The sequence below is a fragment of the Eriocheir sinensis genome, chromosome 24, assembly GCF_024679095.1.
Source record: "Eriocheir sinensis breed Jianghai 21 chromosome 24, ASM2467909v1, whole genome shotgun sequence".
NCBI lineage: Eukaryota > Metazoa > Arthropoda > Malacostraca > Decapoda > Varunidae > Eriocheir > Eriocheir sinensis.
In genome coordinates this window covers 2,946,525-3,018,613 of record NC_066532.1, presented here as the reverse complement: position 1 = coordinate 3,018,613, position 72,089 = coordinate 2,946,525, and the positions used below count along the sequence as shown (strand labels likewise).

Sequence of the window (72,089 nt, the reverse complement as noted above, 5' to 3'; positions counted from 1 at the left end):
AGGTGGCCAAGGGCAATCACGTCTGTCTGTCTGTATGTCTGCTTCCGGGATTGCGGCATAAGATTCGGGATTGCGGCCACAAGATTCACAACTCAACCTTCATTTATTAGTGTTATTGGTTTCTCTGTTTCCCTGCATTACATAAGCTCAGGGTAAAAAGAAGGTAAAGAGAAGGAAAATAGTAACCCAAAGCAGACCAATGCATCAAAAGCCTTCATGTCCTCCACAGAACACATGACCAGCCCAGATCCATCCTTCCCTAACTCCATCCACCAGTCTTTTTTCTCATATTCTTTTTTTCTCATTTTCTTTATTCTTTTTATATCTTTTTTTCTCATATTTTTATTTCTTACATGTTCTATTTTTCATATTCTTTTTTCTTCTTATATCTTTTTTTTTGTATTTTTATTTCTTACATAATCTATTTCTCATATTCTATTTTCCCATGTTTCTATTTCTTACATATTCTATTTCTCATATTCTATTTTCCCATGTTTCTATTTCTTACATATTCTATTTCTCATATTCTATTTTCCCATGTTTCTATTTCTTACATAATCTATTTCTCATATTCTATTTTCCTATGTTTCTATTTCTTACATATTCTATTTTCCCATGTTTCTATTTCTTACATAATCTATTTATCATATTCTATTTTCCCATGTTTCTATTTCTTACATAATCTATTTCTCATATTCTATTTTCCCATGTTTCTATTTCTTACATAATCTATTTCTCATATTCTATTTTCCCATGTTTCTATTTCTTACATATTTTATTTCTTCTTCTCATACACTTTTTTTCTTTATTTCTATTTCTTTCATATTCTATTTTTTCTCATGTTTCTATTTCATTCATATTCTATTTCTCATATTCTTTTTTCTTCTCACATATTTTTCTCATATTCCATTTTCTTCTCATATTCTCGTATTTTTTCTCATTCTTTTTTCCCACACCAACCCAACCCTTCCTACGCTCCAGAGAATACATGACCAGCCCAGACCTATTCTCTCCTAACTCCATCCACTATTTTTTATACCAGAAGAGACAGACCAAGGGCTGAAAATATACAGTAATACCTCAGTTTACGAGTGCCTGACTTTACGAGTGTTTTAATTTACGAGCAAACCATAAGTACTAAAAATGCCTTGGTTTGTGAGCGGTGATTCGATGTGCGAGCATCCTGTTTGTACAAGTGGAAGACACGAGCGTGGGTTCCCTTTGTTCGCCGCAAGACATGAGCACTCAGAGCAGAAAACAATGGGAATGGGGTCTCAGTCCGCATCATACACTCACAGAGGTAGCACCCGCACACTCACTCGTGTCCGCTTATGTTTGTGCTCTAGTGTGCGATCTTTGTGTTTTCAGCAATACAGTGTGCGTTCATTTTGGTTCACGAGGTTTTTGGTTTGTGAGCAAAATTCTGGAACGAATTAAACTCATAAGCCGAGGTATGACTGTATAAACAAATGCCCACAACACACAGCAATTCCCTGGAGATGCAGAAAAAAAACGACTTCAAAAGGCATGGGCACAAGATCTAACCTAAGCCTGACGTGTCTAGTGGATGTTACAGCGACAACAGAAGACATCAGGACATTACTAAGGAAAACAAAGGAAATAAAGAGCAAAGGGGTATAAGAGGCACTTCAGGGATGCTGTTGCCAGACTCCTGTCTTAGCCTGACCTGAGAGAGGCTATAAACAAAGGAAAATAAATGAAGGAAGAGCCAGGAGAATATCAGGAATGACCATGAATGCAGGCAGCAGAACGGTTAACAAATACGAGGTAGGCAGGAGTATGTGGAAAGGGATAGAGGTGCCATATGTACGGTTCAGAGATAACAGACTGTAGAAAAGGAGAACTTATACACTTGGAAAATATTAAAAATATTATAGGTAGTTGGGAACTGGGGAGGCCTTAACCCCTTGGATGCGGATTTCCTACAAGAAGACATCACCAAACTACAGGGATGGAACAAAAAGTGGCTGCTACAATTCAATGAAGAAAAATGTAAAGTCCTGCACCTTGGGAGGGGATATCCAGCATACCAATACCACATGGGAAACATTCCACTATCCACCACAGAGGCAGAGAAAGGCCTGGGAGTGTATGTTTCCAGGCTGCCAGTGAAGGCCAAACCCATGCCAATTACAGCGGACGGGTTAAGGGGAGACATGGGATGGAGAATTTTTATGGAGAGAATTATCAAAGGCAAGATGGGCTTCATGACGATAATTGAAGGGTTAAGTGAGGAAAGATGGGTAAAAAAGGTGATAGCTGAGGACAAAACAACATCAACATGGGAAAAAAATAAATAGTAAGATGGAAGAGGAGAAAATCTTGAAAATTGAACGAAGCAGAATGGGAGTGAGAGAAATTAAGAAACACATTGCTGACAATGGCCTCGAGTGATGGCAAACAGGAACAGCAGAAAAAAATTCAACGTTAAAATTATACCTACAGATGGAAGAGGAGAGAACATCTTGAAAATTGAACGGAGCAGAATGGGAGTGAAAGAAATTAAGAAACACATCGCCAACAATGGCCTTGAGAGATGGCAAGGAGGAACAGCAGAAAAAAATCAACGTTAAAATGATACAGATGGAAGAGGAGAGAACATCTTCAAATTGACTGGAGCAGATTAGGAGTGAGAGAAATTAAGAAACGCATCGCCGACAATGGCCTCGAGATATGAGAGAAGTGGGCGAGGAGGCTAGAGGAGGACTACGGGGTGATCTGCACGGCGTTGGGGCTGTATGGGGACAAAAAGGAAACAGAGAGAAGAATGGCAAAGCTGGCAAGCATTCCTTGCGCAATGCTGGGAAAAAAGGGCACAAATGGTTGAATAAGTGAAGATAAGTGACTTTATTTCAGTTAACCCAGTAGCAGCGACGGGCCAAACTTGTGGCTTTACCGTGTAGCAGCGACAGGCCAAATTTGTGCCATGATTTTAACCCCCCAAAATAGATGATACATAAACTGATCACAAATGCTTTGATATATATCATGAAGTGGTTTGTGCGAGGGGTGATTTTTTCTCATTTTTCTCGCTTAGAGGGACCATTAAGAATCATGATCCCCGCTGCTACTGGGTTAAGAAAGTTACGTAACACTGAAAAGGAAGGTGTGTGAGTAAGAAGGGAGGAACGAGAGGAGGACCTAAGAAGCGATACAAAGCGTTACAGGTCAAAAGAAGAAGAAGGCAAGGAGGAACAGCAGAAAAATCAACGTTAAAATGATATAAGAGGAACCATTAGCCTTGAAAGAGTAAATTAGTATTGGGGAGATTGGGGAAGTAAGATGTTATTCAGGACAAGGATTGGAACACTGGGAGTAAAGGGAAGACACAAGACAAGTGAAGAAAAAGAGGAAGAAAAGAAAAAGATCACAAGAAAACAAGACAGAGTAGGAGAAAGGGAGGAAAGGAAGACAGAAGGGAAGAAAAGGTGGAAAAGAAGAAAAGAAAGAGAAAACAAGACAGAAGGAGAAAAGGAGGAATGGAAGAAAAGGAAAAGAACACAAAAAAACAAGACAAAAGAAGAAAAGGAGGAAAAGATAAGGAAAAGAATAAAAAAATAAGACAATAGAAGGATTAGAGGAAGAAAACAAGACAAGTGAAGAAAAGGAGGAAGGAAGACAAAAGACAGACCTTGTGGAGGAAGAAAGGAAGAAAACAAGACAATGTGAAGAAAAGCAGGAAAGGAAGAAAATACAAGAAAAGAAAACAAGACAAGTGAAGAGGAAAGGAAGAAAACAAGACAATGTGAAGAAAAGGAAGTCAAGAAAAGAAGATAATGTGAAGAAAAGGAGGAAAGGAAGACAAGAAAAGTGAAGAGGAAAATAAAAAAAACAAGACAATATGGAGAATAGGAGGAAAGGAAGAAAAGAAAAGACAAGTGAAGCAGAGGAAAATAAGAAAACAAAATGTGAAGAATAGGAGGAAAGAAAAGAAGACAAGTGAAGAGGAGGAAAATAAGAAAACAAGACAATATGAAGAATAGGAGGAAAGGAAGACAAGAAAAGAAGACAAGTGAGGAGGAGGAAAGGAAGAAAACAAGACAACGTGAAGAAAACGAGGAAAGGCAGAAACGGAAAACAACTCCAGAAAACAAGACAGAAGAGGAGAAAAGGAGGAAGAAAACGACAAGACAAGAAAGACAAGAAACATATCACAACAAAACAAGACAGAAGAAAAGAAAACCAGGAAAAGAAAATCAAAACGAGCAACTTCCCAGAGCAAAGGAAACGGCTGAAGGGCAAAAAATAATAAAATTAACCGTAAATATGGCCCTTGTGCTGTGTCCCTGCCTGGCCTCACACCATTCACCCCTCTCACGGCCATACTCACCGCTCATTTCGCCCTTCAGCTCGGCCACAAGGGCATTAAGGTCTCAGGTTTCACGCCTTACTTCACGTTTAAGGTCAACATCGTCTCAAAACTAAAAAAAAATAGAAAAAAAAATCTGCATGAAAATCCGCCTCGTCCACCTTCTTCTTCCTCAGCTGTTCCTCGCGCCTTTCTGGAGACTGCCGATGTCCTCCACGCCTCGACGCCCTTTTTTGTGCTCTCTGCCTTATCTCGGGGCTCGGGATCAACGGTGTTTTTACTTGTAGTGCAGGAATAATAATATGAGCTAGTTAGGGGGTTGGTAGATGCGGGGATATCGATTTTACAATGGTGCATTTTTCCTGTTTCTTGCTGACATAACTTCATTCAGCTTTGTCATGGAGATTTTTACTTTTACAATGGAGTTATCAATGTGAGCTATTTTAAGGGAGTTCAGATATGCGGGGAAATGGGTTTGACGTTTTTCTTCTCTTGCTAACCTGATTAAATTTCATTCATCCATTTTTTCACTCGATCTGCTTTAATTATCATGTAGCTAAGGATCAACGGGATTTTTACTTTTACAATAGAAATATCACTGTGAGCTAGTTAGGGGGTCAGTATATGAAGCGGAGATATGAGTTTTACAAGTACGTTATTCCTATTCTTGCAAGCTAACATTAAACTTCATTCATCCATTTTTAAACTCAAGATCTGACTTATCATATGTAGCTCGGGATCAACGAGGTCTTTTCTTTTAATCGCGATATGTTGTTAAAGATTTGCCCATAGTGTCACTAGGGGAACGGGCCCTTGTCTTAAGACGGCCCGTTAAGAGGATAAAAATGATCCCTCCCTGCTCGGGGGACCACGGGCTGAGCCTATTGGCGGCCCGTAGCAGGGTGCCGACAGACCGACTCTATCGGCGATCGAAATCTAGCCGACGAGGACTGGCGCGTCTCTAAATAATCGCGATAATAATAATGTGAAGTTTAAGGGAGTCCTTGCAGAGTAAATGCGGAGATATGGATCGAGCTATTGGGGAGAGCGGTGATGATTCGGCCACTTTTTAGAAAAATATTTTTAGAAAAAAAAAAGTTTAAAAAGAAGTGTAATTTTGTTGATCTCAAAATGTCCCTCCATCATTTGGCTCTTTAGGCTGCTAATATGACACCCGTAGCTATTTCCAGTTTTCAGATGTAGGCGATGAAAGACAAGTTTTTAAATCGTCCGAACCATCCCTACCCGTGGTGATGGTTCGGCCTGGGAGGGGATGGTAGTACGGACACCCATAATACTCGGCATAATATTAATATAACTTAAGTTTGATTGGCTAATAAACAAGATTATATCTACTACAAAACATCTGTATAAGGACAAAGGTATCCTCTCAATATTTATAAGGGAAAAAATAAAAGGAGAACGTTCCCATTCCTGCCAACAAACCTCATTTATCCTTGTTCTGAGGCTCAAGAACGATAGGATTTTTACTTTACAATACAAATAATAATGTCTGAACTATTATAAGGAAGTTCTGCAAAGTAAATGCTGAAATATGGGTTTTAAAATAGTCGCTTTTCCTATTAATATAACAAACTTCATTCAGCTTTATCATGGGTCTCAAGATCAACAGGATTTTGACTCTTTTTTTAACTTTTAACCGCAAAAATTATAAGGTGAACGATATATATGGAATTAGGAGGTCAGTAAATGCGGAGAAATGAGTTGTACAATAGAGCCCCTTAATTTCCATCTTTCTTTGCTTACTAACAAACTTCATTTATCCCTACCATGGGGCTCAAGATTAACATAATTTTTACTCTTTTACAATACAAATAACAACATGCACGCATATATAAGAGTGTCCTGGCAGAGGAAATGCGGAGATATGAATTTTAAACTATGACTCACTCTTGCTAACTGACTTCATTTATCCTTATCATGGGGCTCAAGACCAACATAATTTTTACTCTTACAATACAAATAACAGTGTCTGAATCATTATAATAAGAGTGTCCTGACAGAGGGAATACGGAGATATGGATTTTAAGCTGCCCCCACTCTTAATTGCTAACTGACTTCATTTATCCTTATCATGTAGCTCAAGGTCAACCAGATATACACTTTTAACCGCAAAGATGTTAGTGTGAAGTATTCTAAGAGAGCCCTGCAGAATAAATAAGATATTTTTTATGCTATATGGTACAACAGTTTTTCGTTCCTACTCTTGCCAACACTTTCATCCTAACATCCTAGAGACAGAAAAATCACAAGTAGGTATTAACGATAAGCATGGTATTTATTGTTTTCAGTTAGATGTACTAATTATGCTATGCTGCTTGATATTGTCAGGTATCCACCGTACGTAATCAGATTGTCGTACTCAGAACCACGCATTTATCAATATTCAGACCTCAAACTGTTGTACCATGCAAATAACGTTATTCAACTAAAGTTATTGTTGAACTCGTTAATTATAGATGTTTTTTGCAATAGTTACGTGTCAGAAACCAAAAAATACAATGTGGTGAGTACGATAATCTTGTACCGCTGAATGGATAGTATTGGAACGCACGGCACGAGTACTGTCAATAGACACGTTAGGGACGGGACATGGAGTGATATTCCACTCTTAGGATGAACCCCCAGCCAGAATAAGAATTAACCCATGCAAACACTCATTACTACGAACAAATATTAAATTCATTCAGCGTTATTTTACCTTTAAACCGAGCGCGGGAGGTTCAAATGGCACCGCGAGAGCTTGGTCCACGGATTCTACATAATAACTAACTCTAGACTGCCTGAGTGCCTGCAAAAGCCTGAATGACGCAACAGTAACATGATATTGCGGCACTTTGACAACCACCAGTGCAGTGTCACGGCTCAGGAAGAAACAATACCATTACAGAACACCTTATGAACAGCCTAAACCCGCAAGCCTCAATCGTAGAAGTTGCTGGGATTTTCATGGAGTGTTTCGTGATCCTCTTGATAGTTTTACACGGCTTCTGCATCTTGAACGGAAAAATTACCCATGAAAACCCGATTAATCTTCCCTGTGGCCTCAGATAATAGTTATAATGGGAGTCCGATAGGTTTGAAAATATAGTCCCATTTTAATATTCTTGGTGTTTGCTCCCTGGTCATGCCCGTCTCCGAGCGGCTGTGTTGCTCATCTATCACTCCTAATTTTGCATCACCCCCGCGACATTTTCTGAAGCGTTTTGGCAGTACTATGAGCTGTGTGCCTCCTGCCGTCTGTTGTTTTATTTATTATCTGTATGCAATGTGCCAGTGCTTGTGTCATAGAACCAGGGACTAGCCTATCACAGGGATCTTCAGACTGTTGCTCGTGCCCTGTTTGGTGTGTTTGCATTGGGTGTTGGACGAATTTAAGGCCGTGTTTGGACGCCAAGGATTAATTATAGATCTAGACTAGAGTATAACGCCTTGATCGACGGCCTGAGGCTAGTTGGGGAGAGCTGTCCACTGGCGTCCTCAGGATTTTTTTTTAGGGGGGTCAGGGGACAGGGCCAATATGTTTTAGGTCCTATACATATATAACATCAAACTTCATATTTTCCTTACATAAAAATGAACCATGTAGTCGTGCGGGTTCTCATGAGTGTCGAGATCTTTTCACATCCTTGGTGCAGACACCCTGTCAAACTATCACTAGGCTCACAAAACTACAAGTGGGAACACGCACACCAATCTCTACCAAAGCCTTAGCAAATGTAGGAGTGTAAGGGTAATATTCTTAACCCGTCCGCAGCGATCGGCACGGATTTGGCCTTCCCTGGTAGCCTGGTAACATTATAGGCATAGGTCTTTCTCTGCTTCTGTGGTGGATAGTGTAGTGTTTCCCATGTGGTATTGGTGTGCTGGATATCCCCTCTCAAGATGCAGGACTTTATATTTTTCTACATTGAATTATAACAGCCACTTTTTGCTCCATTCCAGTAGCTTGGTGAGGTCTGACTGTAGGAAATCCCGTCAAGGGGTTAAACATTTCGGCTCCCAAGCACATACATTTGACAGTTATTGCAGGAGTTTTGGGCAGTTTCAGGGGTAGTTTAGTGACCCTGGTGGTAGTGTAGCCCTTCCTCTGTACAATCTTTAGAACCTGAGTGATCTTTTTGACTGTAGGAAAGGGCTGATGTGAGAGGTGGAAGCGTCTGAAAATACCGACATTAGCCATATAAATTTTTGAGATCGTGGGGCTCAAACATTAGGAAGGAAGCCATCATGTCAATACAGTTTCATCACAGTAACAAAAAAACAAAACAAAAAAACAACAACGGGATTCTCAACGGAGTAACGACCTTTGGAGTTTGTTCAACGAAATCGCTCTTTATCTCTCTCCCTCTTCCGCCGATGATTCATGGTTCACGAAGTTCACAGTGCATTAATTTTGTCACCCGAAATTTTAAGTCATTGCATTAGTATACATTATAAGTTATGTGGCAACGACCAAAACCTACTAACCTCTGTCCTTGGGTTAGAAAGGAGATAGTAGGCTAATACGATATACTACTGGATAAAATCGCTAATACAATAAACTGGATAAAGGATAAAATGGTAGGCTATTCAGTGATTTCATACAACCTTTAAAACGAGAAAAACCTACTACAATAGCCTCTGTCTCTTGATTATGTATAGTGGATAGTAATGTAGGATGATAAAATGGATAGTATTATCAAACATTAATATGAAAATTATGGTTGAATAGATTGCAATATAAATAGTAGGCTACGGTAACCTTATTTAACCCTTAAAACGAACAACATCTACTAGCCTTTGGCCTTTTGATAAGAGTGGATAGTAATATAAAATGAAGATGGAGAGCAAATATAATTGAATACAGGGATCTTAATCATTTTATACACCCTTTGAGACGAGCAAGAACGAAAAGGCTCTGCACCTTGATATATATAATGAACAGTAGTAATATAACATGGTGAATATGGATAGCAATATAAAATGGTAGGCTATACAGTAATTTTATGCAACCTTTGAGACGAACAAGAACAACTAGCCTCTGCCCTTAGATTAGATAGTGGATAGGGATGACCACATTGACCAGCCGCCCCCAAGCCCTTGAATCCACAGACAGACGAAAAAAGTTAGTGAGAAAGTATGAGGTCAGACACACGATAAGATATGAGTAATTGCAGGGAAGAGAGTCATCCAGCCCACAGAAATTGATGTTACACACAGAAATTATCTCACCCACATAAATTATCCTACCCACAGAAATTGATGCTACCCACAGAAATGATCTTACCCACAGAAATTATCCTGCCCACAGAAATCATCCTACCAACAGAAAATTATCCCTCTCACAGATCCTACCCACAGAAAATGTTCCTACCCACAGAAATTATGCTACCCACAGAAATTGATGCTACCCACAGAAATTATCTTACCCACAGAAATTATCCTACCCACAGATAATTATCCGACCCGCAGAAATTATCCTACCCATAGAAATTGATGCTACCCACAGAAAATATCCTACCCACAGAAATTATCCTGCCCACAGAAATTACCCTACCCACAGAAATTATCCTGCCCACAGAAATTATCCTACCCACAGAAATTGATGTTACCCACCTAAATTATCCTACCCACAGAAAATGATCCTACCCACAGAAATTATCCTACCCAAAGAAAATTATCCTACCTACAGAAAGCGATCCTACCCAGATATATTGATCCTATCCAAAGAAAGTGATCCCACCCACAGAAATTGATCCTACCCACAGAGCCTACCCTCTGAATTTTATCCTACCCACAGAGAGTGACCCAACCCACAGAGCTCTGCATCTCCACGGGCATGAGGAAGTAGGGAAGGATCTGCAGGTCAGTCCTCGCGCCGCCGCAGGACTGACTCGCCATCATCAGGGGCGGGAGAGGAAGGGGCGGTGATTCTTCAGTCTCCACCGGACAACTATAATGGTAGCGTTGCCATGCTCCACTGGTGTAAACGTGTGCTGCTGTCAGATAGCTTGGTAGTTTTGGTTTACACAGGTTTACCCAGTTAGTGTAGGTTTGGTTTACACAGTTAGTTTGGTAGGTTTGGTTTACACAGTTAGTTTGGTAGGTTTGGTTTACACAGTTAGTTTGGTAGGTTTGATTTACACAGTTAGTTTGGTAGGTTTGGTTTACATAGTTAGTTTGGTAGGTTTGGTTTACACAGTTAGTTTGGTAGGTTTGGTTTACACAGTTAGTTTGGTATGTTTGATTTACACAGTTAGTTTGGTAGGTTTGGTTTACATAGTTAGTTTGGTAGGTTTGGTTTACATAGTTAGTTTGGTAGGTTTGGTTTACACAGTTTGGTAGGTTTGGTTAAGTCACAGGAAGTTGTTGTTGTTTAGTTGAGGCGTTGATGGTGAAGTTGATAAAGAAAGCCTCGTGACCGGATGAGCTGCGTCTGTACTAGAATAGGTGACGCTGAAGTTAGTGTGTGTTTCGAAGCCAGCACACATAGCTGAGTTCCTTGGATGAATATGTGTGTGTCAATATAGCTTACACACACACACACACACACACACACACACACACACATACGTAGCTCAGTGGTTAAACACACACACACACACACACACACACACACACACACACACACACACATACGTAGCTCAGTGGTTAAACACACACACACACACACACACACACACACACTACGAAAACATATTTATAAACCAGCCTCAGTCTTATCAACGTCATAAATTCTGTCAAAACAACGAGACACTACAAGCACTAGCCTATACCAGTGACTAACTTACGGGCCAAGCGATCGAGTCTCAGCCGCTGACTCAACATGCTTCTCTGACGCTGGCCACACGACAGCGAAATTAAGAAGAGGGAGAACAGGAGAGCTGCTAGATTTACACAAACCCTATAGGTCCTGACTTCATGGCTGCTCTCTTCAAACCAAAGGGAAGGAGAATAAGAAGCTATATATAGATGGTGAATAACGTACATATGCTTCTCTAAAAGGCCTGACGCTAGCCACACGACAGCGAAAATAAGAAGAGGGAGAACAGGAGAGCTGCTAGATTTACACAAACCCTATAGGTCCTGGACGCTAGCCACACGACAGCGAAATAGGAAGAGGGAGAAATAAAAGAGCTGCATAGATTTACACAAACCCTATAGGTCCAGACTGGGTGTTCTATTCTCAAACCAAGGTAAAGGAGGATAAGAAGATGAAGACGGTGAATAAGATGAAGACGACGAACATCTCTCATAGCTGATCATCCTTCCTTAGGGGCTGGTGGATATATGGGTACCCGGGGAAACCTGGGGAAGGTAAACAGTGGCAACTAGGGTGTCACTCTTGCCCTGTGTCCCGGAAAATAGACGGTTCTTATACATACTAGCTTTTTACCTCTCTTTTGGCTACTCACCCTGTACTTTCTTACATATGGGCAGTGATTAGCAGGATATTTTCTCTCATTTATATTTGCCCTCGAGCTGCTTCCTTTTCTATAAAAAAAGAAAGGGGGGTAAAAGGGACTGCATTAGTAAGGGGAAGAAGCGAAGAACACGAGAATGAAGCTGCTAAAAACAAGTTAGAAGTGTGACCAAGTATACACGATGTTTGTCGAGTGCGTGCATGCGCGTCCTCTCTGCATGGCCTCGATCTGCCATTCGCTTGACCCTGGGGTGAGCACTTGTTTGTTACCCGAGTTTACATTAGCCGTCTGCCGGGATAATTCATGCAGATTTATTCAAGTTAGTAACAACACGCACGCCTTCCTCCACTCCATACCGCAGGCTCCTCTTCTGAATATGAAACCTTAATGCCAGTGTCTGCGCGAACAACAGCGGTTTTGGGTATATAGGGTCACACCAAGCACACATATATTTGACTAGCCTTTCGTAGGAGTTTTGGGGGATTTCCAGGGGTATTGATTGATTGATAGTTTATTGTTGCAAGTAAACAACAAAGGAGAAGGGAGGAACATGCCATCCCAACCCCCAGGCAGTACAGAGTGTGATTATACAACTAAGGATACATGTGGAAGTAGTACCAGGAAACTAAAAATATACAATGATAGGGGAGTTTTATGACCCTTAATGTGTGTATCCTTAGTTGTATAATCACACTCTGTACTGCCTGGGGGTTGGGATGGCATGCTCCTCCCTTCTCGTTTACTTGCAACAATAAACTATCAATCAATCAATAATGTGTTAGTTTGACCCTTCTTCTGTACCCATAGACCTAAAGAAACACTCATTAGAACCCGATTTATCTCCTTTGTGGCCTTTGGAAATAATTGATGTGCGGGGCGAAAGCGTACGTCTAGAATGCCGATCTATATATGCAGAGCTCCTTTGTCCCGTATAGGTACATATTCCAATCCCTCATTTTATCTTTTTATTCCCCTAGGTTTCGTTATCATTTCATTTTATCTGATCATTTCTTTCATATTATTTCATTCTTTTAGTTTTCCTATAATTTTATTTCATTCTTATTATTTCCCCTTTTTCTTTCCTTTAATACTGATCATTCAATTCCTTAGGTGTCTTTATTATTTTATTTCATCTCATCATTTCATTTCTTATTACTTCACTCAACTTGCTTATCATCTCATGGCACTATTTTCTTTAACATTTCATTTCATCTTTTTTTTTTTCCTTCTTATAATTTCATTCCATAACTGCAACAATAAACCATCAATCAGTCAATCTTGTGTAGGCTCCGTCAGCGTCTTAGGCTATGGTGGCGTGAAGGTGACTGACAAGATTTAGGACTCGCTCCCATTTATTCAGAAACTGTCAAACAATTAATTAGCCGGGACAGTCAACTCTCCCGATAACTGAGCTGCACTTGTAGGTGGAGACGGGTGACTTTGAGGTGTGGTCCTTGGCACTGTCGTCTTGCTTCTGTCCTCTCACCCATGCAGCCGAGGGAGGACCTGCTGCACCCTTGTCTCTCCCTTACTGATGCATCGACACCTTGGGCCGACATGACTCCAAAACGCTGGCGTGACTTGGGTCGTATTATAAGACATTTTGCCGCCCAAGAACACATTTGACAAGGCTTTCGTAGGAGTTGTGGGCATATCCAGGAGTAGTTTTATGACCCTGGTGGTATTTTGGCCCTTCTTCTGTACCATGAACCTGAATAAACGCTCATTAGAACCCAACTGACCCCCTCTTTGGCCTTTAGAAATAGCTGATGTGAGAAGCGAAAGTGTTTTATATTACCGATCTTAATATTGGGATGGCAGGTTCCTCCCTTCTCCTTTGTTGTATACTTGCAACAGGAAAATATCAATCAATCACTTTTATTCTGCAAACACCGATCACCCGAACCACACTACGACCCCACAGTTCCTGCCCCACAATTCCTGCCCCACAGTTCCTGCCCCACAATTCCTGCCCCACAGTTCCTGCCCCACAATTGCTCTACTGTCCCCACACATTCCTCCCTTTCACCTTTCACTTATCCGTTTTGCGATTTGGCGACAACACACTCGGCCGTGCATAAAGTATCCTGCCGCCGATGTCACAGACGGCGGCCTCAACTTGCTTCTATTTCTTTTCATCTTATTTCATTCGCATAATTCTATTTCATTATCTTTCTTATCATTTCATTCTACTATTTTCTTATTTCATTTCACTAGTTTTTCTTATCGTTTCATCTTATCATTTCCTTCATATATTTTTTTCCTTTAGTTTTCTTATGATTTAATTCCATTTCATTCCATTAGTTTTTTCACCATTTCACTCCACTTCCCGGGTAATTTTATTCCATTAGTTTTCCCATCATTCCATTCCCGTTTCTTATTATTTCGTTCCACTTGTATTCTTATGATTTGATTCTCAGCTGCTGCTCCATCAAGCACAACACTCAGTTTGTGCACGGATGTATTTATCTTATTAGCGGCCGGTACTGAGCAAGAAATAGTAACAAAGCACTACGTAGTTAAAATAAGCGACGATGTAGATGTCTATCCCACTGTCTTGAGGTGTTTGTTTGTTTGGTTGTCAGTTTAGCTGTATGAGTGCATGTTTGTTTGATTACGTGTGTAGAAAGACTACACTGATTGATTGATTGATAGTTTATTGTTGCAGGTAAACAACAAAGAAGGGAGGAACATGCCATCCCAACCCCCAGGCAGCACATAGTGTGATTATCCAACTATTAATACATGTGTAGGCAGCACCATGAAACTAAAAAGACACAATGGTAAAAGACAAGTGCTAAAAAAATAAAGGCCTTGATTTAGTCATGGGAGTAGCCATAAAGGACTGAACATATGAACTACGATCTAGGGGCAAATGCAGGATACTGTTGCAAAAGACATATTACTTGGAATGGCCCAGTAGAGTGTGTGTGTGTGTGTGTGTGTGTGTGTGCAGGCCTTGGCCACACTCTTCCCCTGGCCGCCCGCCTGGGGACGGCCTGGGGGCACAAAAACAAGGCGTCATCATATGAGGCAGCGTTTCTCGATCGAGCCACATGGCAAAACCCTGCACGGCGCCGGGCATATCCACGTCCTGAAAACTTTAAATCGTTTCTATCGTAGGGGGCTTTACTTTTTTATATTAGCATAACACCTTCAAGCATCCATATACGCATTTTAGTGAAGAATTCTGTTGGGGGACAACTCGATCTGCGGCGTGATCACCGCCGGATCCCTCAACAATTAACCCTTTCGTTGCTAAACGCTCCCAGCGAGCACTAGCGTAACTTGCCGGTGGTGCTAAACGCTCGCTGCGAGCTTCAGTCGCACTCAAATTTCCTGCGTATGAGAGTGTTCCAACACTGTTTCTCACACCACAGCATTGCCAATTCAGTGGTTGAGCGAGCTCAGGAAAAACAGCAAGCTGATTTTGCAAAGAGGCAATACAAACAAAAGAATTTCATCGTGGGTGACAAGGTGTTGCGTTACAACCTCCGCAGAGCCGACAGAAAAGGAGGCAAGCAAACCGATCCATGGGATGGTCCCCACGAGGTGGCTCAAGTTTGCGAGAAGGGGCTGTACTGTCTCATTAATTCATCCACGAAAGTCACCTTCAAGACGAAAGTGAACGGATGCAACCTTAAGCCCTTCTTCGAACGCACTCCAGAAGAAGCTTTACCACCGACTCCCTCAGTTACGTCATCTCCGCCATCTCCAAGTGTCCAAATAGTCGGGGTTCAGCAAGAGATTACTTACAAGTTCTCTCCATTGACGGTTGCAACGCAGCGAGCAATCTGCAACAACTCTGGTGGACGTCTGGTATTCAAGAAAATATCAGGTCCATCCAGAAAAAAAAATGACCTTCAAAAACACCAACGAACCTCTTGCCTCTTGCAATTGAAGGTGACGGAAATTGTCTTTTCCGTGCATTGTCATATGCCATCACTGGAGAAGAGGACCAACACGACGTTGTCAGAAGCTTGATATGTGACTTCATTGAGAGAGAGAGAGAGAGAGAGAGAGAGAGAGAGAGAGAGAGAGAGAGAGAGAGAGAGAGAGAGAGAGAGAGAGAGAGAGAGAGAGAGAGAACTACCTATACATGAAAGGTATACAGAAAGTCATTCAACCATTATATTATTTCTGACGGTTTTTGGTGACGGTTAATTACGCTAGGCGATTGTTTTATTAATTCATTTATCCATCTATTAATTTATTTGATGATGGTGTTATTCATTTGTTATCAGTTATATTATTCTATCCTAATTACAGTTCCATTTCTTTCTTGTTTCAGGTCCCGACGAAGGTGTTCAGCGGGCGGGCGGCGGTGGGTCGGGGGTCACATGGGGACTGCTGCAAGTACGCCGTCGAACCCAAGCCTTCAACTCAAGGCAGGGAGCGATGGGCTGAACCCCCACTGAGCCCTTAATGTGATCCCCCACCTACTACCTCCACGCACCACCACCTCAACGGCGCAAAGGTAAGCTACAGTTCTCTTTCTCGGCGTTGCGTTACTTTTTCAGTGCCAATTCATTTTTCAGCAAGAGTCGCGCGTATTCACCATTAATTATATAAGGAGACGAGACGACGCAGTTCGGGCATGCGCGTGTGTTGACCATGGTACGTACAGACAGCTTTAAGGCCCATGCTGCCCCCGCGAAGCCCCTGTCGAATCAAATAGCAAAGGTGATTGGGTAATACGGAGATGACTTTGCAGCGCGCGTTGAGCAGGGGATAACCTCGATAGATCTTGACGCACTTGTGATCAGCTGGTCTTCGCGCCGCGTACAATAGACTAATATGGTCGAGGGATTGTTAAGAAGCGGAAATATTAATAGAAGGTTTGTTTTTAGTCTGTCTCTCGGTTTGTCATTCTTTCGCTGTTTCTCTGTCTTTGTCTGTCTATATGTCTTTCACCGCCACACACACCAACACACCGGATCCCACATATACCTACACCCACACACGCAGGTCGGTTGTCTTCTTTGTATAGCTTAAAACATCATCCCACGCCAGCTTCGCACAACACCGAGACAGTCTTCTCTAAACTTACTCTATTCACACCCACTGCACGACGTCAACGAAATTCGGAATGGCCTCTCAAATTCACATGGCATTACGTCTGGCAGTATATTTTATGAGCCTGGGTTTATAGTCGCCGGCTATATCACCAACCCTTCCACTATCCACCAGTCCATTTTCAGTCCCTTCTGCTATCCACCATTCCCTTCCCTATCCCTTCCCATATCCACCAGTCCCATTACCAATCCTTCCCCTCTCCACCAGTCCCATTACCAACCCGTCCCCTATCCACCAGTCCCATTACCAACCCTTCCCCTATCCACCAGTCCCATTACTAACCCTTTCCCTATCCACCAGTCCCATTACCAATCCTTCCCCTCTCCACCAATCCCATTACCAACCCTTCCCCTACCCACTAGTCCCATTACCAACCCTTCCCCAATCCACCAGTCACATTATCAATCCTTGCCCTATCCATCAGTCCCATTACCAACCCTTCCCCTAACCACCAGTCCCATTACCAGCCGGCGAATACCCTCACCTTGTCTTGATTAATTTTTCGTGTGTTTCGATACACGCAGAGGACGCGTGGGACCGAGAGAGTAATAGAAAGAGAATAGAAAATCTCTCCATTAACCTGGTGGCATAGCGGTGGGCATCCTATCCTCCGATTCTGTTGAGTTTCCCCGAAGGGATATAATAGGTAGAGTGATGGCCCATGCTTTCCGAAGTTGAGAGAAAATGGGAAGTGTTGGAGTTATATGTCTTACGGGGACATTGTGAAATAGTGCACCAAAATGGGTCACTGTCTAAAGGTCTCAACACACAGAAATTAATCTACATAGGGGGGAAAGCCGTGTAGTGCGGCGACTATGCCTGATGAACGAGCCTCCCATAACCCACTTAACCAGTGGGGTACCTCTGGCCGACTCGGTAAGGAGTGGTTCTCCCGTCACGCTGGTCGCCGGTTCAGTCCCAGGCAGCCGGCGAATACCCTCACCTTGTCTTGATTAATTTATCGTGTGTTTCGATACATGCAGAGGACGTCGTGGGACTGAGAGAGTAATAGAAAGAGAATAGAAAATCTCTTCATTAAAATTATACAACTAGTAAACAACACGCCTCCCTAAACAGATTTTAGACTGTGGTACAACAGACTCATTCAGGAAACAAATACACACTCATTTGTCACCACAACACGACAACACTAACAATTACACTTGATTCGATCCCTCCCCTGCACACTCGGTCGGTTCCCCTGTACCCCCAGCAGCCAACCCAAATATGCGTGGTATGCACCTGAAAGGTGCCCTGCGCATTATTATATCCAGATCCAGATAAAACATGTGGTGTGTGTGTGTGTGTATATATATATATATATATATATATATATATATATATATATATATATATATATATATATATATGTATATATGGTATATCTTAGGAATAGCTGCTCCGCGGGTGCGCGTTTAGGGCACGGTGTGGAGGTACGTATTACATTTCTAGCACGTACGCCGGGGTTTTGACAAGCGGACAGGCGTATTTTTCCGCGCGGGCTCTTCCCTTTCTTCACCCCGGAGCTCGCACGCTCATCGCCCATCGACTTGGAAGAAATCGTGAGGCCAGCGTGGAAAAATACACCCCTTGTGACAAACACGCCTGTCCGCTGCTCAAAACCCCGTCGTACGTGCTGGAAATGTTGTAATCACCACCACACGTGCCCTAAACGCGCACCTGTGGAGCCATATTCCTATATATATATATATATATATATATATATATATATATATATATATATATATATATATATATATATATATATATATATATATAGATATACCACATCTCATTTTTCTGTAAAGGTGATCCCCGTCCCTTTGCTTAGACGTGTGGTCCCTGGCGCCACTATCCTGCGGCTCCCTCCCTGGCGAGGTATTTATTTATACTCGCCGCCGCCCCGCAGCAGCAGCAGCACGGCAGGCACCAGGCACCAGGCAGGCACCAGCAGGCAGGCACACAGCAGGGCGGCGCCGCTGAGTCATGACGGCTCGCAGCTAGAGGACGGCCGCGGCTGGTATCGTCTGCCACGTCCCCAGGTGAGCCAGGGCGTTATCAAGGCCGTGACGCAACACCTGAAGGCCACGGCGCCTCACTTCCTGGCCGCCCCGCCCGCAGCGCCCCAGTAGTGTTTCTGCGTGTGTGCTTGTGTGTGTGCGCCATGTGTGAACACGGCAGCCCCGGCCTCGGGGCCCTACTGCTGGACCTGGACAACACCCTCGTGGACACGCGGGGCTCGGACGCGGCGGCCTGCCTCAAGGTACTGGCCGGGGCCGTGCCTCGGGCCGTGCAGGGCTCATCAGGGATTACAGACATTTTTTAAGCGTGCCATCAGTATTCGGCTGTGTGTGTGCTGGTTTGAATTTTTAATTCAGCTAATGATGAAGACAGGGGAGCCACCTCTTTGGAAGCTGATACATACACTATGGACTCTTTTCTGGTCCTTGAATGCAGTGCAGTAACAAATGACTTCAGAAAATAGAGATGTCGAGGGGGGTGAAGCCCCTTCGTTAAGGGGGGCGAAGGCTCCCTGGTAGGAAGGTTACATTAAGTTACGTCAGGTTAGTGTTTATTCAGCACGCTGTGTGGGCCAGTGGAAATGCAGCGCAGGACGGGACAGGATGGGCCGGGGGGTTGTGGTCCACTATGCTGGCCGGTGATAACGGGTGGGAGCGGGGCGGCAGCGGGTGGACCTCAGCCATGGGAAAGTGAATCATTTGGTGGTTTCCAGAAAATATAACTATCTCCATAACAAAAAAACATCATATTTAACCCAGACATAAGTCTCTCAAAATTAGTAGGCTACCCACTCTTCAATAATCCCCTTCAATGCCAATTTTATTTCAGTAAGAAGTGTTGAGTTTCACAGTTGACATTAACCACACCTTGTATACAGGTCAGAAAAGACAAAACAGCCGGATTATTCTAATACAGACTAGTACGACGTTTAACGCGTGAGCTTCGGCTATGGGAAAGCTGAGAAGTGTCCGAGAAATGACAAAATTACACTGCATTTTGAGACCAAGAAAAGAGCATGGAATGTACATGAGAATACTCCTCTCATAACCATTAAGCCATTAAAAATATTTACTTTTACTCAAACTCCATTCTTTTTGGGTGGTGTTTGTTACAATATAAACAGTCTCGTGACGCGTGGCATCTAGCCGAGAGTCGCTTGTTGTCTACAACAGAGAATTTGACAAGTGATTACTGTATGGATAGCTAATTCAGTATGCCATGATCTTACAGCACCACCTATGACAAAAAAGCCCACCAAGATCACTCACCCACCACAGTAACCTAGGGCATTCATGGTGGGTTGCACTATGTCACCACTGCCTACAATTAGCTCGAATTAGGTGTTTTATGGCAAGCCCTTTTTAGGGTCCACCGTACCACAGCCACAGCTCGTGAAAGCCCTGAAAAGGGTCTGCCGACGTTCTTGGGTTAAAAAATCAAGCATATGACAGCCATTTCTGTGGCACGTCTAGATACTCTGCAATGCCCTCATCTCCCCCAGACAGATTTAGGGAGAGAGAAAATGGAAGGCCTCCTGGCTGGGTAGATCAACACAAACAGCAACCTAGCCTTTTCAAGTGAGGGGGCAAATTGATGACAAAGCTACGTATTTATATCCAATTTTTGCATTTTGGCAGCATGCCACAGGCCGGGTTAGGTTATATTTAGTACATCAGGTTAGGTTAGATTTGATTTAGTTTGGATAGGTTAGTTATCCATTTGTTTTTTATTATTGTGTGTGATACGCTTTGCGCTGCGTCATTTGTTCTCGCTGGCAGTCAGCGGTCGAGGCGGCAGAGTTCACCTTCCTCATTGTCTTGTGAGGGCTTAAAGTGCTTACGTTTCCTCGTTTCTGCGTATCATGAGGACGAAACTTTTATTTCAGGTGAGTTTTGATATGTTTGCTAATAATTTGCATTATTTGTTTTGCAGAAATTACTAACCCTTTCACGCACCACGACGCGATTCACGTCAAAATGGAATCGTCTACATAAGCTTTTGACTCGAATCGCGTTAAAAACTTTTAAAAATTTGCCAAAAATAAAGTATCTTTCAGAATCGCGTCAATTTTTTTGTGTCAAAGATCCAAGCTAGACCTATAAAATAAACTAATTGTCAACTCTCGTGCCGTTGGATTTGAAGTGATAATTGCCTGTGGTTTAGTTGCCTCTCAGCAGGCAGCCTGTGAGCGTGACTGTTGTCCCTTTAAATTGTTTTTTTCTCAGAGTCAGTAAACTTTGCTATTTTTATAAATTTCTTGATATTGTTTTCTTTCATAAGGCAGAATAATCTCTTCCAAAACCAACGATATATAATAATGCCAGGAAAAAAGAATAACTTGTGGGTGAAATCGATAACATGATAAAAAAATTTCACTGCACAGTCAGGCCATTCCGCGAGGCCCCCTAGGGAGCCCCAGATGGATGTCGCAGTGGAAAGAAAAACTTATTAAACTTTTGGTACGTGAAAGGGTTAATTATTGGAAGGGTTAAGGGTGGGTGGAAACAAAAAAAATCTAATGATTTGCACCGGAAAGGGTTAACAGATTCATTGATCACGTTAAAACTTATCAGGAAAAAATAGTTTCGTCCTTAAAATCGAAGGATGCTGCTTACTGTGTTTACCTTTGCTAGCGCCTAGCAGAGTGCTTCTCTCCCCTTCAACCCCCTGACTTTTTAGCAGGGTTCTCTGCAGCCCTTCAGTGAACTGTTACCTAACCTAACATCCTTGCTTCATAGGTAGGAATAAAGTTGGCAGCATATGCTCTAACTGTGCATGGCGGCGGTGCTCATCTCCGTCCCATTGGGTCTTTGAGCCTCTGGTGGGAGAGATCCCTTAACCCAACACAGTCAGTGTGACAACTGGGTTACCACACTTTACCTTCCCCAGGTACCCATTTATTGACCATCCTGAAAGGGAGGATGAACAGCTGGGTGGGCTGCACGCCGACTGCCCGGGCTGGAGTCAAACTCAGTCCCACAGATTTATAGTTAGGGATGCTAACCTACCCCTTCAATTTTGTGTAATAGCTGGTTATCTATGGCTTCTGTGTTAGGAAAATGCATTGTCTGATAACTAATAGGCAGTACGCTGCTCCAAGTTTTGGTGGATAATTTATCATCTGAACGATCTCCAGGATCCAAGAATCGTTGACTAACCCTAGGCAGTATTTTGGCTGCTGGTTCCAAGTTGCTAAAAACTACTTGTGTGAATTGGCCATAAGACCATTGAGGTAAACACTCACTATACTTTAGATAACCTTTTTTCATGCTTAATCAGTTTACAGTATGTACCTTTTAAATTACTGGTTTATGATGAAATTTATTGAAGAAAGATTTTCTCAGTTTATTAAGTATTGTATGAATTGCCTTCTAAATCTTCTAGCGCATTATCTTTAAAATGTGTCGTCATGGTGGCCAAGTCTGGGGTGTGCATTACCGTGCTCTGACAACCTGCTGTCTCAGAGCGTGGGATTTCCTGGATATTATATGAAAGCCTGCACATAGGAAACAGTCGTCAGTATGAATAATATGCAGACAATAATTAAATATAGTGTCAATTAGAGTCAGTTTTGAGTTGAAAAATGTTAGGATTGTCACAGATAGCAGTTTTGTTGATTTATAGCCTTGTAATTTTTTGTGTGTGTGAAGGACAGCAGGCCAGGTCTGTTAAATAATTATAATCAGTGATCTTAAGAATGAACAGAACAGCTGTCAGTGACAATCCTGATATTTTTTAATTCAAAATTGACTTTAATTGACTGTATTTATTGTTGCCTGCAAATTATTGATAGTGACAACTGTTTCCTATGTGTAGACTATCATATATTATCCACAAAATTGGACACATTGTGTGACAGCAGGTTGCCAGAGCACGATTATGCACACCTCAAGTTTGGGCACTGACAAAAGCTATGAATCTGCAAGCCCAGGGTAATCCTTGTTCAGGGCAGTCAGCGCATTCTTCACCCAGCTGTTCATCAACCCTTTCAGACTGGGTGATAAATGGGTACATGGGGAAACCTGGGGAAGGTAGTAGTCTGTGGTCACACATGGCTCCATGCTTGGTGTTGTTTATGTCATACAGAATGCTGCTTATGACCAGTGAAGCTTGCTAGTGAGAGTAGCTGTCACTATACTCTGAGGATTCTTAATTACATTTTGAACACTCAAAACTTTTAATATTATAAATTGTCTCTTATGTTCTTATTTCAGGGATTTATAACTGCAGCATCTAAGCAGCTGTAGTAGTGACAGCTGCATGATAAGTCTTTTCTCATACTCATAGTTATTTTTAAGCACTGAAATCCCTTTTTATTAGTCATATTTTTGTATCTAATACACCACATGTAAATGCTATTTAGAAGCATGTAGTAGGTAAAGCTTGCATATACATGTCAGTCATACAGGAAATGCTGTACGGTATAAAAGTCATTAAAAACTGTAATGGTTTCTCTACATTTCACATGAGTGGTTCTTATGAACAGCAAGGATGTATTGCATTCTTCCACAATGAATTTTTTGTGTGAGTACGGTGTTATTTGTGGTATGTGGTATGTGGCTGTGGTTTTATACCTTGTGGCAGGATGCCTCCACCAAACCTGATCAGCCCTGAGGCCCACAATACTCATGGCAGCATAGTTGAGGTGTGCAAAATACAAATGACCAGACAGTACATGTAGAAGATAGATTGTGTAGCAGGAAGGAGTCTTAAAACCTTGAAAGCTTATCAGCTAAGCACTGGTCAGGGAGGGTTGTAATGTGAATCTTGCTTATCAGAGCCTTAGAATATCAGCTAAGCAATGTACAGAGATAACTGTGCAGTGACTCTTACTTGTCACGGCCTCATAACACCAGGCAAGCACTGTACATATGATTGTACAGTGATGCCTGATTGTGTGTGGACAGCCTCACCACCACATCAGCAACACACTGAACATAAACTAAGTATATACTGAGGCTTGCTTGTCTTGCAATGATGCATGCACGGACTGTGTTCACCAATTCTTATGCACCATCCCAATTAATACTTACGCCAAAGAAAATGACTACTCCAGAAAATTGAACAAAGGTATAAAATGACCTGTGATCAGTATGAAGGATAATTGTCAGTCTTTGTTTTGATGCTATGCCTCGGCTCAGTTCTCCCGAGTGGTGTCTTTGGTAGCTGGGTATTGACTGACGTGTTTGTGTATGAATGGGTGAGCATAGCCTACTTAGCATTACATTTACCTGATCTGTGTCCAGGTCAGTAAGTGCCTCTGTTTTATTTTCAGCGGGGTAGAAAGCATTGAGCATGGACAGCGGCGGTGACAGCTGCTCCCAGAGCCCCGAGGCAGAGCAGGCGGAGGCTAACAGCGAGTCTGATCAACTGGACTCCGAGGACAGCAAGGAGCGGGGGGAGCCGCCAGCCCTGGCCTCCCCCGTCGACAGGTGCATAATGATCCTCAGACGTGCCAAGTCGGACACAGAAAAGTTTGCCGCTTTGCTCATGGTGACGAAACTGATCAAGGCGGAGGAGCTGGACGAGGCCAACAAGAAGAGGGTCATGGATGCCGTGGGGCTGTCATTCCTGGCTCGTCTGATGAGAACCAGCGATGTTCCAGAGGGCTGCCCGCCTTACATGTTTAAATCCATTGCATTGACAATACTAACGTCCTTCACGTCGTGCTGTAAGGGCAGTGCTGTGCTCCACGGGCTCATCCCTGTGCTGAGTGAAATTATTTCAAAGCAGGAACTGTACGAGACAGACCTCACCCTGATCAAGGATGCGTATCAGTGTCTCAAGTGCATAGCGTCAGACAAGTGTGGCAGCAAGGCAGTCATTGATTTTGAGGCTGTGGGGACCCTGGTGGAGGCCTACGTCGAGGGCAACTTTGGCTCCGACAGCGCTCTTGAAATCCTTCTCATGGTTCTGTCCGAGGAAGGCGTACGTACGTGGGAAGACGAGCCCGAGGCCTTCGTCAAGCTCATGAGTCACGCCGCGCACGAGTTCGCCCTCGACCACAGTGACCTTAAGTTTAAGTTGTGTGACGTGCTCATTGACCTCCTGCACAGCCAGCCGCCGACATGTGAGCTGGGCACCAAGCAGGAGTGGAAAGTGGACCTGCACAAAGGCTTGTCGGACATTATATTCAGTAAGTTGGGCCGAGAGCAGCGGAACAGTGGACTTAGGCTGGCAGGGGCGGTGCTGGAGAGTCTCGGGGTGTCTTGGGTGCTCCAGGCGGTGGACTCGGATGCAGATGGGAAGGGCCGACAGCTCCTCCTTATGATGGTCCACTTGTCTTGTATTGAGGTTCGTATGGGGCTGGAGGACAAGACCTTCGAGGAGGCTGTGTCGATAGCCCTACCCACCACTGCCTGCTACACCATCCTAGAGTTAGCAATCATCTTCCTCGTGAACGGTGCCGTGGACTTTGAGCAGAAGCAGAAGCAGCAGTTGTACGCAGCGCTGAAAGGGGCTTTTAATGCTGTCCTGAGTTTCCTGCAGGGTGCGTCGCTGGAAGATGCCGTTCTGGAGAGTGAGAAGAACCACCTGTTTGTGTGTGCCACCATACGCGTCCTCTGTGCCTGGCTGGCGGAGGAAACAGCTGCCAATAAGGATGAGGTATACCAGACCCTGCCATTCATCATCAAGACATGCAAACACAACTTTGACCACAACAAAAAGATCATGTCCAAGTCCAAGAAGAAAGGCCATTCTAAGAGTTTCTATGCCAAGGAGAACAAAGAGAAGCTCCCCGATGTACTAAGATTCCTACTTCCTGGGCTGTGTCACCTCACGGCGGAAGACACCCCTCGGCAGATCCTGATTGACCTTGAGCTGGAGAACCTGTTATTTGAGTACTTCAGCTTTCACTGGAATAGTATTAAAGACGCCTTTGGCCCACAGGGGAAGGAGGAGGTGGACATCCCTGCAGATAAGATCCAGTCAGCCAGCGAGGCCATGGGCACCATCTCCAACATATTCATGAACATCGTGGTGCAGGAGCCAGAGCGTGTGCAGAGCGACGTGTTCTACTACTCCTTGCTTAAGTTCATCTTCTGCAAGCTGCCGGACATCCCCCTTGAAGTCTGCCACCTCAAGCTGAGTGGGAACATGTGCATCCTGGGTCTCATGATCCTGCGCCACCAGCACCCCAATGTCAAGAGCACCGACTTTACCATATTTAGGTTCGTTCAGTCCACCGTTCGCTTTCTCTGGGACGCCCACAATGTTGAGGAGAGCCGGGATTATGCCACGCTGGTTGTGTCCTCCAAGTACGAGTCTCACTGGGGCAGCCTGATGGACTTGTGGTTCCTGGGCATGCACACTCTCAGCCTCCTCCTGCCCACAATACCCTGGCTCTGTGACTTCCTGATGGAGAGTGAGTGGCCCCAAACCATCGTGGCCACCCTTTTAACTGTCCGGGAAGGTGGCTTGGATGTCGGACTGAAAAGTGCCTTTGAAGACTTCCTGTCTCTGCTCTGTAAGTCTTGCAAACAAGCCCACACGACCCTCCAGGAGAAAGGTATTGTTCAGGTTTGCAAGAACCATAAATTTGAGGAGCTGGCCCTGGTCTTTGGTGCAAAACTCTGAATGATTAGATATTGAAACCTTCTCACGCTGTTCTGTAAACTAGTGTTGAGGAGAGTAATTCACTTTTAAGAAACTGATTAATGTATTCAGAATTTTAAAAATCAATGACAGTGTCACCAGCAAGATATTTTTAGAGTGACAGATAAATTTATTTTTGAAAGCTTGACCACATGATGGCATTGTAATAAGTGACAGATGTTTTGTACCCTCACCAAGTTTTCCCTTGTATATCTTTTTCTCATTAACATTGCATAGTTAGAAAACAAAAAAAGAGAAAAAAAAACCTACTTGGGTAGCATCATGTGATGGAGTCCTGCTGGAGTCTTTCTCCCTAGATGTACCCGTTTCCTGTGACGCTAAACTTCATGAAGCTTTCAGTAAAATAAGAGAAGCTCAAAACAGGTGGAAGGTGTTGGACGTACTCTTGGTTGTCAGGTTGGCCGTGTCAGGCGCTGTGTGAGCAGCATGACTACAAGTTTGTGTTGGTAATCTTTTGACATGAAAGTGTCCCAGACTGTCCTTCAGTTTGTCAGTGCCGAGGTTTCTGTGTCCACGCAGAAAATGATCCAGTGCTGTGATTTAGATATAAATATTTACTTATGGTTTACGTTTAATTTCTTAATATCAAAGTGTTTAAGTTCATGCACATGTTCTGTTGATAAAGTTGCTTATATTTAAGTTACCTTTTATCTGTGACCCTCCTGAGTTTCTGGGTCCTGCAAGTTTTCCTTAGTTTTATTGTAATATGTCAGAGGTTACCTCACCCCAGAGGTGGACAATGTGTGTAGAGGCATTGTTCCACACTTGTTGAGGCAACTCCCACACCAGGCAGGGCGACGGTGCTGTGTGTTTTAAGTGATTTTACATTAGATTGTTGTAAAGAATGTGTTGAATCCTTTTGGCAAAGGAAAAGGCAAGCAATCCTTTGGTTGTACATAATTTGTACTTACACTTTGTTGCACAAAGTTGTGTGGTGCTGGAAGGGAATTTGGATCAGGAAGTTTTTTCTTGATGGCTGCTGTGCTCACTGATTGGAAGGAAGAGATTGTTAGTGTGATCAGTCTTATTTTTTGTTTAAAGTGAAAACTATATATATATATATATATATATATATAAATATATATATATATATATATATATATATATATATATATATATATATATATATATATATATATATATATATATATATATATATATATATATATATATATATATATATATATATATATATATATATATATATATATATATATATATATATATATATATATATATATATATATATATATATATATATATATATATATATATATATATATATATATATATATATATATATATATATATATATATATATATATATATATATATATATATATATATATATATATATATATATATATATATATATATATATATATATATATATATATATATATATATATATATATAAGGAAGAAGGAAGAACATATGAAGCAGTTGTACAGGAAAAGTATCAAGTCTGCTTGTCCTGTACGGATCCTGTACTGGTCCTGTGTCAAATCAGGCACCAGTGAATCATTGCCATCTCTTACAAGAAAAATATTTAGAATCATTAAAAAAAAACTGTCCTACTTATGATTTTTTTTGAAAAACTCATCTTGGGTAATGTATGGTTTCATTTAACATTGGCCAAGTTTAATACAAGAAAATGGCCTCATAAGACTGAAACAACTAATCAGTGGAAACAAACAAGGACTAATGCAAAAAAAGATAATTTAAATAAAAAAATCATTTTAAATAAATAAAAAAATCCGATTTAAATCAAATAAATTGATTTTTTTTAATCATGATTTTTTCCAACCCTGATAAACATAGAAATTAATGACAGCAGTCCTTGAAAATAGGACAATAAGAAACAAAAGAAAACTTTCCCAAATGGTAAATTTTTGAATAACCAGACTTTGTAAAAGGGCATCCTTGTAATATAAGGAATTCTATGTAAAAATATTTGTGGATAAATTATAATTTTTTTATATAAATAAGTATGTTTTTACCTGCACCAACTGCTGATTTGTGACTGACTGCCCCCCCCTCCCCCCCCCCATGCCTGCCCAGTTGAAATTGCAAATGTATACAAGAAATACAAATACAAATAAACATAAATACACACCAGCAACACTGATGACTTAACACGGCAACAAGGAACGATTAAAGCAGCCAAAACAACAAAAAACAACCCTCCCCTCCGCATACACATCAAAAAAATAAAAATACTCAGGCTTACTTTTAACCCGTCCGCTGCGATTGGCACGGATTTGGCTTTCACTGGTAGCCTGGTAACATATACTCCCAGGTCTTTCTCTGCCCCTGTGGTGGATAGTGGAGTGTTTCCCATGAGATATTGGTATGCTGGATATCCCCTCCCAAGGTGCAGAACTTTACATTCTTCTTCATTGAATTGTAGCAGCCACTTTTTGCTCCACTCCTGTAGCTTGGTGATGTCTTCTTGTTGGAAATCTGCAGTCAAGGGGTTGAATGCAAGACCAGATTTGAAAAGAACCCAAAAGAAGAATAACACTACAAGGCAGCTGGGAAACCGTCAAAACTCCCACTTGTATGTTTGGAGCAGCGTCTAGTGGGCTGTTGGTTTTTGGTTATCGCCCTTGTGCTGCCTCCTTTGATGTAAAAAAAAAAAGAAAATAAAAAGAACTTAGTCAGGGGGATGGAGGAGACACACACACACACATATATATACACACACACACACACACAAAAAAAAAAGAATAATATAAAATGGTTAATAATTTATAACCCCAGAACTCTCTCATTGCAAGTCAAGTGGCCGGTGAAGGACACACAAAGGGTGAAGAAGAGGCAGTGTGAGGAAATGCCACCAACACGTTCCTCGCTCGTCCTGAGTTACCGAGGAACGGGAAACTAACGGTCATGTTCCTTATTTATTTATTCATGTACTCACTTATCTATCCACTTCAAACTTGTACTGCTTATTTATTTTATTTGGTCCTTTCTTCCTTCATTCATTACTGCTTATTTATTTTATATGGTCATTCATTCATTCATTCATTCCTGCTTATTCATTTTATTTGGTCCTTCTTTCCTTCATTCATTCCTTCATTCATTCCTGCTTATTCATTTTATTTGGTCCTTCCTTCATTCATTCATTACTGCTTATTTATTTTATTTGGTCCTTCATTCATTCATTCCTGCTTATTCATTTTATTTGGTCCTTCCTTCATTCATTCATTACTGCTTATTTATTTTATTTGGTCCTTCATTCATTCATTCCTGCTTATTCATTTTATTTGGTCCTTCTTTCCTTCATTCATTACTGCTTATTCATTTTATTTGGTCCTTCCTTCATTCATTCATTCCTGCTTATTCATTTTATTTGGTCCTTCCTTCATTCATTCCTGCTTATTCATTTTATTTGGTCCTTCATTCATTCATTCCTGCTCATTTCTTTTTTTTCTACACACAATCATTCACTTTTTTTATCTCCGTATATGTACAGTACTTGACCCATTCACGTCCTATACATACTATACATTATTCATTTATTCATTTATTCATTCATTCATCTATTCATTTCAAACTCGTATTGCTTATTTTTTTTATCCCATTCGTCCGCTATACACAATCATTCACATTTTTATCTTTGTTTGTGTGTACTTGACCCCTTCACGTCCCATACATACTATACATTATTCATTTATTCATTTATTTATTCACCTATTCATTCATTTCAAACTTCCATTACTTATCTTTTTATCCCATTCATCCATTCTTTTTTTTCTATTATCATTCATGTTTTTATCTTTATGTATCTCTATGTTTTATCTTTATGCTCTGTCTCCCATTCATCCATTCTTTTTTCTATTATCATTCATGTTTTTATCTTTATGTATCTATGTTTTATCTTTATGCTCTATCTCCCATTCATCCATTCTTTTTTTTTCTGTGCACATCCATTCACATTTTTATCTCCGTATGTGTACTTGACCGCTTCACATCCCACACATAGGTAGCAACATGGCTGGAGGAACAGGGATGGTCGGCGGAGAGCAGCTGGCAGGTCACGAGGGGCTTCCTTCACGACTTCCGGGAGGAGCCAGCACCGCCTTACACCACGGATCAGGCGGGACTCGACAAGTGGAGATGGGACATGTGGAAGAGTGTCCTGCCCCCTGAGTATGAACATTTAGGTAAGGGAAGAAGGAAGGCAGGTTAGTATAGGGTTGGCAGGTCAGGGCAGGTTAGTACATGATGAGATGAGAATTTGGACAGATTAGTTTAGGGGTAGGTAGGTTAGTACAGGATGAGACAAGAATTAGGACATTAGTTTGCAGGTAGGCAGGTCAAGGCAGGTCAGGGCAGGTTGGTACAGGGTGAGAACAAGAAGCAGGACAGGTTTAGTATAGGGGTAGGCAGGGTAGGTCAGGCTAGGACAAAGTAAGACAAGAAGCAGGACAGGTTAGTATAGGGGCAGGCAGGTCAGGGCAGGTTAGTACAGGGTGAGAACAAGAATTACGACAGGTTAGTTTTGGGGCAGGCAGGTCAGGGCAGGTTAGTACAGGGTGAGAACAAGAATTATGACAGGTTAGTTTAGGGGCAGGCAGGTCAGGGCAGGCTGGTACAGGGTGAGAACGAGAAGCAGGACAGATTAGCATAGGGGTAGGCAAGGCAAGGCAGGCTAGTACAGGGGTAGGCAGGGTTGGGCAGGGCAGAGATAGAGACAGAGATGCAGGACAGGCAGGCTGGTACAGAGTGAGAAGAAGTAGCAGGACAGGCTAGTACAGGGGTAGGCAGGATAGGGTAGGGCAGAGATAGAGACATATAGAGAAGCAGGACAGGCAGGCTGGTACAGGGTGAGAACAAGTAGCAGGACAGGCTAGTACAGGGGTAGGCAGGGTAGGGCAGGGCAGAGATAGAGACAGAAGCAGGACAGGCAGGCTGGTACAGGGTGAGAACAAGTAGCAGGACAGGCTAGTACAGGGGTAGGCAGGGTAGGGCAGGGCAGAGATAGAGACAGAAGCAGGACAGGCAGGTTGTTACAGGGTGAGAACAAGTAGCAGGACAGGCTAGTACAGGGGTAGGCAGGGCTGGGCAGGGCAGAGATAGAGACAGAAGCAGGACAGGCAGGCTGGTACAGGGAGAGAACAACTTTTTATACACATCCTAAGGCCGGCCCCCCCAGTGATCAAAGGCCCTATGCACTGAGCGTAAAGGAAGGGCCATCACTGTCCACACATGATATTGAAGGGACAGGGATAGGAGTGTGAAGTACAGGAGATGAAACTAAGAGGGAGGGTGCACGCAGAAGTGGTGGAATTAAACACTACAGGTCAATAAAACTGAATTAAACCCTTGACGGTGGATTTCCCACAAGAAGACATCACCAAGCTACAGGAATGGAGCAAAAACTGGCTGCTACAATCCAATGAAGACAAATGTAAAGTCATGCACCTTGGGAGGGGATATCCAGCATACCAATACCACATGGGAGACACTCCGCTATCCACCACAGAGGCAGAAAAAGACCTGGGAGTATATGTTTCCAGGCTACCAGTGAAGGTGAAATCCGTGACAATCGCAGCAGAGGGGTTAAACTATACTTGGCAAGAGATTGATTCTCAGGTGGATTAGTCATGTGGTAGTGAAATCGTCGTGACATATCCATAGAGTTTTGCAGGATGTGTCTCATTAGATGCGCTAGGTCAGTGGTAGATTGATGGGCGAGGTGTCAGGCATGGGATAACTTGTTTGGAGATACTCAAGGACACCCATATGTAGTCCCTTTCAGAGTATTACTGCCACTATTGATTATTACTATCCCAATTATATACTACTATTGATATTGATACTTGTACTATCCCAACCACCACTGCCACCACTTCTACTACAATACTCCTCCTACTACTGCTATATGGGTTTGGCATTTCAGAGCGTGTGTACTCAATATGGAAAAAAGAGCGGCTTAATCGTCTCCAGCTGAAGCCGCCTGTTAAAAAGATGCTCGATGACCTGGGGGAACACTTCAGCCTGGGACTAATAACTAATGGTAAGGGAGTGATAACTAATGGTAAGGGACCAATAACTAATGGTAAGGGTTCACTAATGGTAAGGGAGGGATAACTAATGGTAAGGGACTGATAACTAATGGTAAGGGACTAATAACTAATGGTAAGGGACTAATAACTAATGGTAAGGGACTAATAACTAATGGTAAGGGTTCACTAATGGTAAGGGAGGGATAACTAATGGTAAGGGACTGATAACTAATGGTAAGGGACTAATAACTAATGGTAAGGGAGGGATAACTAATGGTAAGGGAGGGATAACTAATGGTAAGGGACTGATAACTAATGGTAAGGGAGGGATAACTAATGGTAAGGGACTAATAACTAATGGTAAGGGACTAATAACTAATGGTAAGGGACTGATAACTAATGGTAAGGGAGGGATAACTAATGGTAAGGGACTGATAACTAATGGTAAGGGACCGATAACTAATGGTAAGGGACTGATAACTAATGGTAAGGGACTGATAACTAATGGTAAGGGACTGATAACTAATGGTAAGGGACTGATAACTAATGGTAAGGGACTGATAACTAATGGTAAGGGACTGATAACTAATGGTAAGGGAGGGATAACTAATGGTAAGGGACTGATAACTAATGGTAAGGGACTGATAACTAATGGTAAGGGACTAATAACTAATGGTAAGGGACTGATAACTAATGGTAAGGGACCGATAACTAATGGTAAGGGACTGATAACTAATGGTAAGGGACTGATAACTAATGGTAAGGACTGATAACTAATGGTAAGGAGGGATAACTAATGGTAAGGGACCAATAACTAATGGTAAGGAGGATAACTAATGGTAGGACTAATAACTAATGGTAAGGGACTAATAACCAATGGTAAGGGACTAATAACTAATGGTAAGGACTGATAACTAATGGTAAGGGACCGATAACTAATGGTAAGGGACTAATAACTAATGGTAAGGACTGATAACTAATGGTAAGGGACTGATAACTAATGGTAAGGACTGATAACCAATGGTAAGGACTGATAACCAATGGTAAGGGACTGATAACTAATGGTAAGGGACTGATAACTAATGGTAAGGGACCAATAACCAATGGTAAGGGACCGATAACTAATGGTAAGGGACTGATAACTAATGGTAAGGACCGATAACTAATGGTAAGGGACTAATAACCAATGGTAAGGGACCGATAACCAATGGTAAGGGACCGATAACTAATGGTAAGGGACCGATAACCAATGGTAAGGGACTGATAACTAATGGTAAGGGACCGATAACCAATGGTAAGGGACTGATAACCAATGGTAAGGACTGATAACTAATGGTAAGGGACCGATAACTAATGGTAAGGACTGATAACTAATGGTAAGGACTAATAACTAATGGTAAGGACTGATAACTAATGGTAAGGACTGATAACTAATGGTAAGGGACCGATAACTAATGGTAAGGGACCGATAACTAATGGTAAGGACCGATAACTAATGGTAAGGGAGGATAACTAATGGTAAGGACTAATAACTAATGGTAAGGGACTGATAACTAATGGTAAGGTACCGATAACTAATGGTAAGGGACGGATAACTAATGGTAAGGACTGATAACCAATGGTAAGGGACTGATAACCAATCAAGGGACTGATAACTAATGGTAAGGGGATAACTAATGGTAAGGACCGATAACCAATGGTAAGGGACCGATAACCAATGGTAAGGGACTGATAACTAATGGTAAGGGACTGATAACTAATGGTAAGGGACTAATAACTAATGGTAAGGGACTGATAACTAATGGTAAGGGACTGATAACTAATGGTAAGGGACTGATAACTAATGGTAAGGGACTAATAACTAATGGTAAGGGACTGATAACTAATGGTAAGGGACTAATAACTAATGGTAAGGGACTGATAACTAATGGTAAGGGAGGGATAACTAATGGTAAGGGACTAATAACTAATGGTAAGGGACTGATAACTAATGGTAAGGGGACCAATAACCAATGGTAAGGGACTGATAACTAATGGTAAGGACCAATAACTAATGGTAAGGAGGATAACTAATGGTAAGGACTAATAACTAATGGTAAGGACTGATAACCAATGGTAAGGGACTGATAACCAATGGTAAGGGACCGATAACCAATGGTAAGGACTGATAACTAATGGTAAGGGACTGATAACTAATGGTAAGGACTGATAACTAATGGTAAGGACTGATAACTAATGGTAAGGGACTGATAACTAATGGTAAGGGACTGATAACTAATGGTAAGGGACTGATAACTAATGGTAAGGGACTGATAACTAATGGTAAGGGACTAATAACTAATGGTAAGGGAGGGATAACTAATGGTAAGGGACTGATAACTAATGGTAAGGGACTAATAACTAATGGTAAGGGACTGATAACTAATGGTAAGGGACTGATAACTAATGGTAAGGGACTAATAACTAATGGTAAGGGACTAATAACTAATGGTAAGGGACTGATAACTAATGGTAAGGGACTGATAACTAATGGTAAGGGACTGATAACTAATGGTAAGGGACTAATAACTAATGGTAAGGGACTGATAACTAATGGTAAGGGACTGATAACTAATGGTAAGGGACTGATAACTAATGGTAAGGGACTGATAACTAATGGTAAGGGACTAATAACTAATGGTAAGGACTGATAACTAATGGTAAGGACTGATAACTAATGGTAAGGGACCGATAACCAATGGTAAGGGACCAATAACCAATGGTAAGGACCGATAAACTGATAACCAATGGTAAGGGACTGATAACTAATGGTAAGGGACTAATAACTAATGGTAAGGGACTGATAACTAATGGTAAGGGACTGATAACTAATGGTAAGGGACTGATAACTAATGGTAAGGGACTAATAACTAATGGTAAGGGACTGATAACTAATGGTAAGGGAGGGATAACTAATGGTAAGGGAGGGATAACTAATGGTAAGGGAGGGATAACTAATGGTAAGGGACTAATAACTAATGGTAAGGGAGGGATAACTAATGGTAAGGGACTAATAACTAATGGTAAGGGACTAATAACTAATGGTAAGGGAGGGATAACTAATGGTAAGGGACTAATAACTAATGGTAAGGGACTGATAACTAATGGTAAGGGGATAACTAATGGTAAGGACTGATAACCAATGGTAAGGACTAATAACTAATGGTAAGGGACTAATAACTAATGGTAAGGGACTGATAACTAATGGTAAGGGACTGATAACTAATGGTAAGGGACTGATAACTAATGGTAAGGGACTGATAACTAATGGTAAGGGACTGATAACTAATGGTAAGGGACTGATAACTAATGGTAAGGGACTGATAACTAATGGTAAGGGACTGATAACTAATGGTAAGGGACTGATAACTAATGGTAAGGGACTGATAACTAATGGTAAGGGACTGATAACTAATGGTAAGGGACTGATAACTAATGGTAAGGGACTGATAACTAATGGTAAGGGACTGATAACTAATGGTAAGGGACTGATAACTAATGGTAAGGGACTGATAACTAATGGTAAGGGACTGATAACTAATGGTAAGGGACTAATAACTAATGGTAAGGGACTAATAACTAATGGTAAGGGACTGATAACTAATGGTAAGGGAGGGATAACTAATGGTAAGGGACTAATAACTAATGGTAAGGGACTGATAACTAATGGTAAGGGACTGATAACTAATGGTAAGGGACTGATAACTAATGGTAAGGGACTAATAACTAATGGTAAGGGACTAATAACTAATGGTAAGGGACTGATAACTAATGGTAAGGGACTAATAACTAATGGTAAGGGACTAATAACTAATGGTAAGGGACTGATAACTAATGGTAAGGGACTGATAACTAATGGTAAGGGACTAATAACTAATGGTAAGGGACTAATAACTAATGGTAAGGGACTGATAACTAATGGTAAGGGACTGATAACTAATGGTAAGGGACTGATAACTAATGGTAAGGGACTAATAACTAATGGTAAGGGACTGATAACTAATGGTAAGGGACTGATAACTAATGGTATGTGACTAATAACTAATGGTAAGGGACTGATAACTAATGGTAAGGGACTAATAACTAATGGTAAGGGACTGATAACTAATGGTAAGGGACTAATAACTAATGGTAAGGGACTGATAACTAATGGTAAGGGACTGATAACTAATGGTAAGGGACTAATAACTAATGGTAAGGGAGGGATAACTAATGGTAAGGGACTAATAACTAATGGTAAGGGACTGATAACTAATGGTAAGGGACTGATAACTAATGGTAAGGGACTAATAACTAATGGTAAGGGACTGATAACTAATGGTAAGGGAGGGATAACTAATGGTAAGGACTAATAACTAATGGTAAGGGACTAATAACTAATGGTAAGGGACTAATAACTAATGGTAAGGGTTCACTAATGGTAAGGGAGGGATAACTAATGGTAAGGGACTGATAACTAATGGTAAGGGACTAATAACTAATGGTAAGGGACCGATAACTAATGGTAAGGGACTAATAACTAATGGTAAGGGACTAATAACTAATGGTAAGGGAGGATAACCAATGGTAAGGACTAATAACTAATGGTAAGGGACTGATAACTAATGGTAAATAACTAATGGTAAGGGACTAATAACTAATGGTAAGGGACTAATAACTAATGGTAAGGGACTAATAACTAATGGTAAGGGACTAATAACTAATGGTAAGGGACTAATAACTAATGGTAAGGGACTGATAACTAATGGTAAGGGACTGATAACTAATGGTAAGGCTCTAATAACTAATGGTAAGGGAGTGATAACTAATGGTAAGGGACCAATAACTAATGGTAAGGGACTAATAACTAATGGTAAGGGACTGATAACTAATGGTAAGGGACTGATAACTAATGGTAAGGGACTAATAACTAATGGTAAGGGAGGGATAACTAATGGTAAGGGACTAATAACTAATGGTAAGGGACTGATAACTAATGGTAAGGGACTGATAACTAATGGTAAGGGACTGATAACTAATGGTAAGGGACTAATAACTAATGGTAAGGGACTGATAACTAATGGTAAGGGACTAATAACTAATGGTAAGGGACTGATAACTAATGGTAAGGGAGGGATAACTAATGGTAAGGGACTAATAACTAATGGTAAGGGACTAATAACTAATGGTAAGGGACTGATAACTAATGGTAAGGGACTAATAACTAATGGTAAGGGGCTAATAACTAATGGTAAGGGACTAATAACTAATGGTAAGGGACTGATAACTAATGGTAAGGGGCTAATAACTAATGGTAAGGGGCTAATAACTAATGGTAAGGGACTGATAACTAATGGTAAGGGACTAATAACTAATGGTAAGGGACTAATAACTAATGGTACATAACTAATGGTAAGCACTAATAACTAATGGTAAGGGCCATGAGTACCCCATGAGACCCATCAAGCAAGCCTACTGGTGGAATAGGCAACACATAAAATAAAAATAAAATAAAGATTAATAAATTAAATACAGTCGGCAGAAAAAGGATCGAACACCCAATAGTCAACTGAATAGACTTTGAGCGAAATCTATAGACATGGTGTTGTGTTGGTTAGGTGGGTGCCAATGGGTAGACTCGAGCCACTGGTACCAACCGAGCCGACACAAAACCATGTCAATAGGATTCGCTCAATTTCTGTTCAGTCGACGCAAAGGTGTTTGATACTTTTTCTACCGACTGTACAAGAATGAAAATTTCTCTTGTTGCATTATCTAAACCTACTCTTTTCAATTTTTAAGCTTTTCAGTGGCTCATCAGGAAAAGGAAAAGGGCCGCCGGACACAATATAGTCACGGTACCCAAGTCTGAGGTGTATTTTGTCCAATTTTGTGGATAATGTATGATAGCCCACCCATAGGAAATATGTGTCAGGATCAATGATATGCAATGAACAGTTACAAATTCTATCACTTATTTTGAGTTTCAACTATAGAACCATGTAATTTCCACCTCTTGATTTGATCTTGATTTTATTTCCCTGTTTATTTTTCAGGCCCGGCGGTAGCTCAGTGGGAGAAGATCAGGGAGACGGGCTGCCAGGCGTACTTTGGGTCGCTGGTGGTGAGCGAGGACCATGGCGTGGAGAAGCCCGACAAGGCGCTCTTTGACATCGCGTGTGATGAGCTGCAGGTCGGTGGTCATTGTTATCATTTTTATTATTATTATTATAAGAAGTGAAACAGGTAGAGAGTGAGGAGTGTGGACATTATAAGCTGCCCTTTCAGTATCCCCAAAACACCTATAGTATAAATCAAAGTAAAGTTGGGGCATACGCTGCACCCACTCACGGCCTTGGCGCTCATCTCTGTCTCTGTGTGGTGCCTCCCGTTAAAGAAAAAAATGCTGAGAAAGAGAAAATTGTAGTGATGGTGATGAGAGAGAAGGAGAAAGAGGGTGAGGGCATTGTGGAGAAGCAGTAGTCTGACCCTTCTTCTGTGCTATGAATGTGAATAAACACTCATGAAGGAAGGAAGGAAAGAAAGGGAAAGAAAGGAAGAAATAAGGGAAGGAAAAGAAAATAGGAAAAGAAAGAAAAAGGAAGAAACAAAGAAGGAAAAGAAAGGAAAATGGTGAAGAAAATGAAGAAAAAAAAGGATTGACTGCCCATGAGAGAGAGAGAGAGAGAGCACATCCCCAAACACGTCACTTATTTGGCCTTGGAAACAGTTGACGTGAGAGGTGGAAGCGTCTGAGAATGCTAACCTAACCCACCTGAGAGTCAATCTTACCAAGTGTAGTTTTAACCCAGTAGCAGCGGGGATCATGATTCTTAATGGTCCCTCTAAGCGAGAAAAATGAGAAAAAATCACCCCTCACACAAACCATTTCATAATATATATCGAAGCATTTGTGATCAGTTTATGTATCATCTATTGTAGGGGGTTAAAATCATGGCACAAATTTGGCCCGTCGCTGCTACACGGTAAAGCCACAAATTTGGCCCGTCGCTGCTACACGGTAAAGCCACAAATTTGGCTCGTCGCTGCTACTGGGTTAATCAGTTTCACCAGTACCAAGACTGTCCAGTATCAAGACACCTCACCACCCGAAATTGACCTCTCTTTTGGCTACTCTTTACTGTTATCAATTATGGGAGCGGCGAGTAGCGGGCTTTTTTTTTGTACTCATTTTGTTGCCTTTGAGCTGTGTCCTTTGATGTAAAAAAAAAGTACAGCATGTGTGTAAGCTCAACAACCACACACAAAATACCACGAAAATTCCTTCTATAGTGTTTGGCGTTGATGTAAAAAGGAGGAAATAATAGGAAACCACACCAGGAAATCTCTTTAGCATCTGGTAATGAGTAAAATCTTTGCATGGTGTTTGGCATTGATATAAAAAAGGAGGAAATAATAGGAAACCACACCAGGAAATCTCTTCAGTATCTGGTATCACAAAAATTCCTTCTGTAGTGTTTGGCGTTGATGTAAAAAGGAGGAAATAATAGGAAACCACACGGGAAGTCGATTTAGCATTGGTACTGAGTAGAAATCCTTGCATGGTGTTTGGTGTTGATATAAAAAAGGAGAAAATTTTAGGTAACCATATGGGAAATTGCTTCAGTATCTGGTGTTGACTAGAAAAAACGGATCATTGTGGGGAATACAGTTTGGTTTGAGCGCTGACAATGACTCTGTGTTGGACCATCGCACTTGCCCCTAGACACAGAGCGAGGGGCCTTGTTAGCCACCCACCAGAGAGAACATGTAAGGAAGTAATAATGGAAGGAAGACAGGGGGAGAGAAATGAAAATATGAAAGCAAAAATAGAAAAGAAATAAGAAAAGAAAAGAAGTAGATGAGAAAACTAAGGAAGGAAATCAGAAAGCAAGAAAAGATAGACTAATTAAGTAAGGAATGAAAGAAGGAAAAAGGAGAAGAAAAATGAAATGAGAATAGAGTTGGCAAGGAGGACCTGATGCATGGCTGCTGTCTGTGAGTCCAAATCCACACCCCAGAACTAGATGGCGGTTGGCTACACGCTCATCCGCCCTTTGAAGTCCCTCGCTCTAAACGGTCATCAATGTTGCTATTATTTCCACTCTCCTTATCACATACTTTTCTTTTATCCTTTTTTTTTTACAGTAAATTAAGCAACTCAATGGTAACAAAAAGAAAGTGTAGGAGAAAAACGCCTGCTAATCTCTGCTCCCATAATAGAGAAAAGTAAAAAATGGCCAAAAGAGAGGTCAGTTTCGGGTCAGTGTCTCTCAGGTGTACTTCAGCCACACCAGACAACTATTAAACCGTCCGCTGCGATTGGCACGGATTTGGCCTTCACTGGTAGCCTGGTAACGTACACTCCCAGGTCTTTCTCTGCCTCTGTGGTGGATAGCGGAGTGTTTCCCATATGGTATTGGTATGCTGGATATCCCCTCCCAAGGTGCATGACTTTACATTTTTCATCATTGAATTGTAGCAGCCACTTTTTGTTTCATTCCTGTAGCTTGGTGATGTCTTGTTGTAGGAAATCCACAGTCAAGGGGTTAATAAGCATTTAGGAGTTACGTAAAGTGACAACCTCTTCTCTACATAACCAATGACTTAAGAACTAGTGTTAAGATAAGTTTTTAAAGGGAAGCAGTTGTTTGAGGGCTTTCTTTCCCCCTTTTTGTATGCTCTCCACTGCTTCCCTTGACTGATATAAGAGAAAAAAAGACCCTTGTTGTTGTAGGTCAGACCATGCGAATGCCTCATGGTCGGGGACAAGCTGGAGACGGACATACAAGGCGGGATGAACGCGGGCATGGTGACGGTTTGGCTGAACGACCGAGGCAGGACAGCACCCGAGGACCTGCAGCCGGACTACACCATTGACCATATACTCGACCTGATCACTGTGCTGCGAGATATGTCCTTTGACCTCTGATGCTGCGCCAGTTCATAGAAGGTCATGGACGATATTGTGAAGGAACGAAATATAGGAAGAGAGGAAGAAAAGAAGGAGGTAGGTGAGGAAGGAAGGAAGGCCGAATGAAATAGAGAGTATGAGAGTGAAAGAAAAAAAGTAGAGAAAGTAAAAGATAGGAAAAAGTTGTGAAGAAGAAATGTAGGAATGCAGGAAGAGAAATAAATAAAGTAGAATAAGGAAAGAAAAAAAGCAAGGAAATGAGAAAGGAGGAAAAAAAGAAGTGAAAGAAGGAATAAGAGAAAATAGAGAATAAGGAAGTGAAGAAGGAAGGAAGGAAGAAATAAAGAATATTAGAAAAGGAAAATTCAGAAAAGAAGAAAAAGAAGAATTGCAGGAAAGAAAAACAGGAATAAAGTGGAATAAAGGAAGGAAACATGGAAAATAAAAGAAAAAAATGAAGGAAAAGAATGAAGTGGAGAAAGAAAAAAGCAAGTGAAGTGAAGGGAAGGAAATAAAAAAGCAAAAAAAGATAAATTAAGTAAGAAATTCAAGAAGGGAAAAGGAAAATAAAAAGAAATAAAAATATAAAAAAAAGCAATAGATGAAAAAAAAAAAAACAGGAATGCAGAAAGTAAGAAAAAATAAACAAAGTAAGAAAGAAAAGGAAATAAATAAAAAAAGAAAACACTAATAAAGAAATCAAGAATAAATAGATGCAAAAAATAGGAAATAAAAAAAAGAAAAGAAGCAGAAATTAGGAAGCAAGAAAAAAAGATAAATTGAATAAGAAAAATTAACAAGGAAAGAAAGGATAAAAATATATATAAAATGACACTAAAAATAAAAACACTTTATACTTAATTAATATTTTCTTGCTTTTTTTTATTTTCTTCCTTAGTTTTTCTTTCATCTATTTCTTCTTTTTCTTTTTTCTTTTCTATTTTTTCTTTCATATTTTCTTCATTTCTTTCTTCTATTGTTTCTTCCTCACTTCCTTGTTCTCTTTCTTTCCTTCTCTTTTCTTTTTTCTTTCATATTTTCTTCATTTCTTTCTTCTGTTATTTCTTCCTCACTTCCTTGTTCTCTTTATTTCCTTCTCTTCTATTTTTTCTTTCATATTTTCTTCCTCTTTCTTCTCTTCTATTTTTTCTTTCATATTTTCTTCATTTCTTTCTTCTATTGTTTCTTCCTCACATCCTTGTTCTTTTTATTTCCTTCTCTTCTATTTTTTCTTTCATATTTTCTTCATTTCTTTCTTCTATTGTTTCTTCCTCACTTCCTTGTTCTCTTTATTTCCTTCTCTTCTATTTTTTCTTTCATATTTTCTTCATTTCTTTCTTCTATTATTTCTTCCTCACTTCCTTGTTCTCTTTCTTTCCTTCTCTTCTATTTTTTCTTTAATGTTTTCTTCATTTCTTTCTTCTATTATTTCTTCCTCACTTCCTTGTTCTCTTTCTTTCCTTCTCTTCTATTTTTTCTTTAATGTTTTCTTCATTTCTTTCTTCTATTATTTCTTCCTCACTTCCTTGTTCTCTTTCTTTCCTTCTCTATTTTTTCTTTCCTTTTTTCTTCATTTCTTCCTTCCTGTCTTCCTTGTTTTCTATTTTCTTTCTCCTTTCACTTTTTTTTTCTTCCTGTCTCATCCTTCATATCCACTTCACTTGCTTTTTTCTTTCTGTCTGTCGGCCTTCAGAGACGTACCCATCCATGGCAACTTTCACTTAAAAAGGTTGTGATCTTAGAGTATTATTGTGGCTAGTAACTAAACATTATATCATTCGCCGCAAACTGGATCTCAGGACGATATGCTCTGTGACTTGTTTCTTGAGCATATATGTCACACCAGTTCCTCGCACTGCAATAGTAAATAGATATATAGAAAATGTATATATAAATAGCTGAATGGATAGAATAAGTAAGGAAACAGAAGGTGATTAAATAGTTCAGTAAGATATAAAATGTATCGGCCACCTGTTTCTTGAGCTTATAAGTCATACCGTTCCTCGCAATGCAATAGTAAAGAAATATATAAAAAATGTATATATAAATAGCTGAATGGATTGAATAAGTAAGGAAACAGAAGGTGCTTAAACAGTATAGATAGATGCAAAACGTGCCTCATATCTTTCACTATAGTCGGTTCACCCAAGTCTGAAGTGAGCATTATCGTGCGCTGGCAACCTGCGATTTCATGGACACTGTGTGCTAGCCTACGCATAGTAAACAGTCGTCAGTGTCAGTAATATGCAGGCAATAATAACAAATGCCGTCAGTTAAGGCGATTATGATTAAAAAAAATTTAGTAATGTCGCAAACAGCTGTTTTGTAAATATAAAGCCTGCTAATTTTCTCGGTGGTGGACAGCTTCAAGGCTGTTTAATGATTATAATCAGCGATATTGTTAAGTAACAAAACAGGTATTTGCGACATAACTACTATTTTTTAACTCACAATCGACTATAATTGACGGTATTTGTTATTGCTGCCTGCATGTTATTGACACTGTCGACTGTTTACTATGCGCAGGCTAGCACACAGTATCCGTGTAATCGGACATGCCGTGTGACAGCAGGTTGCCAGCGGACGATAATGCTCACTTCAGACTTGGCTGAACCGACTTTCTTCAGAGGAATATTTTTTAATGAATCATCATTTTGTAAATACAGATTGGAGGCACAAGTTCAATAATTTCACGGTGATTTACTTATAGAAACGGAAATATTTATCCCTATTTTTTCACTAATTCATGGTGCTGTTCCTTCCCCTGGTGCTCAGAGGAATATTATTTTTAAAACCACTCAAATATCACGTGTACTATCATTAGACAGATGATTTACTTATGGAAATGTAATGATACTCACTCCTTTTTTTTTTAACTATAACCAGCAGCCACATCACTCCCCTGGCCACCTGATTAAAAGTTTGGGATTAGCAAAAAAGATAATTTGGTATATCTGATCCTGTTCTTGTTTTCTGACGGGTATTGTTGTTTAGCGCTGCACGCCCCGGCCGTCCACCTGTTATGACGAGGGATGGCAATGTTGCTGGGAGAATGTGGGTCTTGTAGCAGACTTTTTTTTTTTCATTATTGTTTCCTTTTATTTTGCCCTTGAACTGTATCCTTTGCAGTAAAAAAAAAAATAAATAAATAAATAAAAAAAAAAAAATCCGGATATTATAGAAAACAAAGAATTTACTAAGAACACGCTAAGAAAACAGTAACTAAGAATGCATTAAGAACACGCTAAGAATACACTGACTAAGAACATGTGTACATACGAGTGGCAGTGAGCAGTGCGACTCGTGTATCAGCGTAATGTTCTTAGTTTTCTAGTAATATCTTGAATACCACAAGGCCCTCTGGTATTTTCTTAGCACCATTGCCATCCTTAGTAGTTATGAGAGTGTTGACAAGTGGAAAAGTTAGTATGTATGTACTATGCTCAGGTCTATTTTTCTAATGTGCCTTGTTGTGAAATGTAATGATTTTGATATTTATAATAATTCTTTATTCATACTAGGTACAGTTTTTGGTGGCATTAGACTATAAAACAAAAATTAAAACACTAGAAATTAAAAAACTAATAGCTAGATAAAAAAAAAAAATCGTGGATAAAAATTAACGTGGATTGGTTCTTGATTTCTGATGCAGGTATTTTCGTTGACTGCCACACGGTTTTGTAAATGTACATGTATAAGGACTACGCAAAAGGGAAAAAATGTACAAGTTTTTGATTCAGTTTTTTTTATTTGAAAGTGGAATAGATATGACTCAAGTATTTGTTATATTCTTCTCGAACAAAAAATAAATATATCTCATCTTCACTAATTTTTCTGTTCAGGCAAAAAACATCACCTGCCCTTCACATCACAGTACCCTCTTCACAGCATATGCTTGGGTGGGTGCTGCCTCAGAACATGGATACAGGTGACACTTCAGGTGAATCAGTCATTAACCCTCATTAACATTGGATGCAGATCTCCTACAAGAATCATCACCAAGCTACATGAGTGGAGCATTAAGTGGCTGCTACAATTCAGTGAAGGAAAATATAAAGTCATGTACCTTGGGAGGGGATATCCAGCATACCAATACCACATGGGAAACACTCCACTATCCACCACAGAGGCAGAGAAAGACCTGAGAGTACATGTTACCAGGCTACCAGTGAAGGACAAATCTGTGCCAGTCGCAGCGGACGGGTTAATGGTCTACCAGTGCATATGATTGAAAAATACAAATTGTTAAGGCCTAAAGACCCACGGTAACTGCACTTGCACAGAAATAAGCGTGATGGTAAGTTTGTGCAGTCTTGGGTGGCCTGTGTGATGAAGGTCTGCCCCCTTGGAGGCTATCCCGCACCTCCTATGCTATGTCTCCACGGGTGAGTGCTGTGATGCAGGACGTTATAGTAGAGGCTCACCCCCAGACTTATACACACCGCCTAAGAACTGCTGGGAAACTAAGGCAAGGGTGTGAGATTATAGCAGCCCGCCTGACGTGTAGGTAAGCAAAGACGGAAGAGATGGTTTGGGAAGTGTGTGAGAGTGGATGTACATTTAAAAAGAGCGACTGAAAAGAAAAAGACTGACCTAAGAACTGCTGGAAAACTAAGGCAAGGGTGTGAGATTATAGCAGCCCGCCTGACGTGTAGGTAAGCAAAGACGGAAGAGATGGTTTGGGAAGTGTGAGAGAGTGGATGTACAATTAAAAAGAGTGACTGAAGAACAAGAAAAAGACTGACTGTTAGAAGGGAGAATAAAAGCCTCCCAAACTCACTCAAAGGCTTGGGTATTTCTTTGGCTGACTGACTGAAGGAGTGGCTTCCTATCTGGCTGGTCGCATGTTTGAAACCCATTGCTGGAAACTCACTCCAGGTCTGGATCAATTTCTTGTGCGTTCTGTGACTCATAGAGGTCGTGTGGAGGTGTGGTTAAGTGAAATTCAGTTCGTTACAAGAAGACATATAGGAGAGCATTACCTTCTGACTTCTGCATGCAAGGACTGCTAAGAAATAATGAGATAAAGAAAGAAAAAAGTAAGTGAAAAAGAAATGAAGGAGGGTAGGATAAAATAAATAAGGAAAGTAAGGAAGTGAAAGAAGGAAGCAAGGAGAGAATGAAGAGAAAAGAAACAAGGGTGTGAGACATATCAGAGGAGGGTATCAGGACACCTCTCCTCACGAAATTGACCTCTCTTTCGGCCACTCCTCTTGACTCTTTTGTGGGAGCAGTGAGTAGCGGGCTTTTTTTCATTATTGTTTCCTTTTTGTTGCCCTTGAACGGCTTCCTCTACTGTAAAAAAAAGAGTTACCTCCTAACTTAGCCTGCTGCCTCAGAAGTGGTATTAACAGAGACAAGAGTGTGAGGAGATGTACAAGAGTGTGTCATCTCCCAACTTATACCTGCTGCCTCTTAAGTGGTAGGTATAACAAGGACAAAGGTGTGAGGAGATGTATCCTAAAAAGAAGTGTGTCGCCTCCCCATAAAACCTGCCATTACTCTCCGCCTTGGCAACAGAAGCTTAATGGTGTGAGATGACCGCCCATCCATTTCCGCTCCATCCAGGAATTAATTTATAGACGAGAAAGACACACTTGAACTTCAGCCCTGCGTAGCCGCCCGCTGCCGCCAGATGACACACGTGCTGTCCTTGCTGCCCGTGACAAGGACGTTGCCCTCATAGCTCACTACCATGGAGAACACCTCGCTCGTGTGGCCGCGCTCCTCCTGCCGGGGTGACGAGTGTGTGTGAGGCCCCTGCGATGCTGTGTTTGTGTGCAGGAAAAAAATGACAGGAGGATAATGTGTTGAGTAAAGACGGAGGAGATGGTTAAGTGTGTCAGAGTGGATGTACATTTAAAAAGAGCGATTGAAGAACAAGACAAAGAAGAAAGAGGATTAATGAAGGGGTGACAAGAGTGTGTGATGCCCCTGTAATGCTGTGTTTGTGTGCAGGAAAAAAAGTGACGGTTAGGAGGGAGGATAATGTGTTGTTGGTTCAGTAAGTGTGTCAGAGTGGATGTACATTTAAAAAGAGCGATTGAAGAACAAGACAAAGAAGAAAGAGGCGGCTTAATGAAGGGGTGACAAGAGTGTGTGAAGCCCCTGTAATGCTGTGTTTGTGTGCAGGAAAAAAAAGTGACGGTTAATTAATAGGAAGGATAATGTGTTGTTGAGCAAAGACGGAAGAGATGGTTCAGTAAGTGTGTCAGAGTGGAATCAGTGGATGTACATTTAAAAAGAGCGATTGAAGAACAAGACAAAGAAGAAAGAAGATCAATGAAGAGACAATTAGAAAGGGCCAATAATGTTTTTTCTCTCATATAGAAAAGACAAAGACTGGATGAAGAAGGAGAAGAAGAAGAGTAATGAAGAGTGACTGAAGAAGAAGAACAAGACGATGAAAAAGAAGATTAATGAAGAAACAATTAGAAAGGGCCAACAATGTTTCTCTCTCATACAGAAAAGACAAAGACTGGATGAAGGAGAAGAAGAAGAGTAATGAAGAGTGACTGAAGAAGAAGAACAAGAAGAAAAAAGAAGATTAATGAAGAAACAATCAGAAAGGGCCAATAATGTTTCTCTCATACAGAAAAGACAAAGACTGGATGAAGAAGGAGAAGAAGAAGAGTAATGAAGAGTGACTGAAGAAGAAGAACAAGAAGAAAAAAGAAGATTAATGAAGAAACAATCAGAAAGGGCCAACAATGTTTCTCTCATACAGAAAAGACAAAGACTGGCTGAAGAAGGAGAAGAAGAGTAATGAAGAGTGACTGAAGAAGAAGAACAAGACGAAGAAAAAAAGAAGATTAATGAAGAAACAATTAGAAAGGGCCAACAATGTTTCTCTCTCATACAGAAAAGACAAAGACTGGATGAAAGAGAAGAAGAAGAGTAATGAAGAGTGACTGAAGAAGAAGAACAAGACGATGAAGAAAGAAGATTAATGAAGAAACAATCAGAAAGGGCCAACAATGTTTCTCTCTCATACAGAAAAGACAAAGACTGGATGAAGGAGAAGAAGAGTAATGAAGAGTGACTGGAGAAGAAGAACAAGACGATGAAGAAAGAAGATTAATGAAGAAACAATAAGAAAGGGCCAACAATGTTTCTCTCTCATACAGAAAAGACAAAGACTGGCTGAAGAAGGAGAAGAAGAGTAATGAAGAGTGACTGGAGAAGAAGAACAAGACGATGAAGAAAGAAGATTAATGAAGAAACAATTAGAAAGGGCCAACAATGTTTCTCTCTCATACAGAAAAGACAAAGACTGGATGAAGAAGGAGAAGAAGAAGAGCAATGAAGAGTGACTGAAGAAGAAGAACAAGACGATGAAAAAGAAGATTAATGAAGAAACAATCAGAAAGGGCCAATAATGTTTCTCTCATACAGAAGAAGACTGACTGTTAGGAGCGAAAATAAAGTGTGTTAATCATCAAGACGGAGAGTTGGTTCAGTAAGTGTGTGAGAGTGGAAGTGAATTAAGAAAGAATGGCTGACACACACACACACACACACACACCTGGACGCAGTAACCGGTGTCAGTGTCCCAGGTCCTGAGGTAACCGTCCTCCCCGGTGGTGAAGACCCTGCTGCCTGACGGACTGAAGCTGACCTGTCCAAGATAAGAAAGTCGGTAATCTACATATGGAAAGTCAAGGCAAAGACAGTTAATGAATCTACATGGAAAATCAAGGAAAGGAAAGTTAATAAATTACATATATAGCCTACACTTGGGGAAAAGAAAGTTGAAGAAATTGAAGAAAAGACAGTTGAGAGTCTATAAGGAAAGTTTAGAGATTTGCCTCGTGATGAACATAAGTGGAGACTGCTGCCTGAAGAACTAACTGAGGGGCACGCACTTGCAGCCTCAGAAACAGCGGCGAGAATAGGAAAGTCAAGGATCTCCATTTTTTTTTTACAACAAAGGAGACAGCTCAAGGCCACAAAAAAAAAAAGGAAACGCTGATAAAAAAAAGTCCGCTACTCGCTGCTCCTACAAAAATTAATCAAAAGAGGTGGCCGAAAGAGAGGTCAGTTTCTAGAAGTTAGTTGAGAAATGCAGAGTTGAGCCTCACCCTGGACACCTCCCCGCCGTGGCCCTCCAGCGGCGCCGTCTCGGTGAGGGAGGGCACGTGCAGCAGGCGGGCCGTCCTGTCCACGCCGCCCGTCACCAGCCGCCGCCCGCAGCTGTCCCACGCGCCGCTCACCACCTCGGGGGAGACACAACGCCAATGGTATTTTTTTTTTTTTTTTTTACGTGCCAGCCTATATAGCGCCGGTAGGCTTTCTTGAGGGGCCTGGATAGTCCGGGTTGATGGGTGGTTTTCAGGACAGCATGTGGGTAGTCTTAATTAAGCCACTCGGCGGTGACTGAAAAATCCCAGGTGGTAGCGACGGATTCGAACCCGCGTCGTTCATCACGCGGTGAATGCGGGGCCCGCACGCTAACCACTCAGCCACCGCCTACCCATATACAAACCTTCTCTTACGGTGTAAAGTTTAGACCTTGGAGGAACCCCCGAAAAGGTTGGCTGAGGCAAGATTCAGGCCATTGCTATTCGGTATGAGTAAATTCGCATCACCATAATTTTGTAATACATTAATTTCGCGATTCCTTGTGGACCCCTTGAAGATGGTGTGTGAAACTCTAGGGATCCGCGTAGCCCTAGTTGGGAATCACTGATCGACATCCTCAACGAAGAGTGTTCTATATATTCCTACAAGACATGGAGGTAAAGACGTCCCCATCTTCTCATTAATGCGGATGGTGGATGACTATAAAAAAATAGTACCCAGTTTCGTTATCTATTTATGAAGAAGTGGCGAATGGCGACCAGAATATCGCGACCAATTCGACGTGCACTCCCAAGAACTGCGAGTCTTAACTGATTAAAAGACAATATTGCAGCTAGTACGTAGATGGACCGCCATTAGGGTGTTGGTTCACGTTACAACTCATCAACAGTCATTATTACGCTGTACAATATGTATGAGGTTCCACTATTCTAACACGGTGACCCCCTCGATGCAGGCAAGTCTTTAGATGGCGTTGTCAAGGCCCTAAAGCCCGTATTCTTAAAGGTCTTAGTGCCTCTGTTCGCCTGTTTGAAAGCCTCTCGTAGAAGTTGCTGGGCTTTTCATGGACTGTTTGGGGATCCTGTAGTGATAGCTTTACACGACTTCTGCATCATGAACAGAAGAATTACCCATGAAAACCCGGTTAATCTTCTCTGTGGCCTTGGGAAACGGTCATAGCTGGAGCCCGATATGTTTAAGAATGTGAACTCAAGAACGCGACTCACCTCCGCATCGTGCCGCAGGGCGTACAGGGGCTCGGCGGTGCGTCGCAGGTCCCACACGAGAGCCGCTGCGTCCGTGGCCCAGGAGGCGAGGTAGTGGCCGCACCAGCTGAGGCCCGCCCCGTTCACCTCGCCGTCGTGGTGCGCCAGGGTCCCAGTACACCTGAGGAGGAAGAATAGCCTAGAAAATACCGTGAGTTTTACCTTTACGCTTCCGCCTCTCACATCAACAATTTCCAAAGGTCAAAAAGGGTATGAAATGGGTTCTCACGAGTGTTTCTTTAGGTTATTAGTACAGTGGGAGGGTCAAACTACCACCAGGTCATGAAACTGCTTCTGGAAATGCCCCAAACTCCTACAAAAACCGTGTCAAATATGTGAGCTTGGGCGAAAAGGTTCTAAATTGGGTTCTCACGAGTGTTTCTTTAGGTTATTAGTACAGAGGGAAGGTCAAACTACCTCCAGGTCATGAAACTTCTTCTGGAAATGACCCAAACTCCTACAAGAACCGTGTCATATTTGTGAGCTAGGCCTAAAAGGTTCTAAATTGGGTTCTCACGAGTGTTTCTTTAGGTTATTAGTACAGAGGGAGGGTCAAACTACCACCAGGGTCATGAAACTACTCCTGGAAATGCCCCAAACTCCTACAAGAACCACGTCATATCTGTGAGCTAGGCCAAAAAGGGTATGAATTGGGTTCTCACGAGTGTTTCTTTAGGTTAGTACAGAGGGAGGGTCAAACTACCACCAGGGTCATTATACTACTCCTGAAAAATTACCCAAACTCCTACAAAAAGCGTGTCAATCATGTGAGCTTGGGCCCCGAAGTGTTTGAGAATCTGGCCCCTGCACATGATGAAGACGAACAAGCAAACAAACAAGCGAGCAAGCGAGTAAATATTTCGACTTTTCCAAAAGATGACAAGAAAACATACACGCAAGAAAAGACGTGGATATACGGAGACTACAAGAAGTTTTCGCCTTAGACACAATAGGCCCTGAGAACTAATAATTTACCACCTTGTAACATGTCCTTCACAATTTGATAGTTACCCACCATCTGAGTGAATGAAGAGACGGAGAACTTATAGGAGTATACAGAGAACACTTAATAGGCCTAGACGATCGATTATAGGACTAACAAGATGGAATGTACTTTAATATGTGTTCGGGAGACCCAGAATGAAGAGAAGGAGAACAGCTGTACCATCCTCCCTTGCAAGAGTATAGAGAGCACTTTTAATAAACGGGAAACCAAAGAAGGGCAAAGAAGATGAAGTGCATGTCCCTGTGTGTTCGGGCGATCCAGAATGAAGAGAAGGAGAACAGCTGTACCATCCTCCCTTGCAAGAGTATAGAGAGCACTTTTAATAAACGAGAGGTCATACAAGGGCTAACAAGATGAAGTGCATGTACCTGTGTGTTCGGGCGACTCAGAATGAAGAGAATGAGAACAGCTGTACCTTCCTCCCTTGCAAGAGTATAGAGAGCACTTTTAATAAACGAGATATCAAAGAAGGGCTAACAAGATGAAGTGCATGTACCTGTGTATTCGGGCGACCCAGAATGAAGAGACGGAGGACATTTGTACCTTCATCCCTGGCAGGAGTATATGGAACACTTTTCATAGACAGCAGAAGCACTAGCAGGACGGAGTGTATACGTACTCGTGTGTTCGGGCGTCCCAGAGCCTGACAGTGCCGTCGAAGGAGGCGGAGTAGAGGAGGCCCCCCGCCCTGTCGCCGCCCACACCCACCACCGCCCCCGCGTGGCCCTGGAGGTCCGCCACGCAGTCCCCTGGAGGAGTGTGAAATAGTGGACCCTTCAGACTAGTGCCGAGAATAGTTGACCATTCACACCAGTATCGGAAATAGTACGAGTATATTCTTTGTTGTTGTTGTTGCTGTTTTATTGTTACTACTACTACTACTACTACTACTACTACCTACTACTACTACTACTACTACTACTACTACTACTACTACTACTACTACTACTACTACTACTACTACTACTACTACTACTATTACTACTACATAACAACTCCTCCTCCTCCTACTACTACTACTACTACTACTACTACTACTACTACTACCACCACCACCACTACCTTCACTCTACCCCTCCCACCACCATCACAACAACAACAACAACAACAACAGCAACAACAACAACAACAGTACCCCCCAACCCCCAACCCCATTATCACCCACCCATAGTGAGATCCCACAGCCTGGCGGAGGTGTCCATGCCCCCCGTGGCCAGGCCGTGTCGGTGGTGGGGCAGCGACGCCACCACGGCCACGGGGCCCTCGTGTCCCGCTAACACCAACTCGCAGGCGCCCGACGATGACTCCCACACGCGCACCGTCCCGTCGAAACTACACGTCGCTATGAGTTCACTGGGAGGAAGAGAAGAGTGTTAGATAAGACTGGGAGGAAGTCCATCAATGAGGAAGAAATGTTAAAGGAGAAGTCTGTTACGGGCATTTCTTTCCCTTGGCCTTAATTTTCTTTTTTACAGCGAAGGAGATAGCTCAAGGGCCCCAAAAGAGTGAAGAAGCCTGTTATGTTGCTGGTCCCCAAAAGCAAAAATATATCGCCTGAAGTTGAGAAGAGTGCTGGTAAAGCTCGTGAAAAAACCACCAATGAAGAAGAAATGTAAGAAGTAGAAGGAGCAGTCTGTTACGAGCATTCTTCCCCTTGGCCTTTTTTTACAGCAAAGGAGACAGCTCAAGGTCCAAAAAAGATTAAAAAGCCCGTTATGTCGCTTCTCCTTAATTAAGGGCGGGAAGTGTATCACCTGGAGGTTGGACGCCTACTCACTCGTACTTCCCGACGAAGGTGACGTCGAAGACCACGTCCTGGTGCCCCGTGAGTGTCGCCTCCGGGCCGCCGTCCTGCGTGCGCCACAGCCGGCACTGGCGGTCATAGCTGGCGGTGGCGCACCTGAGGGGGTCACGTGGTTAATTGGCTACACCTGGACACAAAGGGATCGTTATACGTTTCGCTGTCCAGAGTGGTTAAGCAGCCCGAGGAGTGGGGACTTGTTGAAGGTCATGTCTTTCATACAACTGAATACATTGCCTTGTGGTCCAACGGCAATACTTTATGTACTTGGCATCTCCCGTGAACCCATGTAGCACCGTCCGTCCTTCACCTAAATCCGTGAATTTATCTAACCTTTAATTGAAGATATTTCGTATTAGCATCCACCGAGTCGGTTCCACTCCTAGTAAATCAATCCTTGCCCGTGTCTTCATTAACTAAATCCATTACCACGCTTCCTATGACCTGCTCCTCTACTACCATAACCTTGTGGCCTTGTTATAACGTAAGAAGAGAGATCCCTCACAGTGTCGCCGCCTTGTTGAGCGCCACGTTGGTCAGGGGCAGGATATGCGCCCTGAGGGTCCTGTGGCGGGCGTGGGCGCGCGTGGCGTCGTTGCGCAGTGCGGCCAGCAGGCGGCCCACCAGGCGCTGCAGCCTCACGCGTTGGCCCGCTGCCCGCCGCTCCTGGCGCAGCACGTCCTCCACCACCTCGTCCACGCGGGAACTGAGCGACAGTCATTGCATTACTACTATATTACTGCTGCTACTACTACTACTACTACTACTATTACGTACTACTACTACTATTATTGCTGCGTTATATCCAAAGTAAAAAAGTAAGAAAAGAAGAAAGGATAGAAAATATACTTTAAAATCCTTACTACTGCTTTTGTGATTATCATATCCAAAGAAAAAGTAAGAAAAGAAAAAAAATGAAGGGATAGAATATACACTTTAGAAAGCCTATTACTACTACTGCTATTATGATGTTGTACCCAAACAAAGAGCAAGAAAAGAAGAAAAAAAATGGACAAGAAAAAGAATCTTAGAAAATCGCCCAGACCCATTAAAGTACTTCGGTCAGGTTAAAATCGGAGTCTACGCCTTGACAAAGAATGAATCCTTAACCTGCTCTGACCTTCCTCTGCATGCTTTAAGAACATAAGAGCATAGGGAGTCTGCAAGAGATTTCTGTATTTTTTTCCCTGGATATATTTTGAAGCCTTTAAAGGAGACTTGCAGTGCTATTCTCAAGCCTCAACCTTTGCACTGTGACCTTTGACCTACTCTGGGCCGAGGTCAAGAAGCTGCACCTCCTTCCAGCTGGACGTGTGCCCGTCAGCCATCTCGAAGGTCAGCCCTGGGGGAGCATGGCTGGTGTTAGTGTGCTTATTTGAATATGAATCAGTAAGACCTAACCTAACCTAACCTAACCTTACCTAACCTAGCCTTCCCTAACCTAACTTAACCTAACCCAACCCAACCTTACCTAATCTTCCCTAACCTGGCCTGTTCAAGAGCGGGCGTCACATACCCGTACAGAGAAGAGAAATATGCATCCGGGGTAACGATAAAGGATAGCGCGTGGGAACCTTACCCAACCTTACCTAACCTTACCTAACCTAACCTTCCCTAACCTAACCTGCTCACACTGTTCCGACTCTGGGCCTTGATAACCCGGCGACGTTTAAGCCACCTTCATACACTACCGAATCAGCATCCAGCGATCGTTTCTGGACCTATTTCCGACCGTGTGCGACCCTTTCACATCAATATTTCACACCCAAGACCTCGTATACCCCGAATCGCTGGGTTGTCGTGGCCCAGGGGCGGCACAGTGTGAACGGGGCTTAAGGGCTAGGGCATTGCCGTGGCTCGGGGCGGTATTCTCAGAGGCTTCCACCTATCACATCAACTATTTCCAAAGGCCAAAAAGGAGATCAATCGAGTTTACATGAGTGCTTTTTCACAATCATGGCACAGAAGAAGGGTCAAACTACCACCATGGCCATTAAACAACCCATGGAAATGCCCAAAAACTCCCTCTAAAAGCGTGTCCAAATATAAAAGGTTTTCTTGAGTGCTTTTTCACAATCATGGCACAGAAGAAGGGTCAAACTACCACCATGGCCATTAAACAACCCATGGAAATGCCCAAAACTCCCTCAAAAAGCGTGTCCAAATATAAAAGGTTTTCATGAATGCTTTTTCACAATCATAGCATAGAAGAAAGGTCAAACTACCACCAGGGCCATTAAACAACCCGTGGAAATGCCCAAAACTCCCTCAAAAAGCGTGTCCAAATCTAAAAGGTTTTCATGAGTGCTTTTTCACAATCATGGCACAGAAGAAAGGTCAAACTACCACCAGGGCCATTAAACAACCCATGGAAAAGCGCAAAACTCCCTCAAAAAGCGTGTCCAAATATATACATAAGGTAGGCACAAAACTGAGATGCACAACTAACAACAACAATGAAAATTAACACTATCAAATGCATTACAAACGGTTTCAGTCACAGTAGGTACAAACACAAACCTAGACAAAGTAATTTAAAAAAACACGAAACTGAGATGCACAAATAACAACAACAACGAAAACCAACACTATCAAATACATTACAAAGGTTTCATTCACAATAGACAAACATGCTTGCAGGGATGTGAAGAAGAAAGTTGAAAGGAACGGACAAGACAAATGGCAGAGAGGAATGAATGGCAAGTCGACGGTAAACTGGTACAATAGGAAACAGCAGAAGCCCGAGGGAGTAAACTGGCTTGTAGGTAGGAGACTGGGGGAGCAAGCTGTTGTTTAAAGCAAGAACGGGAACTCTGGAGGTAAATGGCAGGAATAGGGACGGGGGAAACCAGCTGGACACATAGGCCCTTAATGTTAGATGTCTCGTGGGTTCAGTTCACCTATTTGAAAAGCCTCTCGTGGAAGTTCCTGGGCTTTTCATGGAGTTTTGTGACCCCAGTGATAGTTTGACCCGCCTTCTGCACCTTGACCGGGAAAAACCACCCATGAAAACCCGGTTAATCTTCTCTGTAACCTTGAGAAATAGTCGTTAATGGGAGGCAGATACGTTTAATTGTATGGTGTAGAATTTCCTGACCTGGCGGGTAGTAGCGTAAATATATCCGCTTGAGGTGCATGGTTCAAGGGTTGTCCTGTGTGGGGCGGTGGGCGGCGCGGCTGTTACCAATGTGTTACGTGTTCGCGGTTGCCATGACACCCGAGAGAGAGAGAGAGAGAGAGAGAGAGAGAGAGAGTGGATGGAATAGAAGAGGAAAGGATAAGAAAGAAAAGTGAAAAGAAATGTGATGAAAAAAAAGAGCTAAAAGGAGAGAGAGAGAGAGAGAGAGAGAGAGAGAGAGAGAGAGAGAGAGAGAGAGAGAGAGAGAGAGGATGGAATAGAATACGAAATGATAAGAAGTGAAAAAGAAATGTGATGAAAAAAAAGAGAGAGAGAGAGAGAGAGAGAGAGAGAGAGAGAGAGAGAGAGAGAGAGAGAGAGAGAGAGAGTGGATGGGATAGAAGAGGAAAGGATAGGAAAGAAGTGAAAAGAAATGTGATGAAAAAAAGAGATGGAGAGAGAGAGAGAGAGAGAGAGAGAGAGAGAGAGAGAGAGAGAGAGAGAGGGAGGCTGGAATATAAGAGGAAAGGATAAGAAAGAAAAGTGAAAAGAAATGTGGAGAGAGAGAGAGAGAGAGAGAGAGAGAGAGAGAGAGAGAGAGAGAGCGTTTTCTGTGGCACTTAGAGAGCATGGAGCGTTTTATGCAAGCCTCGTGTAGCATTGCATCACCATAATCATCATCATCATCACCAGGCATTGCAATAGAGCTCTCTGTATGACAAAGAAGGCCTCCCCTATTGTCCTCCACCTTTCTCTCTGTCGTGCTTAATCAACGCCTGTAAACTCACTGCATTGCTCTCGGTTTTGCAGCTTTTCCTGTTTAAATCGGGTATTTGTAAGAAGGCTACCGTTCATCCTCCCTTCCGGGCTGATTGGGTGCCTGGGGAAGGTAAACCGTGGTAACCCGGATGTCACACTGGCCCCGGGGTGAAGGGTTCTTGCCCACCACAGGCTCAAGGGCCAGTGTGACGGAAATGAGCACCGAGGCCACGCGCAGCTATAGCGTATGGCTCTAACTTTTCCTCACCTTTACTCTGGATTGCTGGTAAAACATGAGGCTTTAAATATACAGACAGGATGACATCTCTTTAATGACATTTGAAAGGTAGAAATTAAATGACAGCAGCAAAACCAGTAACATCAAATAATAATGAAAATGTGATAATGATAACAATAATAATGATTCGGTTATAATAACATACAGAAAACCCCCAGAAGAAAGCAAAGTAATATATAGTAATAACAATGAAAACACTGCTACTACTACTACTACTACTACTTCTACTACTACTACTACTACTACTACTACTACAAATAATGATAATAATAATAGTAATAACAACACAAGAAACCAAAGATGTAAAAAATAATTAAAAGATGTAATACCGTGTTGGCAATACATAAAAATAATACCCATTCTCTTTTACCTCAGTCACAGTGTCTTGCGCAGTGACAGGAGGAGGGAGGTATGGCGGCCCTCCACCCCCTCTACCCTTCCTGCAAGAGCCCTCGAGTCGTGAAGCAAGGTAAGGATATGGATTTTTTTCGGTAATATGAAGCAGAATTGAATGGCTTTATCGTCATTCATAGTAATTGATTATCACGACGGTTCTAAATGCTAAAGATGAATTTGTATGTACTCAACCCACATTTCCTTCTCTCTCTCTCTCTCTCTCTCTCTCTCTCTCTCTTCATTACCTGTTTATTATACCATTGCCTGTTCTGAATTTGTATTAAGAACAGAACCTAACTTAACCCGAACTTGCTTCTGTGATGATTTAATCTTGGATGGCTTAACAAACTATATAGTCTTCTTTTCCAGGATTTGATTAACACAACGATTCTAAATACTAAAGATGAAATTATATGTAAAACCACATTTCCTTCTCTAACTCATCCGTACCTACTTGTAACTTACCTAACTTTGACCTACTGTGTCCAATCTTTCATCATAATACTCTTTAAATATTATTATAAACTATATAGTCGTCGTTGCCAAGGTTTGATTAACACAACGATTCTAAATACTAAGGATGAAATTATAATTATGTAAACCATCATTTCTTTCTCTAACTCATCCTACCTACTTGTAACTAATCTAACTTTGACGGAGCCTAACCTACTGTGTCCACTCTATCATCATATTACTCTTTAAATATTGTTCTAAACTAATAATCTAAAGCCTCTCATATTTGGAACAAGCTCAAGCCTTACCAACCCTTACTCCTACCTTTGAAGCTAACTTTACCATAACCTAAGCTAACTAATGTATCCTAACCAGGGGTGTGGAGTCGGATTTTCAAAACTCCGACTCCGACTCCGACTCCGACTCCAGTAAATTTAAATGTTGCGACTCCGACTCCGACTCCGACTCCAGGAAATTTGAAGGTTGCGACTCCGACTCCGTTTTTTTTTACAGTATGATATATATATATATATATATATATATATATATATATATATATATATATATATATATATATATATATATATATATATTATCCTCCATGATAGAATTAAATATACACATTAGCTCATGCAAAACACCATAAAATATGGCAAAAGGGATACCTGTACTATCTGTTGTCAGGGTGGTTGTTGAAGGTATATCCTCAAGAAAATACAAAATAAAAAGCATGAAAAAATATTAAAAATACCAATATTCCCGCAGACTGTTTGATTGGACATATCTTCCAAAACGTCAATTTCTCCCAATTTGTAAGAATCTCCATGAAGTGAAATCTTTACTAAAAAAATTAGCACGTAAAGGAGTCAGGTCGCTCATATTTTACCGACTCCGACCTGACCTGACTCGACTCTGACTCCAATTCTGACTCGACCTGACTCCGACTCCGACTCTGACTCCAATTCCGACTCCGACTCCGACTCCGGCCAAAAGTAGCCGACTCCTCGACTCCTCGACTCCGACTCCGACTCCGACTCCGACTCCGGCCAAAAGTAGCCGACTCCTCGACTCCTCGACTCCGACTCCGACTCCGACTCCACACCCCTGATCCTAACCTTTAAATTCCACTAAGTCAGCTAATGTATTCTAACCTTTAAAGTCCACTAAGTTAACTAATGTATCCTAATCTATAAAGTCCACTAAGTCAGCTAATGTATCCTAACCTATAAAATCCACTAAGTCAACTAATGTATCCTAACCTATAAAATCCACTAAGTCAACTAATGTATCCTAACCTATAAAATCCACTAAGTCAACTAATGTATCCTAACCTGTAAAGTCCACTAAGTCAACTAATGTATCCTTACCTATAAGTCCACTAAGTTAACTAATGTATCCTAACCTATAAAATCCACTTAGCTAATGTATCCTAACCTATAAAATCCACTAAGTTAACTAATGTATCCTAACCTACAAAGTCCACTAAGTTAACTAATGTATCCTAACCTATAAAATCCACTAAGTTAACTAATGTATCCTAACCTATAAAATCCACTAAGTCAACTAATGTATCCTAACCTATAAAGTCCACTAAGTCAACTAATGTATCCTAACCTTTAAAGTCCACTAAGTTAACTAATGTATCCTAACCTACAAAGTCCACTAAGTTAACTAATGTATCCTAACCTATAAAATCCACTTAGTCAACTAATGCATCCTAACCTATAAAGTCCACTAAGTCAACTAATGTATCCTAACTATAAAGTCAACTAATGTATCCTAACCTATAAAATTCACTAAGTCAACTAATGTATCCTAACCTATAAAGTCCACAAAGTCAACTAATGTATCCTAACCTATAAAGTCCACAAAGTCAGCTAATGTATCCTAACGTATAAAGTCCACTAAGTCAACTAATGTATCCTAACCTATAAAGTCCACTAAGTCAACTAATGTATCCTAACCTATTAAGTCCACTAAGTCAACTAATGTATCCTAACCTTTAAATTCCACTAAGTCAACTAATGTATCCTAACCTATAAAGTCCACTAAGTCAACTAATGTATCCTAACCTATAAAGTCCACTAAGTCAACTAATGTATCCTAACCTATAAAATCCACTAAGTCAACTAATGTATCCTAACCTATAAAGTCCAATTTTCTTTCTCATTGTCCGTTATAAGTATACTATTCCCAATTATAATAAGACTAGCCTAACCAACCCCACCATAATCTAATCTTTAACGTAGCCTAATAATTACCTTTAGACATTCCATTCACCCTTTTTACCTCATTCATTATTATGCCTTTTCTAGCCATTTTTAAAGACAGAGTAGCCTATTCTAATCTTACCCTATTTAGCCATCTCTGACGTAGCCTAATCTATTGAAACGTCAGCCTTCTACCTATCAACCCATTCTTTTTCTGTTATTCGCATTTTTATTCTTGTATTCAGGACTTATAGTATTCATTGATGCAAAAATGATCAGTTTACGATTATTAATGTGAAAGGAAGGGGCTCAGTGTGTTCGGGGCAAGGCTAAGCTACATTATATTACACTGATGCTATGTTCTGATGTTGCCATGCCATTTACTACGGTGTTTTCTTGGTGTTATATATCATGTTATTGTATTATCTTTTCATATGCTTTAGTGCTGTTCTTTTTTGTTACCATTTATTCATCGAACCAGATAGACATACGCGTTTAGCTTAGTCCATCTTTACCCCGCTAATAATAGGCTATTTTGATTGTTATTTTTTCCCTTTTTTTATAAATATTGTAAGGCACTGCACATACTCGAAATCCAGAGAGTTTGCTCACATTTTCTATTCCCTTGCATTTTATTATACTAAGAATATCCTCAATGAAGAGGCTAAGGAACAAATTATTACGTAACATACATTATTTTTACATAAGTCAAACGGTTTTTTAACAGTTCATTCATACATAGCCTACTCGATAAATAGATTTGGTTTGCGTTGTCCATTCTTTTGTATTAAAACTTACGTATTAGAATAACATTAATGACTAGGCTACATCCTATTTTTACTTAAACCTACTTTATAATGGAACATTATTTATAAGTTCATTTATACATACTCCATACCCATAAAGTTTTTCGTTGTCTTCGTGTTAAAACTAGTAGAGTAACATCGATAAGCAGGCTAAATAGCTAATAATTTCCCCTACATACTTTCTTATAGAGCAGATTATCATTAACAGTTATTACATTTAGAGTTTATTTGAATTGTTTTCTTTATATCAAACTCAGAATAACATTGATAACTAGACGAAACAACTTAATCATTCGTACATACGTTCTTATAGAGCAAATTGATTTCAACAGTTCATATATTTCAGAGATTGTGTTTGCATTATCATCCTCGCAACGAACTTAGGATAACTTTGAGAACTAGACTAAACAACTTATAATTACCTTACATCATTTCTTGTAGGGCGTTTCACATATTTTGTTTGCGCTTTCTTCTTTGTATCAAACTTAGAACAACTTGGATAACCACGGTAAATAACTAGCCTAGCAGAACAACTTGGATAACCACGGTAAATAACTAGCCTAGCAAAACAACTTGGATAACCACGGTAAATAACTAGCCTAGCAAAACAACTTGGATAACCACGGTAAATAACTAGCCTAGCAGAGCAACTTGGATAACCACGGTAAATAACTAGCCTAGCAAAACAACTTGGATAACCACGGTAAATAACTAGCCTAGCAAAACAACTTGGATAACCACGGTAAATAACTAGCCTAGCAAAACAACTTGGATAACCACGGTACCTAAATAACTAGCCTAGCAAAACAACTTGGATAACCACGGTAAATAACTAGCCTAGCAAAACAACTTGGATAACCACGGTAAATAACTAGCCTAGCAAAACAACTTGGATAACCACGGTAAATAACTAGCCTAGCAAAACAACTTGGATAACCACGGTAAATAACTAGCCTAGCAAAACAACTTGGATAACCACGGTAAATAACTAGCCTAGCAAAACAACTTGGATAACCACGGTAAATAACTAGCCTAGCACCTTTTTCATGGACCAGATTAGCTTCTCATTGAACTTAGTAGCATAACATCAATTAATCATCTATCCACCTTATCTACTTATCAATCTATCTATATCTACGTTATCTACTACGATCTACCCTATCTATGTATCTATCTATCCATCATATGTGTATTAGACCTAGGGATGCCACGATATCGCACTAACCGAACTAGATTTTCCCATTTCTAACGCATAATGACTGCAAAAAACCCCTCTATAATTAACACTTTTAGTAGTAAATATAAATAGGTATCGTTAGTTTTGTGGGTGGGACATTTTTTAGCCTGAAATCGAGAAAAATGAGAAGCTGAGAACGACAATCTGGCAACGTTGATTAGGCTATCCTGGTGTTGGTAAGATGAAGCAGAAGGATATAATTATCTAAGAAGGGAGGGAAGGGATGGAAGATGCAGTAGATGGGGGAAGGGTAGAAAGGGGAGGAGGTAAGGGAAGTCTCGTATATCACAATCTATTCCATATTGAAGTTGGTGTTTCTTTTTATCATGCTATATATTCATCGAAGCCATGCCAGACGTGTCCGTACAGCTGATGTAAAATAGTTTCTTCTTTTTCTGTTGATACATTGGAATTACCGGAAAAATTAGATAAGCAAGCGAAGTATTGCCATGTTTACTTAGGTGTTCCACTATAATTATTGTCTCCATCTTTTATCATCATCTTGTTATTGTTGTTCTTTTTCCTGTTCTTGTACTTTTTCTTCTTTTTATTGCATTCGAATAAGGGATGGAGGGAGTAACAAAAGGGGGGAAAGAGGGAATTGAAAGTAAGAGGGTGGATGGATGGAGTTGGTGAAGGAAAGGAGAGAAGTTGGAGAAAGATTGAAGGGATTGAAGGAGGAAAACGAGGGAACATGAGAGAGAGAGAGAGAGAGAGAGAGAGAGAGAGAGAGAGAGAGAGAGAGAGAGAGAGAGAGAGAGAGAGAGAGAAAGGTAGGAGGAGAAAGAATGGAGGGAGGGAGGAAGGAAAGGAGGCACAGCGAGGGAGGCAGAGAAAGGGAGGAATAAGTAAAGTGAGAGATAAAGGATGGAAGGATAGAGAGGATGAAGGAAGGGATTGGAAGAAGGGAAAGAGGATGGAGAGAGATTGAAGGTATTAACGGAGAGAGAGAGAGAGAGAGAGAGAGAGAGAGAGAGAGAGAGAGAGAGAGAGAGAGAGAGAGGAGTGAGTCACGGAGTAGAAACACCTGCTTTGTCCCCAATTACGTGTAGGTTATTGACTCACCTGTGTGTGTGTGTGTGTGTGTGTGTGTGTGTGTGTGTGTGTGTGTGTTATACCTAGTGTGTTGCTGTACTCGTTTTATAACTTTCCGGTCAATGAACTATCTCTATCCATCTATCTATTTATCCATCTATCCACCTTATCTATCTACTATCTGTCTATCTATCTATCTACCCTACCTATCAATCCATCTGTCTATCCGTCTATCTATATCTGTTTATCTATATCTATCTATCAATTTCCCAACGTCTGTGTTAAAAAATATATACCAGCAGGAAAAAATAACATCATTAACATCATCATCATCAGCAGCAGCATCGCCTTTGAAGCCAATATCGCCTCTAGCAATGGGTGAAGGATCGATTGCTTGGGAGGGTCGTCGTAGCGGCTCTGTAGGGGAGACAAGACGGTGACTCACTGGCCTGGGCTGGGCTAGGGATGGGGTGTGTCTTCTTGGCTGCCTGACCCCTCGACCGGCTGGCTGGCTGGCTAGGTGGGTGGGTGACAGGCTGGCTGGCCCCTTGACTAATTGATTGGCTGGCTTGGTAACTGACTGACTGACTGGGTAACTGACTGGCTGGCTGGGTGACTGGCTGGCTGGGTGACTGACTGACTGGCTGACTGGGTAACTGACTGGCTGGCTGGGTGACTGGCTGGCTGGGTGACTGACTGACTGGCTGACTGGGTAACTGACTGGCTGGCTGTGTGACTGGCTGGCTGGCCCCTCGACTGACTGACTGGCTGACTGAGTGGCTGACTGGCTGGCTGTTTGACTGATTGACTGAATGGCTGTACGGCTGACTGGCTGACTGGCTGGCCCCTCGACTGACTGACACTACAGAGATACCAGCTAGCAAACCAGTCAATGTTGATTTTGCATGTCATCTCTTGCCTCGGGAAAGGACATATAGATAGGTAGGTAGATATGTATTGATAGAGAGATGGTTAGTCTGTTATTTATTGAAAGTTTAATTGGGTAGTTAGATAGACTGGTTGTACGTTAGTGAATGACTGAATGTGAGATAGCGAGTGAGATAGGTTGGTAATTAGTTCTTGAGTGATAATGAATGTTAGTTGGGTAGGTAGATACAGAAAGGTTGATAGTTAGTTAGTTATAGTTAGGTAATTGATGAGTGTTTGTGAATAATTGAAAAAAAATGATAGACAGACAGACACAGACAGATAAATAGATAAATACACAGATAGATATTCACCCAGTCAATCAATTTAGCTAGTAAGTCGTCTCCTAGTTAATTAGCTAGTTAATGAGATAGATAAATAGATAGACATAGATCGCAAAGTTAGACAGATAGATAGCTAGTCGTTTTAGAAGAGGACAGAGAGGACAAAGATGACATAGAGAGAGAGAGAGAGAGAGAGAGAGAGAGAGAGAGAGAGAGGAGATGATATTAAGAACACAGTGAGGGAAGGGAAGAAGCTAGGACAGATGGGTTTAATGACCACTCACAACAATTCAACTACGTAATTACACAGGCTGCAAGTAAGAGTAATGTGTAGTTCACGTATATAATTAGAAGTTATGGCCCATTAGCGTTCAATTGGAAGAAAAAGAACACCAATTAGATATTATTATGTGCTGTCACTCCTCGGCGATTAAAGTTTTGAGGGAGAAGTGTAAAGGTAACGGGAGGTGGGCACACACACACACACACACACACACACACACACACACACACCTGTAAAGAAAGGGAGGTAGGAAAGAGAGGATATGGAAAAAGGAAAGAATGGAAGAGGAAGAGGAAAGAAGGAAAAAGAAAAAAAGGGAGAAAAGAAACAAGCGAAGAACACACACACACACACACACACACACACACACACACACACACACACACACACACACACACACACACACACACACACACACACACACACACACACAGACTAACGACTTCAAATTACTATCCAGAGTGCTAAACTTCACACCTCGCTCACGACAAGAAGTTTTTCGTCTGACAAGAGTGGTTACTGTCCCCTCTTGCGCACTATTCCCTCCTGCCTACGACTTGAACTCATTGAAGCGGAGATATCGAGGCTCCTCCCGAAATTGACCTCTTTTTTGGCGACTCTTCTGAACTCGCTTTTTTATATGGGCAGTGCTTAGCGGGGTTTTATTTTCTCAGTATTACCATTTTTTTGGCCTTGAGGTGCTTCCTTTGTCGTAATAAAAACAAAACAAAACTGGGATGGGTTGTGTAGTGTGTGTGTGTGTGTGTGTGTGTGTGTGTGTGTGGATCCAGCACTTAAAGCCTCATCTCGATTCATCTCTGTCCCTTCTCTCTCTAAAGTCAGTATCCTTAAACACCTCTGATTCTCACTGGATCTATTTCCAAAGGCCCAAAATGAGATCAATCGGGTTTTAATGAGTGTTGTTTTCAGGCTCATGGTGCAGAAGAAGGGTCAACCTACCACCAGGGTCATCAGTAGGTCAGGTCTCTTTACCAGTAGGTCAGAGAGGGGGTGGTGACTGGACGTGATCGCGAGTCCAGCATGTGATCAGACCCTTGGAGGATGACTCGAGGGGACGCCACACAGACAGACTGGCACACGAGTGGCTCTCTAGGGGCGCAAGGGCTTCCAGGTGTCAGGGAGATCAAACGGAGAGGCACTGAGTCACATCAAAGACACGTATTTACTTATCTGTCCTTCTCTTGCTTCTTCCAGGGATCTTGCTAGGTTAAAGGGAGGAGGAGGAGGAGGGGAGGAGGAGGAGGTTGTAGTCTTATGTATCGAGTTCTTTATCATTTTCTTTCTCCTTCCACGGATCTTTAGCTATGTTAAATGGAGGAGGAGGAGGAGGAGGAGGAGGGAGTGTTGTAATCTTATATATAGTTTTCTTTATCATTTTCTTTCTTCTTCCAGGGATCTCTAGATATGTTAAATGGAGGAGGAGGAGGAGGAGGAGGAGGAGGAGGAGTTGTAATCTTATATAATAGTTGATCTTTATTTGTTTATCTTTATTTACTTGTTTAGCTTCATTTGTTTATACCTTTATTGTAGTTTTCTTCATCTTTTTCTTGCTTTTTCGAGGGATTTCTAGTTATGTAAAAGGGGAAAGGAGGGAAGTTTGTTATCTTATATAGTAGTTGTATCTTTAATCTTTGTCTGTTCATACCTTTACTGTAGTTATTTATCTTATCCTTGCTTTTTTTCCAGGGATCTCTAGCTCTGTTTAAGGGGGATAGGGGGCGGCCAAAGGAGGGTTTTGTTGTCTTAAATAATGGCTGATCTTTACGTCTTTATTTGTTGATGCCTTTACTCTGGTTATTTCTTTATCCCTTGCTTCTTCCAGGGAGCTGTAAGTATATTAAAGGGATGGGGGAGGGGGGGGGGTCGGTTGTTTGAGAGGGCAGGGAAAGAGAGTGAGGTAGAGAGAGAGGGGAGATGAGAGGAGGATAAGAACAGGGATGAGGCTGAATTAATGGGGAAAAAAGCTTGTGAGTATGAATAGTCAGACAGATATTAGTGTAAGGGGAAGGTGGGAGCTGGATGGAGGAGGGAAAGGCTTGTAAATATGAACAGGAGGCAGATAGGTAGTCGTTTTAGAGGACAGAGAGAGTGAGGAAGAGAGATAGAGGAGATAAGGGTAAGAACATGATAAGGGAAGGGATGAAGCTTGATGGATGAGGGAAAGGCTTGTAAATATGAACAGGAGGCAGATAGATAGTCGTTTTAGAGGACAGAGAGGACATGGAGAGTTAGGAAGAGAGAGAGAGAGAGAGAGAGAGAGAGAGAGAGAGAGAGAGAGAGAGAGAGAGAGAGAGAGTGAAGATGAAGGCAAGAACATAATAAGGGAAGGAGATGAAGCTGAATGAATGAGGAAAAGGCTTGTAAATATGAATAGTGTGTCAGATAGCAGTGTGAGGGGAGAGGGGACTGAATGAGACGAAGGACAGGGAAGAATGAGAGACAAGGCTTTAGAAGTATGAGGCAGATGGAGAAAGGAAAAATCAATGGTGAGAGAGAGAGAGAGAGAGAGAGAGAGAGAGAGAGAGAGAGAGAGAGAGAGAGAGAGAGAGAGAGAGAGAGTACTTTGCTAATGAGGTTCAGGTATAATGGGAGGCTAGACTTCTGGGAAACTTACAGAGAGGGGAGAGAGTGAGGAAGGAGAGAAGATGAGGCTTTAGGAGTATACACTGTGAGGCGGTGATTGTTTATGAGACTAATGAGGTTAAGACAGTAATGTGAGTGTTGGGTTAATCGCTTTTCTTAAAACACTTCCCGGCCCAAGCAGAGAGAGATGAGGTAAGGGAAAGAAGATAAATATGAGACTTAGTAGGTATGACTTTATGAGACTTTAAAACACTGATGGAAAAAGAATGTGAGTGTTTGGCAAAGAGGAGGGAGAGAGAAGATGCAGAAAGATGAGGTAAGGGAAAGAAGATAAATATTTAGTACTGGAAGTTATGAGGGTGAGAAGGTATGACTTTATCGCCTTTATGAGATTTTAAAACATTGATGCAAAAAGAATGTGAGTGTTTGGCAAAGAGGAGGGAGAGAGAAGATGCAGAGAGATGAGGTGAAGGGAAGTAGATAAATATTTAGCACTGGAAGGTGTGGGGCTGAGAGGTATAGCTTTATCGCCCTTATGAGACTTAGAAACATTGATGCAAAAAGAAAGTGGGAGTTAGGCAAAGAGGAGGGAGAGAGAAGATGCAGAGAGATGAGGTGTAGGGAAGTAGATAAATATTTAGTACTGGAAGGTGTGGGGCTGAGAGGTATAGCTTTATCGCCCTTATGAGACTTAGAAACATTGATGCAAAAAGAATGTGAGTGTTTGGCAAAGAGGAGGGAGAGAGAAGCTGCAGAGAGATGAGGTGAAGGGAAGTAGATAAATATTTAGCACTGGAAGGTGTGGGGCTGAGAGGTATAGCTTTATCGCCCTTCTGAGACTTAGAAACATTGATGGAAAAAGAAAGTGGGAGTTGGGCAAAGAGGAGGGAGAGAGAAGCTGCAGAGAGATGAGGTGAAGGGAAGAAGATAAATATTTAGCACTGGAAGGTGTGGGGCTGAGAGGTATAGCTTTATCGCCCTTATGAGACTTAGAAACATTGATGCAAAAAGAATGTGAGTGTCGGGCAAAGAGGAGGGAGAGAGAAGATACAGAGAGATGAGGTGAGGGAGAGAAGATAAATATAATAGTTCTGGAAGGCATGAGACTTAGTAGGTATGACTTTATGAGACTTTAAAACATTGATGGGAAAAGAATGTGAGAGTTGGCAAAGAGGAGGGAGAGATGAGGTAACATTAGAACATAAGAACGTAAGGAGTCTGCAAGAGGCCGGTTAGAATTACAGAGTTGATGCATAAGTAATATCAGTGTTAGGCTGCTGGTAAACTGACAAAGAGGAGACAGAGAGAAAGAGAGAAAGAAAGATGATGAAGTATTGAACATGAGGGTATAGCAATAGGCTGAGGATTAGGCAGTAAAGATTATGAGGACGAGGAGGAGAGTAATGTCAGTGTTGGTCTTCTGGTAAACACGCAGAGAAGAGTGAGAGAGAGAGAAAGAAGATGAGGGTAAGAACATGAGGATTTAGTAGATACGGGTGAGGCTGAGAAGGTATGGTTTAATGAGGCTGAGGAAGAGAGTAATATCAGTGTTGGGCTGCTGGGAGACTCACAGAGAAGAGGGCGAGAAAGAGAGAGTGAAAGACATGAGGCGAGGTCTTATTCAAATTTGTCTCCTGTTTTTTCTTTTCTTTTCTTTTCCCTTTCTTATCTCCTTCTCCCCCTCCGTTCTTTCTCTCCTTATTGCTTCTCCTTCTCCCTCCCTCTCTTTTTCTCCTCTTCCTTTCTAGTTCCTCCTCTCTCTCTCTCATCTTTCGTCTCTCAGTCTGTCCTTTCCTCTACTTCAATTGATGAGGTTTTAGTATTGCAAGGTGTGAGGATAAGAGGGTATGGTTTTATGAGTGTTGAGTTGCTGGTCGACACAGAGAAGAGAGAGAGAGAGAGAGAGAGAGAGAGAGAGAGAGAGAGAGAGAGAGAGAGAGAGAGAGAAGATGAGATTATAGTATTGCATTGTGAGGATGAGAAGGTACGGTTTTATGAGGCTGAGGGATGAGTAAAATGAGTGTTAAGTTGCCGGTCGACTCAGAGAAGAGGGAGAGGGATAAAACAATATGAGGTTTTAGTATTTCATTGTGAGGATAAGAGGGTACGGCTTTATGAGGCTGAGGAATGAAGAAGGTATGGCTTTATGAGGATGAGGCATAAGTAAAATGAGGGTTAGGCTGCTGGTAGACTCTCAGAGCAGACGGAGAGAGAGTGAGGGAGAGAGGAGATGAGGTAAAGAACATGATGATTTTGATATGCAAGGAGTGAGGCTGAGAAGGTATGGTTTTATGAGGCTGAGGCGTGAGTAAAATGAATGTTGGGCTGCTGGTAGACTCACAGAAGAGGGGGAGAAAGAGAGAGAGTGAGGGAGAGAGAGGCAGAGGACGGTCGGTCGGCAAGAGAGGACTTGGAAAGTATTGATCCTTAGTTTGTCAGCGAGGACCGGGTTGGCCCTCCAGTCCCTCTTCCCTCCACCCCTCTCCCTCCCTTCCCTTCAGTCGCTCCCTTCTCTCCCCAATAACCACCACCACCGCCGCCACCACCACCACCGCTGCCGCAGTCGCCAGCAGCAGCAGTGAGTATTGCCGGTGTGTTGGGCCGGGGTCTGTGGGACATGGACCTGTTTTCCCCCTTGTTACTGCGCGGTGACATCCACTATCCAAAACCTCGACCCTCGTACCGTAGAGTTAACGTATTGGATCACCCGCCAAGGCAAAGAGAGAGTCGGGGTAATGCAGTTGGGGGCGACGAGGAGGAATCCGGTGGAGTAATGAGCTCGGCGTGGGGTTAATCCTCTTGGTGCTAGGCAGCCGCCGGGCCCATGTGAACAGAGAAACAAGACAATCTGTGTGCAGGCCGGCTTAGTGCACAGACTCAGCGCGGTTGCCGGCGAGCGAGGGCCGTGTGAGTGTGGCGGCTTTTTCGGGGACACTCACGCTGCCCGTCCTGTCATCGCCTTGCCAAGCCTTCGTGGAGGAGCCGCAGGACCCGCCACCGAGAGCCCAGCGTGGAAATGCGTGGCGTTGCGGCGGTACTCGTGTGTGGCAGCGACTGGTAACTCCGCGGGAGGCTTACGTACGAACGCACACCGCTGGCTGCCGCTTCAACATGTGTCAACAGCCTCTGGTGTCAGCTCGGCCCATTCACGGCACTTTTGAGGACTAGCACCCCCCGCTCCCCCGCCCCCCGCCAGCATGGGGTTGCAGTACAAATAAGGAGGAGGCCCGGGCAAGAGGCTAACGCTGAGTCGGCCGTGAGGGGACAGAAGCAGGTTCGCGAAAGGTGCTAAGTGACTAGACGGTTAAAGGAGGAGTGCCACAAGAGCGAACGTTGGGTAACAGAGTAGTGTTAACCTGGCGGCTGTTGTGGCAAGGAGTGAGTCGCATGCCTCCCTGCGATCCGTGTACTCGTGTGTGTGTGTGTGTGTGTGTGTGTGTGTGTGTGTGTGTGTGTGTGTGTATATATACAAGTACACGCCATAACTACTGGTTTATTCACCCCAGCCAGCCAACACGGAAAGAAAAACAAATGATCGCGATGCCACGTTTTCATTCCCTTGCATTCTTTCGACAGTGAAGGACGGACGTGTGGTGACTGACTGATTAGGGCGACCTGTGAACGAGCCTGCACCGGAGGGTCAAGGAGTCTTAGGTTATATAAACATTGATAATACCCTTCCATGTTTTCACCCCGATCTTAGGAGAGGAACAGAGCACGCGATAACGATGTGACAAAGGAGTTCAGTGAGGAGGAGTTACAGACGATCTCGTTCTTCGTCTTGGAAACTAACTAACTAACTTCTCGAGTGTTGCTATAAGTGCCAAAACAGGAAAACTGATCATAAACTTTGGATCATAAACACTAGAAACTTTGTCCACATCCATATAATCACTACGACCTCTACCAATAACAATCAACAAAAAAACAATAACAGCCTTTGCATCAAAAGAACAGTAACAGGAAGAGTAAAGAACAAGAACCGCCATCATCAATAACAGAAAAAGGAAAGTGGTGATCTGACATTTCTTCTTTGGAAACTAACTCTTGGACTGTTTTCAAAGTGCCAAATGTGATGATTAAGCGACTCTCATACATGTAAGATAC

The 72,089-nt window shown here is 41.8% G+C and overlaps 3 protein-coding genes across 3 annotated transcripts in view; 1 reads left to right on the top strand and 2 right to left on the bottom strand.

The window, feature by feature from the left end:
• LOC127002769 (RAC-beta serine/threonine-protein kinase-like) overlaps positions 1-4,537 on the bottom strand; it is a 16,644-nt gene extending 12,107 nt beyond the window's left edge. The window contains exon 1 of the mRNA XM_050868894.1: positions 4,352-4,537. Within this exon, the coding sequence (XP_050724851.1) occupies positions 4,352-4,358 (7 nt within the window). The 5' untranslated portion in view covers positions 4,359-4,537. The remainder of the gene's footprint in view (positions 1-4,351) is intronic.
• A 14,130-nt stretch (positions 4,538-18,667) lies between these two features.
• LOC127003092 (neurochondrin homolog) lies at positions 18,668-42,128 on the top strand. Its single transcript, XM_050869506.1, has 6 exons — positions 18,668-18,875; positions 24,131-26,430; positions 30,461-30,641; positions 32,381-32,497; positions 38,561-38,697; positions 41,242-42,128. Exons 2-6 carry the CDS (start codon positions 24,151-24,153, stop codon positions 41,434-41,436), a joined length of 2,910 nt encoding a protein of 969 aa, XP_050725463.1. The 5' UTR covers positions 18,668-18,875; positions 24,131-24,150; the 3' UTR covers positions 41,437-42,128.
• A 500-nt stretch (positions 42,129-42,628) lies between these two features.
• LOC127002768 (dynein assembly factor with WDR repeat domains 1-like) lies at positions 42,629-56,756 on the bottom strand. The gene is made up of 10 exons (XM_050868893.1): positions 56,670-56,756; positions 54,842-54,914; positions 54,078-54,278; positions 53,549-53,671; positions 52,937-53,124; positions 52,391-52,520; positions 50,727-50,886; positions 49,500-49,634; positions 48,944-49,036; positions 42,629-47,148 (listed from the first exon to the last, which is right to left on the bottom strand). Exons 1-10 carry the CDS (start codon positions 56,707-56,709, stop codon positions 47,023-47,025), a joined length of 1,269 nt encoding a protein of 422 aa, XP_050724850.1. The 5' UTR covers positions 56,710-56,756; the 3' UTR covers positions 42,629-47,022.
• Positions 56,757-72,089: the final 15,333 nt, after the last annotated feature.

Bases quoted from the DNA above. Each gene is read 5' to 3' on its own strand.
- LOC127003092 (XM_050869506.1), top strand. From the start codon at position 24,151: ATGGACAGCGGCGGTGACAGCTGCTCCCAGAGCCCCGAGGCAGAGCAG. The intron at 32,498-38,560 runs GTAAGGGAGTGA...TTTATTTTTCAG, and splicing joins CCTGGGACTAATAACTAATG to GCCCGGCGGTAGCTCAGTGG. The intron at 38,698-41,241 runs GTCGGTGGTCAT...TTGTTGTTGTAG, and splicing joins TCGCGTGTGATGAGCTGCAG to GTCAGACCATGCGAATGCCT.
- LOC127002768 (XM_050868893.1), bottom strand. From the start codon at position 56,709: ATGCACCTCAAGCGGATATATTTACGCTACTACCCGCCAG. The intron at 54,279-54,841 runs GTAGGTCAAAGG...ACTGTCGCTCAG, and splicing joins CTTCTTGACCTCGGCCCAGA to TTCCCGCGTGGACGAGGTGG. The intron at 53,672-54,077 runs GTGAGGGATCTC...TGACCCCCTCAG, and splicing joins CTCAACAAGGCGGCGACACT to GTGCGCCACCGCCAGCTATG.